At 38.1% G+C, this 61,212-nt stretch overlaps 2 protein-coding genes and 1 long non-coding RNA gene across 11 annotated transcripts; all 3 read right to left on the reverse strand.

The window, feature by feature from the left end:
* Nucleotides 1-8,074: 8,074 nt before the first annotated feature.
* On the reverse strand, nt 8,075-14,414 carry LOC126823801 (putative ankyrin repeat protein RF_0381). Of its 8 annotated transcripts, none has more exons than XM_050552811.2 (3): nt 14,186-14,414; nt 13,718-13,762; nt 8,075-9,244 (listed from the first exon to the last, which is right to left on the reverse strand). In XM_050552811.2, the coding sequence occupies exon 3, from the start codon at nt 9,226-9,228 to the stop codon at nt 8,203-8,205; it is 1,026 nt and encodes a 341-aa protein (XP_050408768.1). In that variant the 5' UTR covers nt 9,229-9,244; nt 13,718-13,762; nt 14,186-14,414; the 3' UTR covers nt 8,075-8,202. The 8 variants fall into 8 exon arrangements, with proteins under 8 accessions (XP_050408768.1, XP_050408767.1, XP_050408771.1 ...); XM_050552810.2 differs by having other exon boundaries at nt 13,710-13,762; XM_050552814.2 differs by lacking the exon at nt 14,186-14,414 and adding an exon at nt 14,092-14,157 and having other exon boundaries at nt 13,710-13,762.
* Nucleotides 14,415-15,155: 741 nt separating this feature from the next.
* Nucleotides 15,156-43,955, reverse strand: LOC126823796 (uncharacterized). 2 transcript variants are annotated; one of them, XM_050552801.2, is made up of 9 exons: nt 43,826-43,955; nt 38,344-38,489; nt 36,860-36,964; nt 28,375-28,473; nt 27,454-27,598; nt 26,808-26,938; nt 21,415-21,551; nt 21,113-21,284; nt 15,156-15,487 (listed from the first exon to the last, which is right to left on the reverse strand). In XM_050552801.2, the coding sequence occupies exons 1-9, from the start codon at nt 43,855-43,857 to the stop codon at nt 15,264-15,266; spliced, it is 1,191 nt and encodes a 396-aa protein (XP_050408758.1). In that variant the 5' UTR covers nt 43,858-43,955; the 3' UTR covers nt 15,156-15,263. The 2 variants fall into 2 exon arrangements, 1 of the variants encoding a protein (XP_050408758.1); XR_007681318.2 differs by lacking the exon at nt 21,113-21,284 and having other exon boundaries at nt 15,170-15,487.
* Nucleotides 43,956-52,881: 8,926 nt separating this feature from the next.
* LOC126823815 (uncharacterized) lies at nt 52,882-54,102 on the reverse strand. Its single transcript, XR_007681325.1, has 2 exons — nt 53,950-54,102; nt 52,882-53,496 (listed from the first exon to the last, which is right to left on the reverse strand). It is a non-coding gene; the product is annotated as an uncharacterized LOC126823815 (long non-coding RNA).
* Between the last annotated feature and the right edge of the window lie 7,110 nt (nt 54,103-61,212).

Here is a 61,212-nt window from a genome sequence, read left to right on the forward strand (position 1 = left end):
TAGAAGTCATCAAGCTATTTTCGATTTGAATCCAGTTTTGTTTACTTAATATATCTGCGATCCGTCCTTAAGGTTCTGCTTCTCTATTAATGGTATGATTTGAAACTATATACATTGACAGGTTCATCTTAAATATAGTTCTACATATCATATGGGTCGATAATCGTTACTTGATGAGTATCGTATAGGATGGTCATTATGACGTGATTGGCGTGTAATGGTTGTAGATTACACCGGTGATAATTACGTCTGAATGTCAAAACATAACAGTACGCGACTTAAAGAGAGAGAATTCGGACGTTATTGACTAAAACTTCATAATCTTAAAATCGATGGGTATGCAAAACCGCAAAACCTCTTTGATTTGGGTAAAAGAAATTATCGATTGGGAAGTAGGTATCTGTCTCCACACTTAGAATTTTCGGTTCGATGTTAGATCCAATGTTGAGATATACTTGATTTTGTGTTCAAATTAACTCTTTTAAATTCGTTATTTTAAGAATGCTAACTTATTACGGTAACCAAACAAACGATTTAAAGTTTCAATCGATTACGATAGATTACATTTTAGTGGATGACTGAATGGTCTAAAGCGTGTTTTTTAAATTATAAGGTCTGTCATCGATTCACCTGTCGTGGTTAAAACCCACGCGTGTGTTGCGTGTGCATGTCAATGCCTATGGTTGCCTGCCTATACCTAATTTCGGTTTTATCCCTGCCTAATCTCGTCGGTTTCTAAAGTTTCCTGCAATCTCTCCCTCTCTCTCTCTCTCACACTCTCTCTCTCCATGTCATGTGATCACCACTTTTATATAAAACAGTGTGAACGTAGGCGATCTTTAATAGAGAAGAAAAATGTTGAGTGGGTGTAATTTTTATAAATCATATCTTGTACAATATTAATGCATGACAGTTTGGTATTTTAGTTGATAAACCCACAACCTACAATCATAAAACAAAACTCAACCCACTCGTTTCTTATAAATATTATTCGCAAGATATTAATGGGGGAATTGACGCTTTATGGATCCTCGCTGGCTGGTTTAAAGGATAAATTTCATTTTGGCGTGATTTGGCTGTAAAGTTATATTATGTTTACACCTACAAATACATTGCTGAGATATAGACGTTTTAATGTTCTTAATGAGTCATCCGCAATACTGTCTACTAGTTACTGCCTAGTTTTTGAGGAGTTCTACAAGTGTATAGTGCAACATACGTTGCTCTTAATCTGTCAGTTATAAATTCCGCCTATTTTCTTATTATAGTAATACTTCTTAAATATACTTCTTGAATGGCGAATTCCTTTGGTCACCCGTCGGCAACAAAGTAACCTCGCGGCAAATGACCACTATTGGAGTGGGCAACCCAGTTCTTTAATTGTTGGGGGGGGGGGAGTTGGGGTCACCGAGGCTAAGTGGGTAAGACGCTGGCTCGCGAGTCTAAAGGTCGGGTGTTCGATCCCTGCATTGGCCGAGAAAGTTCAGCCAGATTTTCCGGCTTGATTCACCCTTGTCAGTGATGCAGGACGGAGGACCTGACAAGGACAGTTGTCTAGTCGTTCGGATGGGACGAGAAACCTATGTCCCGTGTACACATTTGCATTTACGTAAAAGATCCCTTGACAGTTGGAATTTGATATAAGAATAGGCCATAGTGCCGCTGTCTGGGCAAAATTTCCCTCATAGCACACCGTATGGACTATTCCCGCCTTCATTAGCCCAGTTCAAAGCAGAACGGTAGGACGTTATATTTTATTTCATTTCTTAAATTGTTAAAACAAAAATTAACAAAATTGAACTTACCTGGTCATTGGAATTAGTTCCACGTTTTGGCGCGTTCAGGGCAGATTTTATTCCAACAGAATCGTGGTCTATTTTACCCACGTGCTTAGGGGCATGATTTTTGCAGAAAATATCGGAACGATTCCCTTGATTCCAATGGAACGTCTTTAACGTCAGTTGTAAACCACAGCTCCGACACCGGAAACATCTGCGATGAAATAAAGATCCAACATTCACCCTTTCCACAGGGTAAACCTTTTTCTTGCACCTGTAGCAGGCGTCCTCTTGTTTTGATTCCTTGGTTTCGGCCTCCGAATCGCCGTCGCTTGACATCTGATCACCAAGCATATCCATGACGTCGTTCCCTCGTGTATAAGAGACTTCCACAAAGTTGATGTTTTTTTTATATATATACAAAAAAAACCTATCAAGTTAAATTATATCGCATGTTTGGATTTAAATGATCCCGTATCTAATATATATATACGGTGTATCCGGTTTATCGTATTGATTAACAGCGTTAGCGTCATACTGTTCTAGACTTCTATAACTGTATCATCATAACTAACAGGCAGCTCATATAAAACCGTCGCGATTTATCAACTTGTTCCGGCCCACCCACAGTCACTGTTGCATCATAACTAATAACTAAAACAAAAACCTTCTTGAATTTATCAACGTGTTCCGCCCACCCACAGTCACCACTGCTCCATCATAACCAACTGCCAACACAAAACAAAAACAAAAACCGTTGTGGAATTATCAAATTGTTCCGTCCACCTACAGTCACTGCTCCATCATAGGTCTGAATCTACCTACCACTATCATCAGAGAGAAAAGGTTTCATCCTTTTAGGAGTGAATCGCAATATCATAAAATAAAACCGAGTGAAATTATCGCCTGAGGAACGCGTTAAATCGTTGCGTGGAATCGTTGTCACAGATCACAAATGTGGAATCGTCACCAAATAAAAACACGTGGATCGGACTATGATTAGTTAACGTTACGAATTCTCACTAGAATTGTCGTAGGCGATAAAACGTGCCGAATGTTCTTGCAGGAATCACTATTCAAGCCAAACCTCACACAGTCATTCCGCTTATCTGTTTGTCCGTATTGATGACTAGCATTGTCTGTGACACAGGTCACTTGATTCTGCGACCAATTACTCCAGTTTCTGTCTCGGGCATTGTCCCGTTGTCGTGTTACTAGCGTCCAATATCACCTATGATTGATTACCTGGTTTTGATCTTATTAACAGTCCTTGGAGAATTCATTACGGTCGACATTGGCCCTGTACAGGCCACGGCGCATAACTATAATATTAGTTCCTGCAGTACAATCGGTCAGTCAACGTTCGGTATATAAATTTGATACATTTTTATGTACACACTATAATTGTAATTCCTGCTTACCAGTTCGGGTCCAACTGTATAACGTGTCAAATTGCCGTAATAGAAATAACAATAGTTCCTGCTGTAGGCCAACCATTACCTGGTCATATCGATCGATAAAGTTACCTTTGTATATATATACCTATCTATGTATACTGGAACGTTTTACATTTATACCACACATCATTATGACACATCCTTACTCAGTGACAGCTGTATACGGACCACGGTACGCTATCAATAATAAATACTATAGCCACAGCTAAACAAAGCCACGTTAGTTTTTAAGACAAACTCCATCTCTGACTGCGTATTTCTATCAATACGATCGCTATGTAACGTGTGTTCTCATACACGCATGGAAAAAGACGATTTTTTTTTTAAACGATTGATGATTAATATGACGTGTAATACCTTAATCCAGTTCTGGTTTTTCATTGGCTGCTGGTATCAATGAATGACATTATAAATATTTGCTCTGAAAATGTTTTAACACTGTAAACAGGGCACATGGTCTGTCGTACTCCACTTTTCCCCATCTCTCAGCGTGTTTTCATAACACCAGTATAGCTGGTTCTTAAGAGGTCTTTCAACTGCTGTGCGTATCAATGCGAGAAGCGCGTTTTCCTTTAAACCCTTCGATCGATCAGTGGAGTCTATTGTTAAATTGGCTAAGACTACTATATGTGTACGTATGAGATAGGCAGGTGCTAGTATTGTCAAGCCAGAAATAATAAATATCCTTTACCACCATTAGCAGGAGAGAAAGTTTTTCTTATACTCGATTAGCTTTCTTCCCCAGACACGCTCAAGAAAATGTCTTAAAGTAAGAAATTGCGCTGAGAATGTTGATCGACTTCGTGCTGATATTGAAGACCGTTATAAGCATCGTAAATGGGATTTTCTCACAGGGTATTTGTTTCACATTAATTCATCCATCTGAAAATGTTTCTGAATTTTTTTTTTTTTGTTGATTTTTTTCCCCATTAAATAATAAGTTCTAAAGATTGATATGATATAAAACTAGACACGTGGACGTTTTACATACTTATATGGTAGAATTTTTATAATTATTAGGTAAATTATTAGGAGATGAAATGATACGGGGTTTAACGTCCTATTGTTCTGTTCCGACTGGGCTAATGAAGACGGATGGTGCCTTGTTTGGAAACTAACAGTACGTCCAATATACTTAAAGGGGCTAATTTTACTCTAATTTAAAATCGGTTATGTTCGCCGAAATACGCCAGAAGTCTCAATCGAATGTCAATTCTAGCGTATGGTTATTCCACTCTACACCGATACTATTTCATGCGCATGCTCTTCAGACTTGTGGAATATGTCTAGCCTCGTTCTTTGAGTCCCTTGTTACAAATGGGGCTAAACGGTATTATGTTACACGATTCGTGTACCAATGGTAAAATGTTTATTTTGTCTTAAATATTGGATATCAGAAGCTCATCTTTTCCCGGTAAGATCACAACATCAATGTTGATTTAAATTGACAAATAATTCGTGTTTTCAATGTCGAAGACTTTGGGTGATATTGAGTTAGAGACTTAGCTACTTTAATACCAGTTGACATGAAATTCATTTGGTGATATGCCTCTTTATACAACAATTTTTAATTTCTCCGAGAATATAAATGGATAAAATACAAATCGACATAAATATGTGAAATAAGGGAGATTGAAACATATATCATATTGTCCAACAGTATGTAATTTAACTGGTGTCACTTCTTGTCTGGGCAGTTCACATAACTAAACTGTTTTTGTTGTACTACAACACTGGTGTATTAAATACAACGTTTCTAACTTAACATCCTACTTTTTTGCACCAACTGGCCTAAAGAAAACGGGATACGTCACGCAGTATGCTACGAGTGGAATTTTACCTCGATCGCCCGTTCTCTTCGTCGAATTCCATATGCCAAGGATAATTTTACATGCACGACCTCGGTTTTCGTGGAATCCGCGTTCAAAACTCAAAAGGAAGTTCTCGGACGCCGGGATCGAACCTGGGATCTCCTTGTTACTGAGCCAGTGCCATACTCACCGAGTCACTGTGGCTCCTAATGACGTCAGGTAATGAAGGGAGTAACTGGAATCATGTTTTAATGTCGAATTCCCCATCCGGTAATATTACAGACAGCGTTGATAATTACCATTATATTAACATTTCTCTCGTATTTCTAATACCCACCCTACATCTGCTTTATGTCATAAATCTGGTGTTTTAAACCAGGCAATCTGGATGTTTTATTGAATTAAAAATCCAGCATTTAGTAATATAATCCTTTCAGGGTTTATAAATGAATATGGTTATCGTTCTGATCATCTACCACCCACCCTCCTTTCTTTCCTCAAAGTCACCATTTGGCTAAGCCTTTGGTGGTTTGGCCGGCCGCACAGTGCATCGCGTACGTGCGCGTTCAATCATAAGGGATGTCTTTGAGTAAAGTTTCAGTTCAAAGTCTGTCGCCTCCCTAACGCCGTAAACTGCCAAAATCCCCTTCTTGCAAGCGAATTATATTGAAATGAAAAAATACCATACTATTGAGTGGATATTAACCCCCATTCTAATTATAACATAAATACCGGTAGCAATGTTTTTTCTCACTTTTATTATTTATTGAATACTAATATTTTCCTGTTTTGGAAGTATCTGACCTGGTTTAATGAAGTTAGAAAGCAACAGATATATGCTTACTGAACCGACCTCCGTCTTACAAAGCGTGCATACTATTAGGTACACGTAAGTTTAATAGAGTTGCAGTAAAAGTCTTGCTAGTGCCTTGTGAAACCGGGTCCAGGACTATAGGGCTTCCGCTCATTTCTGACATCAATATTAAAGCCATGCAATATCCTGACCTATAGTCCTTTTCAACGTTCAATGGAGTTTAACCTAATCATCCAAACATGTCATAATTAAACTTATAAAAATCTGGAAATGTTATTTTCATCGGGAATTCCCCACGTTGACCGTTTTTTACCTACTGGTGATGGCATCGCTTCAGAATGAAAGAAAAACGGGCTTTCAAAAAGAGAATAAAATAGAGATAGATATTTCTTCGATAACTAACTGGTATAAAATATTTTATGAAACCCGAAATAATTAGTGGTTTGAATCCCAAAATAGCGTTCAGTTATTGAGGAGTTATTTCCCTTTAACTATTTCTGCACTAATTTATAGAAGCGGCACTGCTGATTTTAATGCCCTTTTTTAAAATTGATGGCAAATTGTAATTATTGCTTTGTAACCATTGATTACCATAGTGAGACAGCATTTTAAATGTTAGGATTTTGATTGCAACGAAAACAATTCCAGATTCACCCCGGTTTCTGTTCTGTTCATCAGTAAACAGTTTTCTACATTTGTTCATGATTAGTTCTCGATATATGAATTGGCCATCTAAACGCATGCTGTTAACATCTGGAAACTCCCATCACCTCACGGCACGGGTTTTGGTTTATTTATCTGTTGCCCGAAATATGCGGATTGTTAATAAACATGCAATATATCTACATTCAGACTTGCTGCAATTAACCATTCATCTAATGTAGCCAACGGCAAAATAGAATTAGGGTGGATTTTGATACCTAGTGTGGACTTCTTTTCAGGTTCAAATACAAAAAAAACAGTTTTCTGAATCCGAATTTGATTTAAGGAGAGAGACCTTATGTGTTCTTTGACTTTGACTCATAAAGGGTCGCCATTTTGTTTCGACACAAGTATCCAGAATCGGATTGCATGTAAGGACACCCAAAACTGTAAATATAGAACCGAAATAGGGAGCCGTGGTGGTTCGATCCCGGTGTTGGCCAAGAAAGTTCATCGGGAGTTTTCCAGCGTGGATTCCAGTGGTCAGTGGTAACCACGTGGGTGGGGGTGGGGGTCTTGTCCAGGGGCAACGTCTATATAGCCGTCTAATTTAAACATACATTATGCAAGAGCTAAATCTGCCTATTTCAGGTCTTTCTTTAGGCCTGAAATCTTATCTAAATTATTAATTAGACATTAATTAACCTATCCGGACCATAATCAACTCTAGATGGCACCGCTAGCCTGCGATCTTTAGTGGATTGTAAGCCGATTTACTGCATAACTTTCCTCCTCTATTAAACGATTAAATGGATAATCGAGACTATGCTGTTTATCGTACTGACTTGAGTAATGATGACCGACCCCCGTGAACACGTTGGCGAGCACGTAAAGGGACCCTTTATAAGTAAAATTCGAAAAATCTCCCACATAGTACACTGCATGGTATTTGCCCGTTGTCATTAGATGGAACAAATAAATAGAAATGAAATGAAATGGGGTTTAACTTCCTACTGTTCTGCTCCTAAACTGGGCTAATGAAGACGGGCATACGCCAAACAGCTGGCTATGAGGGAAATTTTGCCCGGGCAGCGGCTCTATCGCCTACTCTTATATCGAATTCCAACTGCCAAGGGATCTTTTACGTGCATTCCAATGTATACACGGGACCTCTGTTTTTCGTCTCATCCAAAGGTTCCTTGTCAGGCCCTCCGTTCTGCACCACTGACAAGGGGAAACCACGCCGGAAAATCCAGATGAACTTTCACCGGCCAATGCAGGGATCGAACACCCGACCTCAGGCTAGCCAGCCAGCGTCTTAACCACCTAGCCACCGTGGCTACGCTAACACTATCTAATTTCTTGGGTGTAAATAACCCGGATCCAGATATTGATCAAACAAACAAATCAGCACGTTACATTTTGCTATAGATTTATTTGTAGGTTCTAATTTTCTTCATTAGCCCTGGATGGGAGGACAGAAAAGTATGAATTTAAACCCCATTTCATTTCACTTCTAATTATCGGATACAAGTTTAGACTAGATTAAATAAATGAACGCTATATCACTGATAACAGTTTTTAAGAATTCTTTTTTTCTGAAGTGCAATAGTGTCAAAAAATAAAGTTAATTTCTCAATTGCGTAAATAAAAAGTGTTATCAGTTGTTCTCGAAAGAGCAAGCATTATCTTGTCACACATCAGGGCACATCTGTAAGTTGTAAATACTGTTTAAGATAGTTAGGTAATGGTAAAAACACAATTTTCTCATCCGCATTACATCCTATTTGACGTCTGATTGTCTTTCTACAGCATGATGTTAAAGATGGCAGCGATTTAAAAACTATATTGCGACCTTTTGAAAAACCAGCCATATATCCACAATCTTTCATAAACCCAGTTAAACCTAAACAATAAATATTGTCTAAAATGGATTGGTTGCTCATGGTTAGAGAATTGATGTCAGCATTTTGAGCCAACAGAAATCTGACGACTGCTTTGTCCTTCACAAACATTGCCCAGTGTATGGGGCGATCTCCAGCATTGTCCATTATATTTATATCGATGCCTTCATCTATCAACACTTGCAAAACTTCCAGTACATTTCGTCCTGATAATATGGAATGATGCAGAGCTGATGCTCCTCTTTCGCCACATGTTTGATTTATATCACAGCCGGCTTTGATAAGGTAACGCAGCACTGAAGTATTGCCCTGTTTAGCTGCTTGCAAGATAAATCCTTTATAACCGGGAAACTTTTCATTAATATCGGCACCCGCGCGAAGAAGCACTTCAGCAGTTTGAACCCTACCATTAAGGATGGCATTGAAAAGAGCAGTTTTACCGTTGTAACTCAACTTTTTAACATCCCCACCAGCGTCTATCAATTGTTGAATACTATCAACGTCGTTAAAAGATTCAGCGATCATGATAGGCGTCTCACCCCGGTGATTTCTTTGATTTGGATCAGCTCCCTCCTGGAGAAGAATTTCCAAACATCTCTGGCGATACTTTTTATGCTTTTGACGAATTTGTACAGAGAGACACACGTGAAGGCAGCTCGACAGATGGCACGTACCTTCCCATTCGAACGTCACTTGATTCACATTATGTCCTTCGTCCACAAGTCTTTGAATTGCTTCTGCGTCCAGATTCTCACATGCCTCCACCAGCGATTCCGCAGAATAACAAAGGCCCATGATGATTTTCCCACATCCTCTCCTCATAATGTCATTGCTGTTTCTGAAATAGGTCAAAGTTCACATTAAGATAGACAAAACAATAATGTGTTTGGCTCGTGGAAGATGGAATGTGGTAGTGGATATTGATTTTACGTTTTAAATATTTGATAATACCAGCTGGGTTGCGTTATTTTACTGTAGTTAGTAGTTACCAGTGTATACACGAGCTGTAGTTTATTGGATCAATACTATACATTCTACTAGAGCATCCGAGCTTTAAGACAGGAATTGTAATTCCATTTCTGCAAAGTCGGATCAGATGAACTGTCAGGCTCTTATAATTGGCGGACTAATATAAATATCGGGATTTTCCAGCGCGGGTCTCCCTTGTCAGTGGTGTATAACCAAGGACCCGGAAAGGAATAACGTATAGTCGTTCGGACGGGACGAAAACCCGAGGTCTCGTGAACATATTGGCGTGCACGTAAATGAACCCTTAAAAGTTGAAATTCGAAATAAGAGTAGGCCTTAGCGCCGATGTCCGGGCAAAGTTTCCCTCATAGCACACGGCATGGCGTATATCCATCTTTATTAGCCCAGTCGGTGCAGTAGGAAGTTTAAAAAAACATTTCATTTCTGTAACAAACGCTAATCAGCAAGGTCTCGTCAACAATAATATTTAGATCATTTTGCGACCAATATAACTGCTTCATTTCTTTTAAGGGGGTTGGATGGCCGAATGGTTAGCACGTGCGTGCTGTATCATAAGGCCTGTCACTGAGTCAACTGGCGTGGTTTCGAATCCCCGGTTGCACGTGACAAGGAGTAGGGTCGCCTATCCAACCTCGTGGGTATTCTCCGGGTCATCTGGTTTCCTCCCACTGCTAAAGAACCCTACGCGCAAGCGAATTATTGAAATAAAATTAAACCATATGTTAGTCCCGAAATGACCTAGTTTGTGTCGAGTGGACGTTAAACCTCATTTCTCCCTCTCCCTCTTTCATTTCTTTTATCACGGATGCATTGTTAGAGAGGAAACGTCTGCAGCGGGACTTTCTTCGTTGAATTCCAACGGTCGGAAATTCAATTTTGTGCACCAAGGTTGAATTCGGGTTTTTGTCCCGAACGAGTGGGCAACACCTTACTTTCCAGCCAGCCAAGTGGGAACCAAGCTAGAAAAATCCCGAGATTCTTCTCCAAGAACGCCCACTCGACTACCGCAGTCTCGTCGTTCAGAAATACGGCTCAGAATTTCTTAACAATCGGTAATGACCACAAACATGATAGTGTGAGTCATTCGGCAAACCTCTGCAGACTCCAGTACCCTACATTTAGCCTCGGCTGTATGACGAATTCCAGTCCAGGGTTACAAATGGTGGCGCCCATGAAGACGCATGTGAAGTGTGTTTTAGCTTTCAATGTATGAAGCTGTTTTTCTTTCAAACTATTCGATTTTCTTTAAACAAAGGACAATTTTGCAATGAAAACTCTACATGCTCTTCGAATGACGTAATTTTGAGAACTTCTTTCTAAAATCGGTAAGTTTTCCTAATAAGTAAACCGGGAGCCGCATAACAATTGTATGAGTGTCTAGGTACATATCACTTACCGTCACACGGCCAAGGCTCTAGATGTAGGGTATCCGAGTCCACCGAGGTTTGCCGAGTGAGTGTGAGTTTATCAAATCTAGGAAATATAATGACATATCTGCATTTCGCAAAAGTACCTATTGGGTTGCGAATAAAGACATCCTATTTTCTATGTACTGAGGAGCTAAATAGCTTATGTCTATCTTCGTTAGTTCGTTTTAGCAGAGAAGTAGAAGTTTAAACCTGATTCCTCTATGTTTATTAAATCCAAATAGTATTGTCTCTAAGCCTGTGGTAAAATAATATTAATACAACGGTTAACCTAAGGTTAAATGAACCAGGAATGAACCTTTAAATTTGACCTCACCTTGCCCCCCGAATCATAATAGACTTGTCATAGTAATGTATTTTTGTATCCAAGCCCTTTCTTTCCAAATAACTTCCTTAACAAATTTTTACAGTGATTAGATAAGAAATAATGGCGGATTTATGTTTTTATTTCCGTGTAATTTTGAGAGGACAAAACAAAAGTTCATAGTTTGACCGGTTATCTTCGATAATGTTTCACCTATGTAAGTTTATATTCAGTGTCTTCCTTGTTCGGGCAAAGTTTATATTCACAATAGGTATAGCTTTTGTTGTACTTTTGCATATGGCTGCACGGGGACTATGTCGCTGGCGCACCAACCATCAGTTCTCGGGTTTGATCCCGGTGTTTACTAAAGAAAGGTCCTCGTGATTTTCCAGGAGGAAATTAAAATAAGTGTAAGATGTACCGCCGATGTACGGGCAAAACTCCCCGCATAGCACAAGGCCGGACGTGTGCCCGTCATCGTTATCCCGGTTGCTGTAGAAAATATGTCGTTAATCCTCATTTCGTTTTTCTTCCAAAATCATAGCTCTCAGTACTGGCGTATTATTAAAGGGGCATTATGGGGAAATTAGATAAAGAGTTGACAGTTCTCGCTATAATAGTTAAAGGAATAGATAACGTAAATAGAATATGATGAAAATTCCGGTTAAATTGCTCCACTCTGAACCGAGATATTAGCTTTTGAATTTTAGGCTAGCCACGACCATCATAACTAAAGTCGGTACGATAAAAACGAAGTTTCGATTATCCATTTTTACGTCTAATTATTATTCTAAAAATGTATTCCAGTCCGCTATATATCTTTGGCTAGCGATGGCACAGAGAATTGATTATGGTCTAGATAAGTTAATTAATGTCTAATTAATAATTTAGATAACATTTCAGACCTAAATAAAGACCTGCAATATTCAGATTTAGCTCTTACATAATATATGTTTAAATATATAGATCTGTTACAAAAGATATTACTGTCCAATCATTTACATTTTGCTTAAGAGTGTGGGGAGGTAGGGAGGTTGGGGCGGGGGGCGAATGGTTAGCACGTGCGCTCTGTATCATAAGGTCTGTCATTGAGTCAACTGGCGTGGTTTCGATTCTCCGGCAGTACGTGACAAGGAGTGGGGTCGCCTGTCCAACATCGTGGATTTTCTGCGGGTCCACCGGTTTCCTAAACTGCTAAAGACCCCTAGGCGCAAATTGAACCATGTGTTGGTCCCGAAATGACCTCGTTTGTGTATAGTGGACGTTAAACGCCATTTTTCTCTCTCTCTCTCTCCCTTAGAGTGGGCGAAATTCTGTCAAGACGTCATCCACACCTGTGTCCACGGTACGTTAAAGATTCTTAATATTTTGTTGATTTATTGTATTTTCGACACATTAAACTTGACATTAGACAATTGAATTTAAAAGTTAGTAACATAAACCGCTATTGATGTATTAGTACCCACAAACAACAAAGGGGATCCGATTTGTTTGCATCGAAATAGAGTAAAAGTTTGTTTCCGACGCACCTTAAGGATTTCCAAGCTATCATGACACGACCCACGTAGTATTGCAAAACCAGTGTTGAAAAAAGAAATACCCGGTTTCCTAACCTACAACTAAAACAACAGGTAGCTCCAGCTGAGCTGTGGCAGGATGACAAAAGCAGTCATGTGGGGAGTGGGGGACGTTTAGAATATGGTCCAGTACTGTACCCGGTTTCTTAACTTACTGCAGCTAAAAAATAAACAGGTAGTTACAGCTGAGCTGTGGCAGGATGACAAAAGCAGACGTGTGGGGGAGTGGGGACGTTCAAAACATGGTCCAGTTAGTGTCATTTAATTTTAAGGTGTGCGTAGTGTATCGTGCACTCTGCGCATTGTATGGTGCGTGTAATCCAATAATGGGTTTGAGTGTTTTCATGTACACGTATAGCGTGACGCGTGATCGTAGCGTACACATGTACCACATCTCCGTCATGACGTAACCAGAAAGTGGTTTCCAAGTGTCGTCTCCATCCATATCAAATGAATCTATGCCGCGAAAAGAAATTGTGCAACACAGCACGCTAAACTTTTTTGATCAAAAATCTGGTCACAGTATATGCATCAATTCGAATCATTCTACATCACGGATACACGTACATAAAGGATCCAAGCCCAAGAACTTCAAACTGTCGCACGGATGTCCACTTCCTCGTTATAGAGCACCATATACCACTTGCCATTTCTATAGTTATGTTGGGGGGGGGGGGGTCGAATGGTTAGCACGTGCGTGCTGTATCATAAGGCCTGTCATTGAGTCAACTGGTGTGGTTTCGAATCCCCGGTTGTACGTGACAAGGACTAGGGTCGCCTGTCCAACCTCGTGTGTTTTCTCCGGGTCCTCCGGTTTCCTCCCACTGCTAAAGATCCCTACGCGCAAGCGAATTATTGAAATAAAATTAAACCATATGTTAGTCCCGAAATGACCTAGTTTGTGTCGAGTGGACGTAAACCCCCCTCTCTCTCTCTCTCTCGCTCTCTCTATCTCTCTCTCTAGTTATGTTAAAACAGATTTTATAATTAAGAAACAATTTTTACCCCCGTACCTTTTTCGATTCACAACTTTAGCGACATTAATCCTTCAGGCCTGTCTGTAAATAAAATAATACACCCAAAATAAAAAAGAGACCAACCACTTTTACTTCGTCATTTCCATATACAACAATCCATAATAAGCTAATTATTTGCTCTTCAAAGGATGCCTTCAGATGTTACAATAACAAATTGAGTTTTAAGTTCGGCTTCCACGCACATTTAATCCAATAATACCTACGTTTATATACGGCTCGTCTTTTAAACTTTTAAACCTAGTAATAATTACCAAATATATATATACAGATATGTCATACTATACTATATATAGCGTGTCATGTCTGACTACTCAATGGTAACTGTTACTAAGGACTCCTTTAATACGTACTACTATCAATTGTTTTCTTCCATTAACACAAACCTGTGAAACGTCTACTTGCTCGTTCAAATAAATCTAAATAAATAAATAAATTCTTACGTACATGGCTATAATAAGTCCATTTATATCCTGTCATTTCTCCACTGTGTATTCATCTGTCACTTGCGCAACAAACCACGTGTTGATAACCGACACAATCGCTGAGCTTATTTGTTTTAAAAATTATGAACCCAGACAAAAAAGTCGACATGTTTTTACGTAAATGAACCGAAGGTCATAGTTAAACACATATTATTGTATGTATACCATGGTCATGTGTAGATAACAAATATAGCTATTGATTACCTACTAAACAAAGATTATAAACAGATACACTCTATTCACAACCGATGACGTCAAATCAATATAAGCTAAAAATAGAACACTACCTTCAAGCAATGGCGAAAATCACGATCGTATTTGTAATCTAACTCGAAGCGCCATTATGGATGTATCCATTCTTGGTTTATTTTTGATGTGTAAATACAATAAACATAATAATATATCTTAATATAGGAAATAAAGTTTTAATTTTCATTAACGAATTCTGCTACTTTAAAGGGAATGTCCCAGATATATTTTAGTAAATAAACTATAAGTGAGAAACGGTGGCTGGGAAAGGACATCCGTCGATTTTATTTTTTCGAAAGTATCTCGATCGAGTGACTTAAGACACAACAGTAAGCTGGTCTAGCCCCGTATTTCCATGTAGTATCGGATCATGCGAGACTGCTTAAACGATATCCCGCTTCGAAAAGACAACGGCCTGGGTAAAATCTCAAGTTTGCGGCACTGTGAACACCAACCGTCTCGCTCGAGAAATTCCACTTTTCGGGTAACGCCGGTCAACTTTTCCCCTTATTTGTGTCAAATTCCAAGACTGACAATCGTACCGTCCTCTCGACTGACGATAGGTATCCAGACGGCCTGTCGGACTCACTACGCACTAAAGCCCGCATAGTCCTCGGTCGAGAGACGTGAAGGCGTAAAATCTCGAGAGCGCGGCTCGGTGACAAATCAGCCATCCCCAGGAATTCCACCGATGGTCGTCTATTCCCCGTGTGTGTAATATCAAATACTAATAACTAATAAATGAGTTAAAAAAAAATAATCATAATTCATTTCCAGAACAAAAATAATATTTATTCCTTAAAGACATACGTAGTTGTGACAATATAATCGATATCAAATTCACTTGGGTATTTTGACAAAAAAAAATCCCTTGCTTCTTTAAATAATAATTCACAAATCTGGAGTTTCTGCTCTTCGTTCCGTTGACCTTCAAGGGCTTCATAAAAGGTACTATAAAATGGTGTTTTTAAGTATTTCAAAAAATCGCGCGCGAAGGCCTCTCTTTCTTTATTGCCTGTAGATGAAAAAGAAAAATACATCGTTCTAAAACTGAAGGAGTCAAAAAGATCTAAGGCGCGCGGTGGTTGCTAATTTAGGACATACAAAAAAAATAATATCTCTAGCGCTCAAGATACCAAGTCGAGCGCTTGAGATAATTAAGTCGAGTGCTCGGGATAATACATTCGAACAGGTCTCAGCCGATGCTTTAAAGTTACAATTTCATATTTTTAAGTGATATTTTTAAAATGTATTAAAATAAAGCCCTAAAATAGATGGTATCTATAAACAGTCCTACTTTGTTAAAGAATAATTCTATTAATCCTATAATTCACTATTGCCAGTTGAGAAATTGGCAAAAATATCATTTTCAACTTCAAATTCAAACGTTTGAAGATAGCTATTTCATGGTGGGGGAATGGGAAAACAGGGGATGTAATTGGGAGGTAATTGTGTTATTATTTCCGGTGTAAAGATTTTTAAGTGTGAGAAAGATAACCTATGATCGTATAATAGTGAGTTGACAACCTATTGAGTAAAAGACATACAAATAATTATGTTTTGACTTTCTTAGAAAATATGAAATTGTAACTTTAAGCTGTATAATTGTGTGCATTATTTAAGGATAAACTTGCAGAACGAAGATATTCATTTGTTCATTTTTACAACCCATCCCCCACCCCACACACACACCCGTGTGACAAAGTACTCTACAACTTTTATCAAATTGAACGGTCATTTAGGTGCTTAGATCTGTATGGCGTTTCAATTCTGTGTAAACGTCTGTTAAGGCACGGACTGGCTATGATCTAATTAAACATGTAATTAATCCCATATGTCATTTACAAACTACATATGATCTGTGTACAAGATCCACATGACTTCAAAAGCATATGCACTGGTCAGTAAGCATACCATGACGTGATACAGAGACAATTGCATGTATGTTCATGTGTCTTATCTATTCTTCCGGCGCTATATAATCAGGAGTTTACTGACAGTTAGGCAGACGACTAAAGACGGGAGGAGAGGAGGAGAGACGCAGAGACCGGCGTATGGACTCACCCGAGTTCCGCCGCTCGCTTGGCAGAGGGGCAGATGGTGGATTTAATATAGTTATATGTGTTCCTGTCGTAGTTTATTTCCTGTATATTAGTTTAAGTTCCTGTATTATTTTGTATGTAGATGTGTTGTACACCTGATGTAAATTAATCATATGTTTACTAAACTGATCTCTGTTATCGCTAAGAGAGTGTTACACTCGATCGCATGCTCAATGCCACCACGAAATATTTATTGTTATGTCTACCCACTTCCAAGTTAAGGAAGTCATAGCTTGCCAGCAATTCCGGATTATAGTTATGGGTTCGCTCCCTGCAGGGTGTGAGCGTATGTGACTTGTCGTAGGAATCAAAATGCCAGATAAAATTAGGACCTCGAGCAGAATATGTTTGGCAGATTATTCACCCTCGTCTACGAAAATGTATACTTTGTTGATCCAAAATGCCTAATAGTATTCTGACATTCTCTCTGCTAATGGAAAATCCAGTAGACGTGGTACAAGGGTTAATCAGCGAACTGGATGTATGAGATGTGTTGTTGACGTTTGGGAAAGTAGGACGAGGGGAAATGTGTAGGGAGTGAAGTGCTGTAAAGGGATAGTTAGATGTATTATGAATGGTTAGAGTGGCTGTGGTGTTACGGTGAAATACTATGCCGCCACCGTAACACCACAGCTTTATGATTTGTTAGACAGGAGTGATGTAATGGGTGTCAACAACTGGGTATGCTGGTACCGTCGCAACGTAGCCGTGCAATATATATTATGGGGGGGGGGAGGGCGGAAACGGAAAAATATACAATGTTGACAGTATGTGCCAGGCATGAGGCTGCGCAGACCGAGCGGCAGCTCGATAGGGAGTGTGTGGGAGGGTCACCCTCATAAAAAATTTTTTTTTTAAATTTCAGTTTTCTGTAAGCAGTGAAAACACTATTTTGGCATTGTTTGCGGGGTTAAACCTAAAAATCACATTAATACACCTATTGTACGATATTGTGATTGGACGTGTGAAAGGTTATTCGGGGTTAACGACGTATTGAATAACCAATGAAGTCGTGTTGAATCAACCGTGTTTTGATTTATAGTCGCTTCGATTGGTGTTTTTATCATCTATCCCCGATTAACCTTTGACATGCCATGAACGTGCAATAGGTCTATACAATGTGTATCATGTTTAAGTCAGGGGGTGCCGTATTCAGACGTTTTCTCGACTCAAACCTATAGTCTATAGCCTACTTACTACACTCGTCACTAGGCTTCCTATATTATTGTTTGTGGACGGTTTACTACTCAGTGATAAGCCTGCGCCGCAAAAAGAGGTCTCGCCTTTTATTATTAGTATAATGACTTCCTCATGTGCGGCAGGTTAGTTTGCTTCTAAAAACACTGTTTTCCGTTCCAAAAAATATAAAAGTAATTTTCTACCAGATGACCATGGTTCTTTTCACCGAGACTAGATAATTTCTCTCGGTGTAAGGATATAGCTATGGATAAGTTCATACAAGGTCAATAAATCCGCGGTCACTTCGGGTCACACTGTTGAGAAAATAAACCGATGGGTTTGTTTAGTAGCAAATCGAGCGTGAATCAACTGAGTTTGTACTGAAAAATTTTTGAGTGATATGTATGAACTGTCTTCACACATTCGGTTTATAATTAGCGATACACAGGTACAGTGGCAAGTGTTGTACTTCACAGACTGTTTACCTCCGAACAACCTCCGCACGAAATCCCCGATTTGGGTACTTGTTAAAAGAAAAAGAAATAGTACCTGTGCGCATGCCAGTAAAAAAAACTAAGAGTTCGCGCATAAAAATGCCCGAACGTACCAGGCGCCAGATCATCCAGTAGACGTGGTACAAGGGTTAATCAGCGAACTGGATGTATGAGATGTGTTGTTGACGTTTGGGAAAGTAGGACGAGGGGAAATGTGTAGGGAGTGAAGTGCTGTAAAGGGATAGTTAGATGTATTATGAATGGTTAGAGTGGCTGTGGTGTTACGGTGAAATACTATGCCGCCACCGTAACACCACAGCTTTATGATTTGTTAGACAGGAGTGATGTAATGGGTGTCAACAACTGGGTATGCTGGTACCGTCGCAACGTAGCCGTGAAATATATATTGTGGGGGGGGGCGGAAACGGAAAAATATACAATGTTGACAGTTTGTGCCAGGCATGAGGCTGCGCAGACCGAGCGGCAGCTCGATAGGGAGTGTGTGGGAGGGTCACCCTCATAAAATCTTTTTTTTTTAAATTTCAGTTTTCTGTAAGCAGTGAAAACACTATTTTGGCATTGTTTGCGGGGTTAAACCTAAAAATCACATTAATACACCTATTGCACGATATTGTGAAACTAGCTGACGAAGACAGCTCGGGCGGCGATTGTTCGACTCGGGGCTGCTCTGTCAGTATCTAACAAACGCATTTAGTTCGCGTACAACTTTTAAAAACCGAATGTCAGTATGGTATTTCTCACATAATTGGTTATCGCAAAAACAGAGTAAACTGAAAGCGAGTAATCTCGACTCAAACCTATAGTCTATAGCCTACTTACAGTACTACACTGGTCACTAGGCTTCCTATATTATTGTTTGTGGACGGTTTACTACTCAGTGATAAGCCTGCGCCGCAAAAAGAGGTCTCGCCTTTTATTATTAGTATAATGACTTCCTCATGTGCGGCAGGTTAGTTTGCTTCTAAAAACACTGTTTTCCGTTCCAAAAAATACAAAAGTAATTTTCTACCAGATGACCATGGTTCTTTTCACCGAGACTAGATAATTTCTCTCGGTGTAAGGATATAGCTATGGATAAGTTCATACAAGGTCAATAAATCCGCGGTCACTTCGGGTCACACTGTTGAGAAAATAAACCGATGGGTTTGTTTAGTAGCAAATCGAGCGTGAATCAACTGAGTTTGTACTGAAAAATTTTTGAGTGATATGTATGAACTGTCTTCACACATTCGGTTTATAATTAGCGATACACAGCTACAGTGGCAACTGTTGTACTTCACAGACTGTTTACCTCCGAACTACCTCCGCACGAAATCCCCGATTTGGGTACTTGTTAAAAGAAAAAGAAATAGTACCTGTGCGCATGCCAGTAAAAAAAACCCTAAGAGTTCGCGCATAAAAATGCCCGAACGTACCAGGCGCCAGGTCATCCAGCCAAAATCCAGCACATTTAATGTGCATCATTCGATAACTAAGTCGGTTACAAGAGCCACCCAAGATTTTATTAATAAAGTCAGCGAAGTCTATTACATCAGAAGGATATTTATTTCTTTACAGATTATTCAGACGTAGTATGCGTCGCAATTGCCTGTCAGAAATAGTACTTATATCTGCAACTTTTGGCTGGATTTTCCGTTAGCAGAGAAGATCAGGGGCGGATCCAGGAATTTTTGCAGGAGGGGATTTACCAGGTTCATGAGAAAATGTGTCCCCCCACCCCTTCGGCTTGAAATATTTTGAGAAATACATGGTCTCTATCGTCATATATACATACACATTGAGCTTTTTAAACAGAGAAATCCAACACCCTGTTTGACGTCAATTTTTATTATGAATTAATACGATGACATTGTGATTCAATTTTATTGATGCAAAGCATTAATTTTGTTATCACAAACCCTCCTTCTGGATCCGCCCCTGGATGATGTCAAAATACTATTAAGCATATTGGATCAATAGGGTGTAAATCTTCGTAGATGAGGGCGACAACCCCTCCCACATCCCAGATTACTCACTCCTTAACTTGGGATAGGGGTAGATATAATGGGAAATATTGTGGTGACGTTGCACTTGGGATGGAGTGTGTATGTGTATGGTTTTTTTTGTTTTTGCATGTCCTAAATCAGCCACAGTAAAGGCGTTTGTTGCGAATTCCAGTTTTGTAATTTATTTACGCCACGACTTCCAATTTTACGTCTGTAAATAAACATAAACGTATGGGTCCGAGGATTGTTGGGGATTGATATCCCGAAATGCCCGAAAAGATTGCCGTTTAAAGATGGCGACGCCAATCGACAGCGAGCACTGAAATCTCAGAGCTTACCTGTAGCCTCCTCCCCCCCCCCCAAGAAATTTTGGAAATTTTTACTTCTCTTCCCGCCCGTGAATACAGCTACTTTTATGTGGTTCAATGTAAACTAACTTGATTGACCTGAATTCCAAACAACCAATCAATTGATCAGTGCACGGAACGCCGAGACAATTTGGAAAATTTAAACGCCGCAAATGCGTTTTCCTACTATTTTAGTGCGTGAGTCAATTAACTTCAATGTTGTCCAATAGATTTACAACCGAAATCCACTCTACGCCGACCTGAATTCCAATCATCCGATCAAACTGTTGAGGCTGTATAATCGATGCCCGAAAAATGTCGCAAAAAGTAGATTGTCCAAAAGTTATGCGGCACCCTACACCCTTTACTCGTACGCCTACATGTATGTAAAAAAGCAATTTTCTTTTAGAAATAATCGATTTTTTCTTTTGCTTGTCAAATCAAAGAGGTTAGGCCCTTTCAAGAGACTGAAAATTTAAATTAGTCAAGGGAGACAACAGTAGTGTATTTACCTTGCCTAAACATTTCGTTCCATTCTGCCTCGAGGAAATAGGGAATTGTATCTAATCTGATTTCATGAAGTTTCAACCCACCATTCTGTATTTCTATTGAATCTAGGATTGGTTCTTCTATCTGACGTGGGCTTCGCAAACAAAATCCTAGTGTACCTCGTTTTAACTCGGCCTACATAAAAAGGTTTTAAAATATGGATATCACTCGGTTTTTCGTCCCATCGTGGCTGTACGTCACGACAATTTGTTTTTGTTCTATAAAATTTTCGCGTGACGGCGTTCATGATTACCATAGACAATACCTTTGTTATTATGCCGCGAGAAAATAAACGGTTCCAAACTTCATTAAGCTTGTTTAAAATATCCTGACCCGCAACAAAGGCTGGCTTCCCCTCTGTGGCGTCTCTTGTCCCTAATGTTGAAAAAACACCCCAACCACCTACAATAAATAAGATATTCGTAGTAATGTGTGAAACATGTCCAAACTTTGAACTAATGAAGTTCAAAAGTTAGCTTTCTTAGTCTGGAGTTATGAAGTGAAGTGGGGTTCGGTGATTCTTAGTAGGGTTGGGCCAATATGCAACATTTTTGAAAAATGAAAATCGCCCGGGTGTTTCTATGGCGAAAATGACCGAATAACACGAATCCGGAAGAATTTTGCCCGAAAAAGTGCTCTTTAGATTGGTGCAGGCCCATTTTTCAAAATGGCGTCAAAATCGATATTCTTTGCATATACTGTACATAATCACTTCTAATATCCACTGTAGGGTGTCTTTTAAAGGGTTTTTGGGGTCAGAGAATTCATATCTTCAATAATAATTCATCTCCGAAAATCCAATATGGCGGAAATCCAATATGGCGGAAATCCAATATGGCGTCCAAAATGGCGCCAAAATCAACAATTCTCACCTTAGCGGTGTGAAAACACTCCCGTTATCCACTGTATGGCGTCTTTTCTGCGATTTTTGGGGTCAGCAAATTCAAGTTTCGATATGAAACCACTTCGGAAAAATCCAATATGGCGGAAATCCAAGATGGCGGCCAAAATGGTGCCCGAAACTCCTATATTCCGAACGCGCAGAGCGTAATCGCATGCCGTGGTCGAGGTATGGTGTCCCTAATAAGGTTTTTGGAGTCGGCGAATCCGAATCTGCAATTATTGGACATGTCTGATGATCCAATATGCCAGAAATTCAGAATGACGGGAGGAATCCTACGGAACACAAGCAAAATCACCCGTCGAGATAAAGGAAATCTCCAGTAATCTAAAAAAAAAGTATTTTCTAATTATATCATATATAATTAAGTACTAATTATTATATTATTATGATTTATATCCAGTACAGTTCAGTCAGTTAATATCATATTTTTTCGTTACAACGCAGATGTTCAGAGTAGGCCAGATCATATGCCTTTTTCTCTAACCTTACATTACTGATAATCTGGGGACCCTGAATCGTCACCCGAATTACCATGAGAATGTTCATATCTGTACGTGCAATGGTCCATTATTGCTTTCGCTATCACGTCTGCAAATGAATTAAAACTACATTCAAACAAGCTTCCCACATAGTGCCATCTTAAGCAGTTCATCGACAGCATCGCTAACATCACTGTCTGGTTTTATAACACCGAGTATTGCTCTTTTTAGTTCCGATATTGTAAACTTTTGGAATCTGAGCTTGCCATCGACTCTAACTCCTCTCTTCTGTCTGATATCAGGTGCAATAGTGTGCCTGAGATAACAAACTTCAGACAAGAGTTGTCGTTCTGTTAGGTCGTCCAAAACGCTTACAGAATCCGGAGTAACTGGACCACCATGTTTTTTGCATTCAGCAAGAATTTGTTGAGTTTTCTGTATTTTCTTCTTTTTCTCATCTTCCTTACGCTTGAGTGACATTGAACGAGTGGCGTTCACGGTGGCCAGAAAGTCTCGTTCGAGTTTCTTCGCCTCTTGTACATCAGGTCCTTTCCTCGATTTCTTCCAAATTGCTCTCCTCTCATCATCGCTCTTCTCCACGAAACTTGAGTCCAATAAGAAACGATTGGTCGCTACCACTGACTATCACCACGGCCGTCGATCCCGAGTATATCCATGATAGGAAAAATGATGATTTCACCCATGAGAGAATATACTTCGCTGCAGCAGTTGAACCAGTCCGAGTATATGAAGGTAGCGACAGCCAACACGAGCTTGTTCGCCTTGTCATCGACAACACTGTCGAAAAAGGCTCTGATGTCATCTTTAAGACGTAGGTAGGACCTCGACAGCTCCGCAATTCGACCGATCCGGTTTGAAGTAAATCCACGGAACCCTCGTAGATCGCGTCCACACTCTTAACACCACAATGTGAAGTCGTTGTACAATGAAACAGAGTGATTCGCGTAACTTGGTGATAAGAGTTTTGTAATTGCTATGAGACCCATAGTAAATACACTCGATGCTGAACGAAGAATATTTCCGCAATTGATCAGTTTGTCCATTCCAATTTTACATTCGACCTCTTTAAAAACCTTTTCAACGCTATGATCTATACCCAAGACTATGTGGGCAGAACATTTCAAGTTTTCAGCTTCAAGATTCAGTTTCTCTGTTAGAACATTGTTATCACTAGCGCAGTCGGTCATTACAAAATCAATCATACTGGCGATTTCATCTTCAGTGACATTGCCCAGAGTAGCTAGCCTCCTAAGCTCATATTTTATTGCTTCTGCGCTGTCATTTCCACTATGGGTTATATTTTCGGTATATCCTGTCGTATAGAACGATTTACTATTGTTCTCTGGATTGATTAGGGTGAAGTGTGTAGTCTTTACATCGAATTTTCTGTGACCGGCAGCCTTCGTGGTGTCATCTATGCCTAGTGTAACTACACATTCTTTACTTTTCAATTTCTCCGCCAAAAACTCGAATTTTCTGTGACCGGCAGCCTTCGTGGTGTCATCTATGCCCAGTGTAACTACACATTCTTTACTTTTCAATTTCTCCGCCCAAAACTCGAGATTGAGATGAGTTGCATCTTCGAGGTACCTACCCAAAGCCCGCCTGCTGGGCAGCACATTCTCCAAATCTGGCTGACGTTTTCTCTTCTTCATTGGCGGTCTCTCGTCCATGTGTTCGTCATCATCGTCTGAATCATCAGCACTATCTGCTCTCAGGACCCAATTTTGCTTGAACACAATATTGCCGAATACATGTGCGATTTTCAAAAGCTCATTTAGGGATATGTTGGCTGAAGCATGACATTGAACTAGGGCACGAATCAAGGGTTCGTAGAATGTTTTTTTACCCATTCTCACCTTTACTTCAGGAAATTTGTATTCATCATGTTGATCAGTATTCGTGTGTTGGCAGTCAGGTGCATACGTCATACCTGAGAGGTTATCAGTGATTTCATGGAACGATTCATCGAGAAGCTGTTTCTGAATATTCTCCTGTATCTCATCCTTTATACTGATCTGTCCAACTGTCCATGCATTGCGTTCTCTCGATCTTCTTTTCTACTCATACTTTTCAGCCATTTCGAAGACACAGTGTTTTGACATGTAACCACGTATTTTCCATGGCAATTATCCTGATAGAAGGCTTCGTCTTCATTTGTCATTTTGATTCCATATTTTGCACTTGATTCCATTTCATATTGTTTATTTTTGCACCGTATATCATATGCATGAGCAGTCATGAGTAGATGAAATTCCTCTGCCTTCGCCAGCCAAGCCTCCGAATATGCGGTGCGTCAATCTTCTCGCTTTCCTTCTTTTATCAACTCCTTGAATTCTTTTTTGCCACGGCACGCTCCGACATCGGGTACACGTTTTTCTCCACCCAGTCTGTAATAAATTCACTCGCGACCACTTCACTTGCTGCCTCGTGGCTAATGTGACAATGGCCTTTTTCTCTTCTACACAAGTAGAGCATACGTCCAATCGCAAACATACCTGTTTGTAATTTACTTTTACGGACGAATGCCTCTTCCTGACAATAGCTGGTCCCCCAAAATTCCTTTTTTATTAGAGAACTTCTCAACTCCATGCTGAATCACTCGCTAACTAGGCTATAAAACTTCCGGGAAAACCACAGAGCTCACCATCCAAACAGGCGTCATTAGGAATAAATTCAACGAGCAAGATGGCGGAAAATTACCTACGTCACGTTACTATGCCGGCACACTGTACCTCAAGTAATTATGACGTCATAGTCAATGCAAAATTACCAATAAATACATAGAATCAAATTTCGATGGAAAATGCACATCCTCTGGCGGATTCTTGAAAACCGGTATCCTTAGGCACAATTCCAATCAATATGGAGTTAACACAGTTGCATTGTTTCGCCATCGGTGCTTTGTTTCGACGATGGCGAAACAAAGCATTTGCGTTAACTCCATATTGATTGGAATTGTGGTGCCCTCAGGCACCTTCCAACACATCGAGAGACTGCCATCTTGCATTTCCAACAAATCGGATCATCGGACCTGTCGAAAAAGTGTAGATTCAGATTCGCGAACCACAAAATCCTGCTGAGGACACCACACAGCTATAATGACACGCTATTCCGTACCGTGCGTTTGAAATATAGGAATTTCTGGCGCTTTCGCCCGCCATCTTGGATTTCCGTCATACTGGATTTTCGAGCGTGATCAGTAATTGCAGGCTCGGATTCGCTAACCCCAGAAAGCTCACAGAGGATACCTTTAGTTGATGGTAGGGGTGTTTTCGCAATGCTAAGGTGAGAATTGTTGATTTTTTGCGCCATTTTGGACGCCATATTGGATTTCCGCCATATTGGATTTCCTGAGATCAATTATAATTGCAGATATGGATTCTCTGACCCAAAAAACCCTATAAAAGACACCCTACAGTGGATATTAGAAGTGATTATGTACAGCATATGCAAAGAATATCGATTTTGACGCCATTTTGGCCGCCATTTTGAAAAATGGGCCTGCACCAATCTAAAGAGCACTTTTTCGGGCAAAATTCTTCCGGATTCGTGTTATTCGGTCAATTTCGCCATAGAAACACCCGGGCGATTTTCATTTTTCAAAAATGTTGCATATTGGCCCAACCCTATTCTTAGGGGTTTAATTGTGTCGGGCAGAGGGCTTTGCTAATCAGGGGTGGGGGTAAACTGTTCAAACGGTATCGGGTATTCAAGAAAGCATACTCTGTCGACACCCGTCATGCACTGATAGCTAAATGAAGCGATTTCAAAAACAAAATTGTAAATATGTTTCTTGGGTGGTGCGTATTCAGATTTGTAGATATATAGTGGATCGGCCTGGTAGAAACGGGGCGCGGACATATCCAAGTTCTACTGCGAAGGCAACTATATCAAATCTATCAAGTATATCAAGGTATATCAAATGTAGACATTTTCTGAAGAAAATAGAAATTAAAATATTGATCCAAACACAACATAATGAGGGCAATATCTAATGAAGGCATTTCGTCCTTTTTTAAAATATGGAATACGAAACTGCTCAATATATACATTTGGAGAGGAATATTAAGACGGTAAACGGTATCCCCCGGCGATGACACTACATGCCCGACTATAGTGCCTGACATTACATGTATACGGCATGCAACATTTTTCATATATCGAGTACAACTTGACCATTAATTCCTGACAATCACCAATTAGCCCCCCCCCCCCACCTAATGATTTTATTGATTAACGAAAAACATTTACCTGGTTTCAGCTCTTTTGTTCTTTTTGTTAGGAATAGCACCCAATCATCTGCCGCCTGTTTCTCTAGGGCGTCTATTTCATCTTTATTTTGAGTAAAATAAGGATATACATGATCAAATATATCCACTTTACTAAAATAAAACATTGGATTGTTTTGAGAGATAATTTTGTTTATTAAAATGTTAAAATTGTCACATGGAGATAAAATATTGTAAACAAATAGTTCAAATAGTTATGTATGTTAAGAAAGAGAGCGGGGGGGGGGGGGTAACGTCCATTTGACACAAACTAGGTCATTTCGGGACTAACATATGGTTTAATTTTATGTCAATAATTCGCTGGCGCGTAGCGGTCTTTAGCAGTGGGAGGACACCGGGGACCCGTAGATAATCAACAAAGTTGGCCAGGCGATCATACTCTTTGTCCCGTACAATCGGGGAATCGAAACCACGCTAATTGACTCAATGCCAAACCTTATGATATAACCATTCGCCAAATGCTAAAAATGCGAAATATGTTCAATGCAATTCTTAAAGGGTGGGGTCTTTTTGTGTACAGTGAGATTCAACTAGATGGAATCGAATGATCAAAAATGATAAAACATTAAATTCAACAAAGTTATTATAATGGTACGACTATAACATACTTTGATAACCAATGTGTTGCTGTAAAAGACAAGGCTAGATCTACAGAATTGGAAGGAAAACACTGCTTGTAAAAATTGGTTCCTGTAGATGTCACATAAACATTTTCATGATCCAGAAGATATGATCTAGGATTGGGTATTATACCTAAAATAGCGAACAGACCCATTATTAAAGGTCTCATAATATAAACATGTTCATGGTCTAGAAGAGAAGGTATGAGTTTTGATAGAGTCGATCATAATAACAATTAAACCATGGACCGTGGACCGTGAACCGTGTATATTATACGGTCCATGGTTAAACCTAGCCGGCTAAGAACTTTACTCTCAGGTATGAGTACGACTACAGTAATAAAAAATTCTGTAGTATACGTTGAACAACAGTCAGTCAGGAACAAGAACTCTGGAACTACTGTACAAAATTGCCCCAAATCAATATGAACCATCTTTGCGACAATACAATATTGATGAAAATGTGTAAAAATATTTACAGAGGCAAGTAATTGGATTGTCAGAGAAAGATACACAGACACAACCCTTTTTGTTTGTCACTATCGCCCAAAGTATTGCAAAACTTGACCCACAACGATAGATATGTTATAGATTTGATCAAATTATGCTATAATTGATATCTTGAAAAAATCACGGTCAGTAGCACCCAAAGTATTAAAGTAATATCTGTATATACAAACGGATTTCTAAAAAACGAAGGCTATATATAGTGATGACATATATATCACAAGTGATCATAAAAATCCACATACCATCAAAATTAGATAGTACCCGTTTTCATATAAATGTCCCAAATCGATATGGATCTCCAATACCCAGGGTGCTACCTATGCATAAACATTTAATGAACAAAATTTCTTTATATAAGTCTATAAATAGTAGGAATTTAAAAACAAAATACTGACAAACCGTGAATTCTTTTATGTAAAGAGTTGAAATCACTCATTGGGAGATCTTCGTACATTATATTAATTTCTTTATTCTTTCCACACTTAGAGCGAATAAGACCTGAAATAGAGCGTCCATAAGATTTTCAAAGTGATCAAGGGCCATAACTCTGGCAGTAATTATCGGAAATCCGTGAAAATCAATGGGCTTCTTCGTCTTATGACCTTATACACTGTGCATAAATTTAAAGTCAATCGGATATTATCTTAGCCTCTAGAGCGTCCATATGCAATTGCGGACGCCGGACGGACGGACGGACGGACCGACGGGGGCGACGACAATATACGACCACGACCACATATCAATGTGGGCGTATAAAAATTTAGCATCGTAATGTCAGTCCTGTAACAGTCATTTCTGTAACGGCTAATGTTGTTACGGAATGGAAACATTTTGTTATAGGATTGCAATGTGATAATATAAATTCTTAAACTGGCTTTAAACTGGCCCAGGCAAAATTACGCTCATAGCACACTGTAGGGCGCATGCCCGTCTTCATTAGCCAATTTTGTGCTGAACGGTAGGACGTTAAACCCCATTTCATTTCCTAGAGAGGCACATTTACCAAAAAGAAATCGGCACATTTACCCAAAATTTATGCTCCATACTCCGAGATATTTGATCCAGGTACAGATCTTATCAAAGACATATTTAGAAATAATAGATATTTTATGGGAATATGATCAACGCATTCTCGGGTGTGTTAGGCGTCAATTTATTTTCAATTTTATGCTCAACTGGGTAATGTCAATGTGAGGCTGAACTACAAATCGAATATGTGCATCAAGTTGGAAAGAAAACCAATAATTGTTTTTACTGACGTAAGAAAATGAAAGACGTTTGTTTGTATGAATACGAAAATATTGTCGGAATTACAGATTGGGTGCTTTTGTGTGTTATTTTAACCACAAGAATCCACAATATGGACATAGAAAAAAATTCAATTTTTTCAAAAACATTCTTCTCGGGCTACATTACACCAGATTTTCGACTTATAATAATTTTGATGGAATGTTTTGGTCTGTGATTAATGTCTTCTCGGTCCCCTTTCCACGTAGAAACACAATCCTTCTACATAACCTCATATTTCTTTTCTTTCCTATCTAAGGTAGGGTGACCCACCATAAATAAATATCTCGACAATAACACCACAAATATATATATAAAAGGTTATAGTTAAAGCTACTCTTAGGTGTTAGATATTCGAAATAAAGATGTTTTAGGGAAAAAAACTTGGTTTTTGCGAGTACTTTCCGCTTTATAAAGCTTCTTCAGGCAAATTTTACCAATTCCAACAATTGATGTGACGTAATAACGTCATGGTTACAACAATGAACTATAATGGCTATAATAAGCACGATAAGATAATATTGCATACATTATGTATCATTAACAAAATTATTAATTAAACATTTATATTTTACACAACTACAATGTTAATATAACAAAAATCAACACCTTGAATTAAGCAATGGTTTGAATTTTTCAATAAAATATGATTCCTTTGCTTCTAATAGATCGTTGTTTTTGCTGTTTAATTGATATAACGGAAAGACATTAAAATTGCATTTGCCACAAACATCGAGGTGTCGGCTCAGGGGTATCATCCTGTATAGCGGATTAAGAATATGTTGTCGATGGAGGTTCATTCTTAATCTAAGCATATTTATGGTCTTTCCGATATATCTACCCTTACAGCCCGGAAAAATTATTACATATATAATGTAATCGGATTTACAAGACATTGGTTGTTTTACATGAAATGTAAAATTGTCCGTGATATTTATGGATGAACCTTCAATTATGATTGAACACGTTTTACATTTGGATTCATTACACTTGTTAACTGTGGGTATGATTTTAGTTGATTCGAATTTTGATGAGATTAGTAATTTAGCCAGGCTTTGAGGTTGCTTTAAACTATTTATTATTTTTGCCTTATTTAATATATCATCCATAATCGGGCTATTTTTAAGAATATGGAGATTATTATTAATTATAGATTTACCATCTTCTTGTGATGGGTTGAAAGTAGTTACTAAAGAAACTTCTTCGTGACTCTTTGTTTCACAAATCGTTTTTGGACACCTTAATTTGCTCTGATCTAAACTTAAAGCTTTTCGGATGGCATCATCTACTAGCTTTGCCGGGTAGTGTTGCTTTTTTAGAAAACCTTTAAGCTCATTAAGGCGTATTTGTTTGATATCCGATTGTGAAACTATGGTGCACACGCGTCTAGCTAAATTATACGGAATATTACGTTTGATATGAGAAGGATGGCATGAATTAAAATTGAGATACTGATGTGTGTCTGTCGGTTTATAATACATATCAGTTTCAATTTGACCATTCGGTAAAAGGTTCACCGTGACATCGAGAAAGTTTAGTTTTACTTTACTAGATTCAACAGTGAATTTAATATCGACATCTAGGCTATTCAAGAGATCGTGGAGTTTGGTGATCGCTGTATCTTCTATATTAAGGACGCACCAACAATCATCCAGAAATCGTTTCCACGATTGCTTAATCATGTCGCTAAAAGTTTTATCGAAGGTTGTGGGTATTTTCTCATACCAAATTTCTTCGAGGTAACCTAATGTTAATGTTGCGTATGTCGGACCAACTTTTGTACCCATAGCAACTCCTTTAATTTGTGAGAAATAATGGGTATCGAAGAAAAATATGTTATTTGAAATTACTAAATTTAGAGCGCCAATTATAAATCGTTTAGAAAAACTATCTGGGATACTATCGGGGTATGTATCTATCCAATATTCGATAGCTTTTATTCCCAGATCTTTACTGATGTTATTATATAGATTTACTTCATCAAAGCTTATTAATGTACTACCAGGTTCTACCTGCTTAGGTAAATGATGAAGGAAATCTATATCATCGCGGAGAAAGCTTTTGACTTTAGAACATAGTGGTTTCAGAATGATATCAGTGAAGTTGCTAAGTCTTTGGGTACTACTATTTGGTCCGCCTACTATTGGCCTGAACGTTAGGTCACCTGGACATTTTATATTTACAACTTTATGATTAGTTCGTCTTACAGCATCTTGAATTAGCCTACTTTTGTGTACTTTCGGCAATCCATAAAAGTATGCAATGCTTGGATCGAAGTTCATAAGATATTCTTGTTCCTCCTTTAACAGCATTCCAGTGTAGCAAGACACAAATGTTCTCATATTTACTATGACGTTGTTGTTTTCTTTGATGGTTGATGGCGCATAATATTCCGTGTTTTGGAGCATTTTGAATATATTTTCTTGATAGAATGACTTATCCATAACGACTATAGCTCCTCCTTTATCTGCTTGTTTGATAATTATGTTTTGGTTATTTCTCAGATTATTGAGAGCTTTCAATTCACCTTTATTTAGATTTTTAATGGTAGGTTTTGATTGAATTTTATGAGTGGCTATAGTTGTTATAAATTTATCTAACTGTACATCTTTTCCTGATTTTGGTGTAAAAGTAGATTTGTTTCGAGCCAGGCTTTCGGGTTCTGGGGGTCGAGAATCATCCTCTCTGTAGAAATGATGTCTGAGGCGCAGTTTTCTACAAAATTGTGTTAGTTCAGACTGGAGTAAGCAGCTATCATTTGAAGGTGTTGGGGTGAATTTTAGTCCCTTATCAAATAATAGAATATCATTCCTACAGAGTTCAATGCCACTGGTATTTATTACTATTGGATTTATTGTTTTGGGTTCCTTTTCCATCGGCTCCGATTTCTGGACTGGCCCCTGTCTAAAAAACGGTTTTCTTCGTTTGATCGGATAGGTTTGTTGGAAGTTTCTGATTCAATTTTCCGATTTTGTCTTCTAGGTGGGACTTGGTGCCATATTGGGGTGTTGGTTTGGGCCGACGAATCTCTACGAGTCTGAGTTTGGTTAGATCTATTAATATCGTTAGGCTCTCTCGGGTTACTTTGTCTAGATTTGGACGGTTGGGGTTTTCGTTTCGGTCCTTTTGGTTGTGCCTGTTTTGGCCAATCAGCACTTTCACCGTCGGATGAATCGATATCACTCTCCCTCCCGTTCTCTAGTTTGAATATTTCATCTCCATACTTGGAGTGATAGTTATCTAACCATTCATGATCCTTTTCCCACTGTCTTAGAACTTTCGCGTCGCATTCTTTACATTCCCGTTTCCATTCGAGCTCCAATTCTTCGAGAGTCTCTCCATCTAGGGCCTTTTCTAGAAATAACTGCATTATAGCATTATCTGTATTGGCACATCTATTCTGGAAACATTCAGCGTTTAATTCCATGCTTCCAATTTGTGCCGTGAATTTGTGTACAGCTAATTTTGTCCTTATGCCAATTATTTCTTTAGATTGCCCTGGAACAGTTGTGTAAAATATAAATGTTTAATTAATAATTTTGTTAATGATACATAATGTATGCAATATTATCTTATCGTGCTTATTATAGCCATTATAGTTCATTGTTGTAACCATGACGTTATTACGTCACATCAATTGTTGGAATTGGTAAAATTTGCCTGAAGAAGCTTAATAAAGCGGAAAGTACTCGCAAAAACCAAGTTTTTTTCCCTAAAATATATATATCCCAAGACTTAAATCAGTTTCGCATATTTATAGTCACTAAATAAACGGTCATGTTGTACTTAATAAGCTATTACCATTTAACCATCCAAAATTGTAACATGCTTACGGGTGAATCGTGCGTTTTGATTGGTCGATTAGACACTGTCTATTGGACAATAACACCCCTCTAAATTAGAAAAATCACTGCGTATTATTAATATTATGCGTACTACTTTAATGGGGATAACCACAATGGAGACACTCAATTTTGATCCTTGAACGCGTCTTGGGTCCTAATGATCTCAGGACATGTCTATTGGACAATAACACCCCTCTAAATGCGAAACAGGAGGTGTTTATCTCCTAAATAATACACCGAAAGATGGTTACTAGTGTCGGCCATAACATCCGGGCACTTGTGAGTAAAAAATAGGTTACGCGCCGGGATAATCATGACTATTTTTTCACGGAACATAACAGAAAGCTGGAACAAGTACATGAATTTAGAAACACGCACGTTAGGTAACCCAACAATTGTTTTAAGAACCGTGTAAAAGTAAAAAGAAACTACTGCTAGTATCATGTTCTTGCCTAACGCAAGGGTTTCAGAGATATTATTTGTACTAAACCAAAATATGCTCTCCTAGCGGTACAGTTAATGATAAAGCAATTTAAAAAAAATAAAACGAACGTAATTTCTAAAGCTGTTTTAATAACCAAAAAGCTAAATATTACTGCTATTCAGAATCGTCAACAATTGATTTTTTACGGCTGTAATAGTTGATAGATGTGTAGAGAATCGTGTAATGGCAATTTATAGTCTCATAGACTCTAGCGCTGAGTATTATCATACTGTGTGGTTAGCCAGAATTCACTTCGAGACAAGTCACTGAAGCGTGCACATTCGCCGTGTCGAATCCAACTTTCTTTAGGGAAAATTGTTACTGCACGCCAGTGCACGGGCCACCCTATATATGGCCACCTACAGAAAATGGTTCCGCATAAGTAACTTCCAATGTCGGTACATCCGTATGTTTCTCTTACTGGTTTCCTAATTACTGATATGCCCATCTACACATCCCCCGTTTAGACATTCATTGTGGGCGCTTTATTTAGACTTAAAGTCCCATATTTTGAAAGTGGATTAGTGCTAATCTGAGATTTAATCTCAAGATTTTTTAAGTCATATTCTGGAAAAGTTGATTAAATTTCAAATTAACATTTTATAAACTTTGATTAGCCTAATCATTGAGTTAATCATTGTTCGGGAATACCATAAATGTGATTTTCCGGAACGTTGATTTCAAGAATGAATTACGTGCACTGATATGTTATAACGATGTATTAATCGTTTATAGAAATTATTATTTATCGTTGATTTCATACAAATTGCACTTCTATTTACTGTACATTCCGCCGATATAGGACATTAAAGCACGCAGTCGTGCCGAACGAAGTAGTAAGTACATTTATTCTAGCTCACTGAAGCTTGGTAACTGCAAATATAGCCCCCCCCCCCCCCCTCTTCGCGTTTTTATAAATAAAGAATTTTAATCTTAACGTATGCATTATGACTCTGTACATAAAATTGAACATTTATTGAGCAACGATAATATATGACAGAAAATTTAAAAATATTTTCAAAACAGGATACGGATTCGGATACCCTTTATGTTTATATGTATACATGATCAGCCAAGCGAAGTGGTGTGAAAGTAATTTTTGAAAATAATAATTACATTTTAATCTTTCCAAGCAGTGTCGGATTTAACCATGGGCTTGGTATACTAAAACCTGGGGATGTCATCCTCTTTGGCTTTGCTCACACACACTTTAATTTTTTTCTAGTCGCGAGGTTGGAATAGCCTAAGATATAATTCCATCTGAATCCTGCAATCTCAATTACAGATGTGTAAAAGTATAATATTATGAGAACCCTAAAAGTGAAAAAGTAAACAAAGAATAACCATAGCCCAGCTTAACCGAAGCGGAGCCCTGGGCCTGATTACAAATAATTTCATATCCTTTTGAATGGCACGCATGCGTAACACACAATTAAACGTTCTGTAATACAAGCATAATTACATAATATCTGATAACAGATACATGGGCGAATTTCTGCCCACTAATAATTCCTTCGAAGACCAAAAGTTGTTATATGTAATTCGTGGAAATATATTTCTTGACAGAGTATTTCCAGCTTTCTTTCAAACAAAGATACCTATATGTCAACCCTGTAACACTGCGAATAAACAAGCAGTAAAAATGATAGCAAGCCCATATCTTCAGTTTTTCTACTTATCTTCATGGATTCATTTATGCCTCTCTACAGAGCATGACGAAATTATTGTCCGAGTACACATACAGACACTAGGTAACTAAACGTACATTCATCTTTTTAAAAAGTACACAAAATGAGGAAATACGCTTTAGTATGCCTGAATGACCAATCATTAGAACTAATATGCTTTTAAAAAAATGATTTTATGGAATATTCACATATTTTCAAGAAAATTAGTAATCGTTATGGGAAATTTCATGTTTCCTATTGGTGACCGATAAAAGCTGACAAAATTTTTTAATTCTGTGAACTTTATTCATAACAGACACTTTGAACTATACTTTATCAAATAAATATAAAAAATAAACAATTAAAATTATTTGAAATTTGGTCATTTGTGATTTGCAATTTCTACCAATTTTGATAATGACCCATATGGGGTTAATAAAATATACGGATGGAAAATAAGACACATGGGTCCGGTGGAAATGAAATGTATGGATAGCAAGTGAAATATACGGGTGGCAAATAAGTAATCCGTTTGAAATGAAATATTTGGGCATTAAATTGAAATATACGGGTGGCAAATAAACACGTAGTTGAAAGTGAAATATATGAGTAGTAAATAAAATATACAGGTGGCAAGTAATAGTACTAGATAAGGGTCGCAGATAAAACATGCGGTAAGAATTGAAATATATGGGTAGTCCGGGTGGATGAATGGGCAGATCAGGCAGGATTGATATTGGATTAGGTTTGTAATTTTTTTCTGCTTTTTGATAAACAAAGGTGCAAATAAATGGGTTCTTTTGCGTGCACGCCAACATGTACACGGGACCTCGGTTTTCGTCTCACTTATCAGCCCCCCCCCCCCCACACCCTGCACCACTGACAAGTAGAAACTACGCTGGACCTCGGTTTTCGTCTCACTTATCAGCCTCCCCCCACACCCTGCACCACTGACAAGTAGAAACTACGCTGGAAAATCCCGGTGAATTTTCTCGTCGAACAACGACATGGTTTCCACATTAGGGGATGACGCCCCTTCCTTTTTTTACAGTAAGATTTGGGCTGTGGAATTTAAGTGTGGCAGAGAGAAAGCTTCAAGAAAAAATAACCCGGATACATGACATGGTGACGGCTGAACGACGTTTGACAACTCGAAATATTGCCATTGTTTTGGGGCAACTCACACGAGAGGGTTGTCGACAACGAGTTAGGAATGACAAAAGTGTCTACAAGATGAATGCCAAGGCTTTTGACTGGGGATCAGAAACGTGTCAAATTCCTGACATGCCGTGACAATCTGCGCCGTTTTGAAGCAGATCCTGATAATTTTTTGGCCAGAGTTGTAACCATTGATGAGACCTGGATTCATCAGTTTCTACCAGAATCATAAATTCAGTCTAAGCCATGGAATGATGACGTCATGTCAGCTGTGAAGGACTTTTTAGAGCATCTGAAGAGAATTTCTTCCTGGCCTTGCAACATCGTTGGAAAAAGTGTATACACCTCGAAGGGACTATGTTGAAATAAGAATGAAAACCATCGACTTTGTACAGGTCTTTCACAGATAACTTTAAATGAGTTTGCCACATCAATATACTTACAGATTATATCAGTCATTAGTTCCATTGAAATCGATCCATCCGCAGCACCATATTCGGCTACAGTAAATGGTTCATTTTCTGGATGAGGTTTGCTAATTAGATTGCCTGAAATGTTTTAATAGTATTTTTTAAAAGAATGGCGTCCATATCACATGATATTATAAAACTCCACATACTATCAAAATCGGAGAGTAACGGTTGACAATACGCAAAGTCAACAGCAATAACTCCACGATGAATAATTTTATTGAAAGAGCTATATTCTCACAGACACTCAGAACAATTGTGCAAACATGGAATATTTGGTGGCTGAAAGCTTCCATTTAGATCGGCGTGTTTCTAGATACAACACGAGAGTCGCCGTTAAGCCAGTACGACGAAAAGTGCGCCGATCGGCGACTTTTTCGTCGGACTAGCTTAACGGCGACTCTCGCCTCGGAAGTTTATGTTAGTTACATGCGCAATGGCTACATTTTACTTCTTGTATATGGACACAGATCACCAGATATTTCTACGCCGTCACCCACGAAAGTAGGGCGAAAGTTATTTTTAGTCTTTCTCTCCCTTTCACTTTTCCCCCTTTTGCATGGCGATTTTTGTTGACTTTTTTTGTGTAGAGTCGAAGAAAAGGGTTTAAAAATACATTTTCTGTCAGGTTTTGGTGAATATTCATGATTTTGAGAGGTTGGTTAGGTTGAAATGTAGGGCCGAAAATTGCATGTTTACTTGTCTCTACTTCCAGCTTGTGTATCTCAATTTTTTCATGGTGAACCTCATACATGCTTTTGTGCAAGAGTTTGCCACATGTTGCTCCATCTGTGGCAGAAAGCGTTTTACCCAACGAAAATTTGGGGAAAAGTTAGGTCCGGTCTAAGATACGAGAATTAACATTAAAATCAATGGGGAAATATTTAGTGATATAAAGACGTGTACATTTTAAATCGAATTCCAGTGTAACTAAACAGGTTTTGAAAGTACAAGTGTCTGTAACACTCATAAATTTTAATTTGCCCTAGTGTCACTGAAAATGTTGATATAGCTCGACAGCCTAAACTCATCCAAAATCTCCTCCATTCTAATTTTACATACAAGTAGTAAAATGTAGCCATTGCGCATGTAACTAACTATAAACTCCCGAGGCGAGAGTCGCCGTTAAGCCAGAGCGACGAAAAAGTCGTCGAAAAAGTCGTCGATATTTTCGGCGACTTTTTCGTCGCGTGGCTTAACGGCGACTCTCGTGTTGTGAAAGTCGCGGGTCGCCGTTAAGCCAGTACGACGAAAAAGTCGCCGATCGGCGCCCTTTTCCTCGTGCTGGCTTAACGGCGACTCTCGCGTTGTATCTAGAAACACGCCGATCTAAATGGACGCTTTCAGCCACCATAAGTATTTGAATTTTGATTTTCTCGAATAAAATATAGGTGACCTTAAAGTTAAAATTTTAACGACGTTATGCTGTATTATAAATAAAATTCAGTTTAACTAACCAACTATTTTAAGTATTCCTTCTTTAGAGTGATCACATATATTTTTATTTTTGATCTGAACATCGCCGTAAGATTCACCATGTCTACCCGGATGCATTACGTTGTAGGACATCCATCTTGAAATCAAGTTTATGGGTCCTTTCAATCTAAAAATAAAACAAAGGTAAAGTAGTGGATCGGGATATGCTATTAATATATTTTCCATAAGTGTTTTTGTTTGTACTCTATTCAGTTACTAAATGCCATTTAAAGATTAATATATTGAAGATACATTATGGGAGATTAGGTAAAGAGCTGACAGTTCTTACTATAATAATTAAATGGGAATTTGCGGAAAATGATCCCCTCTGAACCGAGATTTTAGCAATTGAATTTTCGGCCTGGCCGCGATCATCATTACTAAAGTTCGTACGATAAAAAAACATAGTCTCGATTATCCATTTCATGAATAAATCATAAATGGAAATTGAACAGCAAATCGGAACCTAATTCAATAAACATCGCAGCGATTACATCGAGAGTGGATTATGGCGTGGATAGTCAATTAATGTCTATAATTAATAATTTAGATAAAATTATCTAGGCATAAAGAAGGACCTGCAATAGACAGATTTAGCTCTTGCATAATGTAACTTTAATAATTACCGTCTATAAGAAAATACTAAAACCTGTCTGCTCTTTTGGTGAAGTGGGTTGCTCGATGAATATGGCGCTGATTGACTAACCAAGTCACGTATTGCAATCTAACAGTAGAGACTTTTGGCAAGTGGAATTTTCCCATCCGTATGACGTATCCGTATCATCACGTTATACGTTGTGTCAATGTAGTTTTTAGAGTTTTGGCAGAATTTTCGCGCCTCGTACGTATAGCTAGCTGAGCTGAGCTGAGTTCTATTACAGCATGATAGCAGTTATTGACTAGCCTACAAATACCTGAAAGGAGTAAAGTCGCTCGACAGTCGCTGAGCTATTTAAAATTTCAGAAACATCCAGAGAGAGAAAGAGAGAGAGAAATGGGTTTTAACGTCCACTCGACACAAACTAGGTCATTTCTGGACTAACATATGGTTTAATTTTATTTCAATAATTCGCTTCCGACTTCGACTCGACAGCAATTTTTAGTTTCACTAATGTATCATTTCAGAAAGTTTATACCCCTTTTACAGATTTTCAAGGTCCCATATCAACCAGCATGCAGACAGACAGACAGACAGACAGACAGGAAAAATATGAAAATTCCGCGAAAATCTCATCAAAAGTAATGATTAAATTCCAGTCTTTGCCATGGTTAAAAATAAAATCACATCAAATATACACATTCTTGTTCTAGGATACACATAGATTCATAAAAACGCTATGATATAACATTTCAGCGTCTAAAAGTAGCAAAAACGACGGTAAAAAGACAACAGTGTTATCCGGACCTTTTCCGTATTAAAGCTATAGGATGCGAGCTGCCGTATCCGTGTGTCGTATCACGTATGAGAAATACACACGCATTGATGACGTCACACGCAAAATCAATACGGATACGCGATACGGGCCAGGAATTTAAGCTTGGCAAAAGTCTCTAGTATCAGGGACCATTCGTTTGGATGGTGTAAGAGGAGTCTGAACCAGTATCTACTTCAGTTGTGAGAGTTGATTGACTCAGATGACTGTGGCCAGATCTATTTACCAAGGTCAACTGCAGATTTCCTCAAGGTCACGAGATGTAAATAGGGTTAGGGCACGTGATTGTTGCCGAGAATTGTGGGTTAGGGTAAGACTTAGGGCTAGCCCTGTTTACACCTCGTGACCTTTATAACTTGACAGTTTCATCATAAAACTGATATTGGATTCGTGTATTCGAACCCCCTTTATAGCGTCTGTCACGGTTAGTTAAATCTGGTTTAATAGCTCCTTTTTGGCATTTTGGTTCCGAGAATGTGTTTAATAACACGTCCTCAACATCTTCTTCAGTTGTAAATTTACATTTTGCTGATTGATGCTGTCAACGTAACGCAAATTCATCATTAGTCTCTGATTCACCATGTCCCGTGTTTTGGTCCGGCATTAAAACAAATCTGAAATTCATCACCAAGGTCAGTAAAATTTCAGAAACCTGCTTGTACGATTCAATTTCCTTTACACGGAAATACATCTCAAATTTCTGTCGCAACAATTCAAAACTCCGACTAACGATCGTCGGTGTCTCAATTCATCACTATCTTATCGTTGGGCGTTGTGGCAATTTTCAACACCAGGAAGGAAAGCACAGCCAGACTCGCCCAAATCTCACGTGTAGTAACATCTATTTTACGGCAATATTGTCAATTGTTACGCGGTGGCAGTTCAATAAACGTACACAGGAGGCATCTAGAAGTTTACCTCTGCCACTATGTTATAACTTATATCAGTAACAACGTGATAATTCATGTTATAAGTTTGATTTATTCAGAACAAACATTACACAAGCAACCATGCTTGGCCCAAACTAAAGTAAAACAAGTAGGCTGCAATCCGTCGTTAATTTTAGTCCACATAATGACCAATGTCACGTGTTAAACCCGATGTTTCTCTCTCTCTCCTCATCCATAAAAACCCGTCTAGAAAAAAACAAGCTTCGGAGGTGAATCCACCGGACTATCTTGTGGTAGGGTGACCCGTGCAGTCTACAGAAAGTTGGTCTCGACACGGCTAAATGTGCACGCTTCAGTTGCGTGTCTCGAACTGATTTCTGACTACCCCGCACTCTCTTTGAGTCGATAAATAGCCATGGCACGTGCAATTCTCTACAAATATATTAACTATTACAGCCGTAAAAAATCTATTGTTGACGATTTTGAATAGCAGTAAAATTTAGCTTCTTGGTTATTACAGCAGCTTTAGAAATTACGTTTGTTTTATTTTTTAAATTGCTTTATCATTAACTGTACCGTTAAGAGCGGCATCTTTTGGTTTAGTACAAATAATATCTCTGAAACACTCGGGTTAGACAGGAACATGATACTAGCAGTAGTTTCATTTTACTTTTACAAGTTTCTTAAAACAATTGTTGAGTTGTCTAAAGTGCTTAATTCTAAATTCAATTTCTTGTTCTAGCTTTCTGTTATGTTTCGTAAAAAAGTAGTCTTGATTATCCCGACCTGTCAATCAGACGTAGAATGGTCGATAGACTGGTTAAGCGAGACTAATTTCAAAACAAGGGCACGTAACCTATCTTTTACTCAAAAGTGTCTGGATGTTATGGACGACACTTGGAACCAGTTTTCAGTCTATTATTAGGATGACCCGTGCACTTTACAGAAAGTTGGTCTCGACACGGCTAAATGTGCACGCTTCAGTTGCGTGTCTCGAACTGATTTCTGACTACCCCGCACTCGCTTTGAGTCGATAAATAGCCATGGCACGTGCAATTCTCTACAAATATATCAACTATTACAGCCGTAAAAAATCTATTGATGACGATTTTGAATAGCAGTAAAATTTAGCTTCTTGGTTATTACAGCAGCTTTAGTAATTACGTTTGTTTTATTTTTTAAATTGCTTTATCATTAACTGTACCGTTAAGAGCCGCATCTTTTGGTTTAGTACAAATACTATCTCTAAATCACTTTCTTTAGCAGGAACATGATACTAGCAGTAGTTTCATTTTACTTTTACAAGTTTCTTAAAACAATTGTTGAGTTGTCTAAAGTGCTTATTTCTAAATTCAATTTCTTGTTCTAGCTTTCTGTTATGTTTCGTAAAAAAGTAGTCTTGATTATCCCGACCTGTCAATCAGACGTAGAATGGTCGATAGACTGGTTAAGCGAGACTAACTTCAAAACAAGGGCACGTAACCTATCTTTTACTCAAAAGTGTCTGGATGTTATGGACGCAACTTGGAACCAGTTTTCAGTCTATTATTTCTAGATGATTAATGGTCATAGCTTATTAAGTACAACATGATCGTTTATTTAGTGACTATAATTGTGTGAAACTGATTTGAGGCTTGGCATATATATAAATATTGTGGCGTAATTGTCGAGATATTTGGAGATATTTATTTATGGTGGGTCACCCTACTATTATTTATAGATGATTAATGGTCATAGCTTATTAAATACAACATGATCGTTTATTTAGTGACTATAATTGTGTGAAACTGATTTGAGGCTTAGCATATATATAAATATTGTGGCGTAATTGTCGAGATATTTGGAGATATTTATTTATGGTGGGTCACCCTACTTGTGGAATTCCGTAACAACCACCGCACAAGTCTATACACTATAGTATATTTTTCATACAACTGCATAAGTGATTTCCGCATCTGTTACTGAGTACACACGTGAAAGGCCCAATTTGAATGTACATAACGTTTGTGCGGTTTAAATATTTTTAGGTAAGTTGTTCCAAAGTTTAATTGTGCAGGGAAAGAAACTATTAGAATATGAACTGGTTTTACAAAATGGTCTCCAAATAAAGGTAAACGTTATGACGAAAAATATGTGTAGCATGATTGGTAGAATTTTTGCTCTTTAAATTAGTAGCATTGTATTAATTAATATCTTAGGCTAATTGTTAGATTCACATTTTGCATAGAAGGCATACTGTCTCATATGCACTTAAATCCAAATGAATGAATGATTGATAAGTTGATACTTAAACAGAGTTATAATTTGGTAAACATACAATTCAAGGTTGATAACAAAATAACACGTGTGAAACTTCTGATGTAAGTTACCACTATCAATATATAATGGTGGTTTTCGACGACATTAGGCAAATTAACCAATCACTATAATTAATTACGTCATATTTGACCAATTTAAGGTCCAAAACACCAATGGTACAAGACCATGATTTCTCTGATTGGGATTGGGAGAATGACTTTATTGTAATCTATTATGCATTGTACCATATGTAAGCAGCTTGATCTATAAAATGTAAAAACGAACTGTTGCATTGTTATTTCTGATAAGACAAACGTCTTAAAACTATATGAATAAGAAGAAGAGAATACACAAAGGGAAAAGGAACCAAAAAAAAAAGACTCGTGGTGTTACATATCACAATCCACTCATGTAGGCTACACATGAGCGTGCATATTAAAGAACCTTAGACAGTTTAGGATAGACGAAGGGTTGGCGGGTTCAAGATTCTCCTTGCTCGCGTGATACTAGAAACAAAGGTTTTGTGTTGACGAGGCGTTAAACCCCATTCCTTTCCCTTCATTGTATGACAAACTCTCATGTGGCATCCAGTGCAGAATGGACATTTTATATAGTCCGTTTATGGAAAATTTACATAGGTGGCTTTAATTCTTGTGCGTGCTGATACAAGGGGTATTCACCATTTGATAAGAAACTAAAAGTATTACACTATTGGAAACGTACACCTTCACTGTTATTATTTTTATGTTATGTCTGGGGTCTTCGATTACCCCTTGTTGCCAACAAGGTTTTTCGTGCGACGTGTTTGCACAAGGATTAATATGTATAACTTTAATTCTTACCTTAAGCTTAAGATACCTCTGCATATCGACATTATTTTCAGTTTTCAAATAAAAAATATCCTATTCAAGGTTTATGAGATGGTTGGTTCGACTATATTGCACTGTCCTTCTTGTCACGAGCTAATTTTACCTCACACATCGGTAAATAATATTACTTATCACGAGCTAATTTGACGTCACACATCGACCAAAAAATATTAAACTTTTTGATAACTTTAGAGCGTTGAGTACTTTTAAATGCACTGTAAGTTTTGTTTATATAAGATATGACATATGTTGTTATCTACCAACTATTCCAAACCTTGTCTCGGATTTTTCTGTTATGCCTGCATGGATTCTCAACAAATTGGGCATGAATAATGCTAAATGCAATTCCAAGAAACCTACGTTTCACTTTTGCGCTATAGACCGTGGTTTGTCTGATATCCATGGAAACCGTAAATCGAAAGTAGAGACTATATGCGACTTTTCGACATCAAAAACGTTAAGGTCATTTAAAAGTGTGTTCAAAGCTAAGTAAACATTGCTGAGCGGATGTAGCTTACCAAAAATGAGAGAGAGAGAGAGAGAGGACTGGGGTTTAACGTCCACTCGACACAAACTAGGTCATTTCGGGACTAACATATGGTTCAATTTTATTTACATAATTCGCTTGCGCGTAGGGGTCTTTAGCAGTGGGAGGAAACCGGAGGACCCGGAGAAAACCCACGAGGTTGGACAGGCGACCCTACTCCATGCCACGCACAACCGGGGATTCGAAACCACGCCAGTCGACTCAATGACAGACTTTACGATACAGCGCGCGCACGCTAACCATTCAGCCATCCAACCCCCCTACCAAAAATGAAAACAAAATTGTCTACACTGTCTAGTTACGAATAGTTTAGGATAGATCTGCCTGAAATGGGTTGTAATTAATTTATGACTCATATATTACTGTTTTATGTACTTCAGGTTAAAAATAGCTTGATGGTCATTTGAGCAGAATTTATTGGAGATATCTGTCAATAAAGATCATTGAGCGGAAAAGTGAAAAACAAGTACTATTTATACGCAGTTATTCGCCTTGCTAAAACAGAGGGTTGTTATTGTCCAATCGACAGTGTCTATTTGACCAATCAAAACGTATGGTTAAACACGTTCCAAATGTAGACAGGCCACAGATCGATTTCCCCATTGACTTTAATGTTAATTCTCGTCTCTTAGACCGGCTTTAGCTTTTTCCCAAATTTTCGTTGGGTAGAATGCTTTCTGCCACAAACGGAGCAACATGTGGCACACTCCTGCCCTTAAGCATGTATGAGGTTCACCATGAAAAACTTGTGATACACAAACTGGAAGTAGAGACAAGTAACAAGTAAACAGGCAATTTTCGGCCCTACATTTCAACCGAATCAACCTCTCAACTCTTGTATCCTTCCGCCTCAAAATCATGAATATTCACAAAAAACTGGCATTAAATGTATTTCTTCAATTCTACGCCAAAAAGTCAACAAAAATCGCGATGCAAAAGGGGGGAAAGGGGAACGGGAGAAAAAGACTAAACATAACTTTGGCCCTTGTTTCGTGGGTGACGGCGTAGAAATATTTGGTGATCTGTGTCCTATATAGGGGTGAAACTTCAGGTATCACCAAAAGGCCTTTTTTATATGCTTCTCATATGTTCTGGCAACATATCAGTGAAAAAAAGTCAAAATCAAAGAATAACTGCAAAAATGATGGCCCTTTAAATATACATGCTGCTTCATGTAAAGGGGTGCATCTCAGGTCCATGGGCCTTTTGTGTTAAAATGTAAAACTCTTTCTTATTAAATGCAGTATTTGAGTTCTGTGAAAAAATATGACAAGTTACAAACAAATTACACAGAAAACACTCATAATCTGGAGTTTTGTTTCAAAAATATAATTTCTTACTGCCATGTCATGACAAATGTACAAAACTTACATGTAGAATCTTTCAAAAAACCAATAATTTTCCACTTTTTTGGATAGCCAGACTGGCAAGGAACACATTTTTAGAAACCCTGGACAATATGCAAACAGAAATATCACAAATCAATTGCATTGATTGTAATATTAGAGATCTATACTGAAACGTGTATCCCCACCCCCTAAACATGTCACTGACTTAATCAATCTAATTTTTGGTTGCAAAACTAATATTGCCAAATAAATCTGTCTAATAGCTATGTTTTACCATCCCTGGCTAACATTTGTACATATAAACTAAAATATGTGCAATAAACATGAGTTATGGTTAAAAATAGGCCTTGATGAAAGAAAAAATGCCATATTTGGTCTATGACCACCCCTCTTTTTTAAAAGAGTCACGGAATACACAACTTTCACAAATTTGGAAATATTTCAACGTTTTCAACATCTCAAACCTCAGAGGCATCATACAAATCTTTATTGCAATCTTGTGCTGAAGCAAGATGTCTGGACCTTTACACAAATTTCCTGAAAAAATGAAGTCAAAAAAGTAGTTATGATGGAGTAGACAACATAAAGGAGGCCTGAAAAGAGCAAAATTAACATTTTACTGTTCTGTAAGTAACATACATGCAACAAACACCACACATTCTAGATTTTGATAAGAAAATATTGAACATTAAGCTGGCATTTACACACCTACACCAATTTTGTATCAGGATGTGGTCTCATTGGCCTGACATGTCCCAGGGTTCTAAGTTTGACTTTAAACAAAAAAGGCTAGAAATCCTTGAAATGAACAAAATAACTATTTATTGGTGAAAAATAACATTCCGAGCTGTAATTCAACCATAAATTCCAATTACTATCATTTAATTTTCAACACAGGTGCAATTAAATCTCTCAAAACACATTAATAAAAAAAAGGGTGGGGTGGGGCATTTATAGCCTCTCTTAACCGAATGACGGAGTGAAAAATGTCTAGAAAGATTGGAATATTGATTTATACATAAAGTAAATGCAAGAATTTAATGTTTCAAAAAAGTAAAGAAAAAATGCTTGTTCTGGGTAAAATAGTGGCAAAATTGAGCCAACCCCTGTTTTGAACATTTGGTACAAACCCATCTGCTGTGTTAACTCAGTATTACCAATTTTTTTCAATTTTCTGTGGGAAAGCTGGAGCTATTTTTAAACCTGACAAACTTATAGATCCCATCTAAGCTATAATAACAATGAAAATAAGGGCATTTTTAGACATTTTAACTCATTTGAGTAGTCATGAAAGTAATAATTTTTACATCGAAATGGGAGAATTTGGAGATTTTCTATGAATATTCCTGATTTTTAGACAAAATTTGGTGAAATTACAATACTGTTCGCTTTATCTGTGCTTTCTGGGGCTGAATATGGCAAAATTGAGCATTAAAATATTTTTTTCTTAATCTTACTGTTAGAAAATAAATAAAAACTGAAAATTGAGAAATTTGCAGTAAAATCACAATTTTTCTCCAAACTTTGATTTTTTTTTTTTTTTTTTTTTTTAAATTAACTTTTTTTTAGTTTTTCTGAAGTCAAAGTATTTTATACATATTTTCTGATAATATATTCTTCATATGCATATCAGTCACACCCTTGTGACACACAGACAGGCCATAGATCACTAAAGATTTCCCCATCATTGACTTTAAGATGACGATGTGTTAGACTTTAACTAATCGTTAAAATAGCTTAGTTTTGAGGAACCGGCCCTAGTTCTATCACATATTATGCGATAATGACTGATACCATTATTTTCTTTTGAGTGTATAGCCTACACAGACTTAATATTTTAATGTTCAAATGTTTCTTTAATGAAGCTGTTTATTCTTTGCAAAATGTACATAGATCGGATTTAATAATTCCAGCTAAAAATGTATTGGTACATGTCATAAAACTTTTTAGACGAAATTCAAACTATCCCAGCAATGTATCAGTAGTAAATCCGAGCACATCCCTGTAGAGTTTTAACTTAAAAGTTTATTCGACTATCCGTGTTTCAAAAACGATGATCATCATTTATTATTATCACATTCCCCGCCAATTTCAGATCCCCACCCACCCACACGCGCACACACAAATACAGCACGACCCCCAAAGCAGTTTGGCATCCTACATACTATGTTAGAGACCCATATTCTAGAAATTAATGTTTTACTAATCTGCAAGGTGATCAGCAAGAACAATTTCGAACGATATGGATCTTGTCCCTGTAAAATACATTTTGGATTCCCCACCCCAGCCCTGATAAATAATTCTGCTTTCCTGTTTCACCCCATTCAGGACTACAGAATAATTATTATTTTTATTTTTGTAGTTTTATAATGATCTCAAAACATCATTTTTCGATGTTAAATAAAACGTTTTGTAACAAAAAGACTATTTAAAATTACATTATTTAAAAAGCAAGAGCAACGCTCACGCTGCATGATACGTCCACATTCCTGCTCAGGTTGATAAGGTACGTTTGAAAAGGAAGAGAATGAAATTAGAAATGGCTGCAAAGCGGTGGGTTTGTTTTGCCAAATTTACAGACAAAATATTTTTTTAAAAATGCGAGTGGCTGTGCCCCTTGGGGTCGGGACATGCACCAAAATCAATGGAATAAGGAATAATGACAAATTCCAAGATGCTCCATTCGGAATTGCGGGCTGTAGACAATACGATAAACACTAAAATTGGGCGTGACTCTGTCCTTAAGGGTTGAACATGGCTCAATATAAATAGGTACAACCCTGTTATAGAAATTATTTATCATGCCAAATTTAAACAAAATCTGTTAATAAATGCAACCAGTAGTGTATTTTCAGACAAAATATTAGCAATAAAGTGGGTGTGGCACCGCTCCTGGTGGTCGGGGCATGCACCAAAATCGATAGTTACTGTCCTTGGACAGGATTAAACAAGTTCTGCAATTGGGAACATTTTCCGAAATGAAATGAAATGGGGTTTAACGTCCTACTGTTCTGCTCCTATACTGGGCTAATGAAGACGGGCATACGCCATTCAGTGTGCTTTGAGGGAAATTTTGCCCGGGCAGCGGCACTATCGCCTACTCTTATATCGAATTCCAACTGCCAGGGGATCTTTTACGTGCATTCCAATATATACACGGGACCTCGGTTTTTCGTTTCATCCGAAGGACTAGACAGCTGTCCTTGTCAGCTGCATCACTGACAAGGGGAAACCACGCCGGAAAATCTGGATGAACTTTCTCGGCCAACGCAGGGATCGAACACCCGACCTCCAGGCTAGCGAGCTAGAGGGTTACTGTCCTTACGGTATAAGAATAAATATGCCACGTTCCAAGATGATCCATTGAGAATTGCGGCCTGTAGACAATAAACACAAAAATGAGCGAGGATTTGTCCCTGGGGGATTGGAAATGGAACAATATAAAAATGTATAATCTGGTTATTGAAATGATTGGTCATGCCGAATTTGAACAAAATCTGTTATTAAGTGTAACCCGCAGAGTATTTACAGAAAAATATTTTTTAAAAAGTGAGTGTGGCAGCCCCATTGGTTCGAGGCATGCACCACAATCAATAGTTGCATTCTTTAGTGTATAAGGAATAAGTATGCCAATCTCCAAGATGATAGATTCAGAACTACAAACTACAGGCGATTAACACCCTGACCATCGGGGCATACACTAAAATAAATAGTTGCCGTCCTTAGGATATAAAGAATAAATATGCCAAGTTCCAAAGATGAACCATTCAGGTTGCGGGTTGTTAGACGATGAACGAAAAAAATGGGCGTGGCTCTGTCGCTGGGGAATATAAGTAGGTATAATCCTATTATTGAAATGATTCGAACAAAATCTGTTAATACTTGCGACATGTAGAGAATTTACAGACAAAAAACTGGGCGTGGCACCGCCCCCTTGCATGACCAATCATGGTAGTAGTGTTACGGTTAATCCGCAGTATAAATTCGTCAGAGGCTTTAAAGCGAAATACACACTTTCTACAAATCGGGAGCCATCTTGGCTCGGTGATTAAGATGTTGGCTCGCTAACCTGGTCGTCCTTTGTTCGATCCCTGTTTTGACAAGAAAGTTCATCTTGATTTTTCGGGGTGGTTCCAGGGATGGAACCAAAAACCGAGGCCCCGTGTACATATTGGCGTACACGTTAAAGAACCCTTAACAGATACAAGGGTTAGTCGTAGCGCAGGAACATGGAGTGTAAATTGTGGCCATATTTTTTTCAACTTTTCAAGAGAGTTATTTTTATATTCATATATAGGCTGGTCAAACGTTAGTTTGACGTAGAACAAATTGCAACAAAAGGTTTTTTGATTTCTATTAACTTATTAGGATGTCCTAAGTAAGGAAAAGAAAGTTTACCAAAATCGGAGTCCAAATAAGGACGGGGGGGCGTGGCAAAATCCAAGATGGCGGCTGTCGATCAAAAATTGCAAATATCTCTAAAACTATTGGATTTAGACACCATAAATGTATTGCGGACAGATAGGAAGTCGGTATCAGCGAGTCCAACAATTGCGACGTTATGTCTCTATGACGTCAGGACGTCGCTGCGATGTCAGAACGGCATATCAGACGTCACATTTCTTCCAAAATTAGTCCATTTACACCATCTTAACAGCAGAAACGAATGCTGATGCAGAAAAGAGTGCATGCCCAGTATGTTGCAGGTTGATAAAGAAGAACAATGTGTTAAAATTACGGAGAGGGGGTGGGCTAAAAGTATAACTACTGCTGCGTTGCTGATAGGTGATACTATCAGAGTAGCTGCAGGAAGACGGATTCATTTCTATTGTTGCAGAAATGAAATAAAATGAGGTTATACATCCTATTGTTCTGCTCCGATTTGGCTGCCTTAGTGTGCTATGAGGGAAAATTTGCCCTGCAATGGCGCAACAACCTACTCATATATCGAATTTCATCTGCCAAGAGGTCTTTTATTGGAGAAGTAGTGCACCAAAAGGTGAATAGTTGGGGCTGATCAATTTTGACATTTGCCGCAAAAATCATCAGAAAGATTTATATATTGACACCAGTTTCGTAGATGTACCTGAGATGTGTTACAAAACCAACTTTCGCGGTAATGTGAACAGAATATCAGAGAGTCCAAAAGGTGAAAATCGGTCGACCCTATCCATGCAACATTCAATGCACTTCCACAGTACAAGCACAAAATTGGTGTCAAACATTGAGTCGCTGGAGTCCTTAATGTCGCTTTTTTTTTTTTATCTATTTGGCCACTACATCGTCGCTCTCATTCGGCTTCATCCTTAAAATTGATTATATCGTCTTTATACTAGTTATGTTAGGCCACATTTTGAAGAAGTTCTTATATTTGTCCCTATACATTTTCTGGTTATTTATCTCAGACGTCGGTTTGAAGGTTGGTTTTTATAAGAATACGACCCGCTAAATCCAAAGAGCTTGGGCATCCCCCCGTCCCCAAAAGTGACGGCAAATTCCGCTAAGAAGCCAAATTCAAAATGGGACCCATTTTAGAGAGAAAATCATAAAGTCCCCTGTATAGTTTTTCGTGGTCTCCTAATTCAGGTATTAACATAAAATATGTTCCACCCAAAGGTATTCCAATCTGACCCCTATGTCGCATTCCCGGTCACGATTGGCGGGACATTTCGAAATGAAATGGGGTTTAACATCCTACAGTTCTGCCCAAACTGGAATAATGAAGACGGAGGGACATTTCAATGTTAATTGTAGTAATGTGATGGTGTAATACGTTAAACTGGAGGTTTTCGCGGTCGCCGAATTAATATCTGAACTGCTAAATGTAATATTTTCTCCCATGGTCTACTGAACATAGATACTTTGTCAAATTTGAGTACCATATTGGTGCTTTGTTCGGTCATGGCACATTTTAGAGTTCAGATGTTAATTTGCCTACCCCAAAAACCTACTATTTGACGTATTATGCCACAACATTGCTAACATCGAAATTTCTTGTCAAAATAATGTGGCCATATTTTGATTAAAGTCGTCATATTGGAATAATAATTTGTATTGGCATCATCCGGATTCTGAATCGGCACATATTAAAGATATATAATCCATCAAAACACATTAGTTGGACTTTATTTCATGGCCCGCGACAGCGACATCCAGGCCCTGGGACAAGCAACTCGACGAAACGTTTTGAAAGACACATAGTCTCTTCCGTCACTTGGTGTATATCTGGGGTAACTGTAAAAAGGTCCGCAATTGCCAAAAATATTGAAAAACTTCCAGATTTTTAGCGCCTAATAAAACGGAGACGAAGGTAAAAGTTTCGCTTTCAGTTTCGTTTTTAATGTAAATTGTGCTTTATAGAGTATATCTTGGTGTTTCTAGCTTCTGCGCATCTAACTTGCGGCAACCTTAGCGGGGGGGTAGTAGTAAAAAAAACATCATATGTCAAGTCGAAAAATATGCACTGGACTTGGGTAGACCACCCATCCATTAAAATCTTGCGTAAAAAAATATGCACCATCATTTTTAAGAAAGACCACCCTAAAATCTTGCGCAATAAAATGTGTTCTTCACAGTTGCTCAATTGACCACCCAAAAATCATGTGCAAGAAAATGTGTTCCTCACAGTTGCTTATTAGACCACCCTAAAATCTTGTGCAAGAAAATGTGTTTCTTGAAATATCTCATTTTAGAAGACCCAAAAGTATGTGCAATACCTAACTACTAAAAGGCTGAGCAATAGAACAAATGACAAGACGATATGTTATAAATACAGTATTTATATTGAGTTGAGGTTCGACAAAATTCTGATTCTGAATTATTAGCAAAGATAGTCTAAGACTGCCCATATGCAGAGACAGGCTAAAATATATGAACTTAGGCTTGTACCTATTCATTTATTGTGCTTTCCCATATCCACTCAAATCTACTGATCACAGGTTGACCAATTTTGACCAGAGTGTGAAGAAGTAAAAGATTACCCAAATCTTATCTCGGCATGCTGCAGTGTTGTGGGTAAAAAAGATGTTGACCCTCTCCACACAACGTGTTTATTTGGAGTGGGCTGGCAACCCAAATTGACAGGACAACAGTCGATCAAATCACGGGATAACACTTGAATGAAATGATAAGGCTTTGAAATATTAATGAATATTTATGTAAATAAACATATACAAGAAACAGGAGTTACAGTACAAACATAAACAAGTTGACAGTTTTCTTTGTTTATAGTTCTAATTCAATAATTAGAGTTCACGAGTCACGGAATTCACAGTTCACAGAGTTCATGGTTCACAGAGTTCATGATGTCTATGGAGATCCGCCATGTTAGAACGCATGGGTTTTCACGAAATTAAAGTTCACTTTCCCGGAGGAATTATAAAGTTAATCACAGTCGTCACCTTACGACACAAAGTTCACCATTCACTAAAGTATCACAATTGTCCTAAAAACATAGTTACCAAACACCACCTCCGAGACAGGGAAAAAAACAGTATCGACACGACATTGTAACATGCTTAAGGGTGAATCTTGCGTTTTGATTGGTGTATTAGACACTGTCGATTGGACAATATATAACACCCTCTGTTTTAGCAAGGTGAATAACTGCGTATTTAAATATTACAGTGTACTTTTTTTTCATTTTGTGCTCAGCCATCTTCCTCAACTCAAATCTTCATTGACAAATATCTTCAAGAAATTCTGCTCAAATGACCATCACACTATTTTCAAACTTCATCCAAACACATCTCAGAAATATATAAAACAGAAGAAAATCAGTCATAAACAGGCATCATAAAATATTCGTAACTAAGCAGTGTGGACAATTTTTTTTTTTTTTTTTTTTTTTTTGCACTCTGCAGTGTTTACTTTAAAGTTGGACAATTTAAATCAAAGTTTTCCCAAATTCTGAATAACATGATCCGCCTGATAATGAGTCATTAGTCTCAAGAAATTGTTTGAAAATATAGTCACTAGGGGAGGTGAAGTAGCAGCTGATTTAACTAGGATAACGGGAAATTATGCTAAAATTGACAACACGTCAGAACGATATACATAGCAACCACTTGAATCCTAGGCATCACATAGTTTTAAAGGGTATTCTGAGGGGTGTATGCAAGAACTGCTCTTCTCTGAACAAGAACTAGCAATAAAATTGTGTTGACGGTCTGCAAATAAAATAATAAAGGCTAAAAACTCACCCATGTTAAAGTTATCAAAACTTCGAAAGTGTAGCCATCATTGTTGCAAGCGGATGGCGTAATAAATAAACCGGAAGTTCCACAAATAACGAAGGTCGGTGTTCATCGTCTTTTTCCGTTCAGTCAGTGTAGACGCTACACTTGAAAAAGCCGGGTTTTTAAAAAGCCGGCTTTTTCAAGCCTAGTGTAGACGAAGCTTAAGCTTAACATCATTAATTAGTATGCACAGATAGTTCTTTATATATAAAAAGACAGAACTTATTTTTTGAGTGTTATTAAAGTATTCTTATTGTTGTAGCATTGTAAATGTTCTAATTTTCTTATATATTTTTTTTTTAAATTTTTCATCGTTTTCGCTTAAAAATGTGGTATGTGTTTTCTTGAAAATTAATAAAAAAAAAAAATTACCAAAAATATGTTCTTCAAATCAGTTCAAATAAACAGCTTCATTCTGGCCTTTATTTCATAGAAATTGACGGAAAACTAGAGCGGGTAGGATAAAATTGATATAATATCGGCGGTCATATTTGATGACGTCATTGTGGAATAACCTACCACGTGGTGAGTGTCCACCCAAGTTCAAAATACTTACTTCGGCACCCACTAAACATTTCTTCAAAAAATTTCTTCCTACTCAAACTTTCCTTCAGAACCATAGTCAGATGCTGGATTAGATACCCCGACGTTGACGATTGCATCAAACAGAACGAGAACGGGTCAGGGCTCCACGGCACCAAGGCCTGGGCAGGTGACTTATAGTTTTAAATTTACCAATTTTTACAAAAAAGGTGAACTGACAGAATCCGATTCTAATCTTACCAATGAAACTATATACCCACATTCAGCAAAGTTACCTGTTTTCTTCTGCTTTACGATCAAGTAACAGTGTATTTTTTAAATACTTTATACCAACAAATGTTTTTTTTTTAAAACATTACCATTACGCGGCATACCTCCGGGACCCTCTAGACTCCAAGACCCTGGACAAGCGTGCCATTTGCCCCTCCCCCCTCTCTTACGGGCCCTGCTTTATTTCCATCGCACGGCTTAACCTGGTGTTTGACTACCGTAGTACCATTAGCCATGCTCATCAGGAAAATACATCCCAATAGACTTTCAGCTACAACGTAAAAAATCGGGTAGACCAGTTTTCATCTTTTTGAACTCTGTGGTATTGACTTCCTGTCTGTCCACATGAACGGGACCCCCAAAACGTAACTTTTTAAGTGTAGCTTTTAGGAACACCACCAATTAAAGGGGCGCTTTTCGCATTACATTCAAAATTGTTTTTTGTTTATTTGTAACACATCTCGAGTACACCTGTGTCAAAATATGGATACTTGTGATGATTTTGGGGATTAACCTACTTCTGAGTGGCCCAAATATGAAAATTGGTCAGCCCCGCCCATTCAACCTTTAATGCACTTCTCCAGTAAAAGAACCCTTTGCAGTTGGAATTCGATATAAGAGTGCTTTTGCGCCACTGCAGGGCAAAATTCCCCTGATAGCATACTGATGGAGCCCAATTGGAGCAGAACAGTAGGACGTATGTATCACCCGATTTCATTTCATTTCTTTTTATTGACGTAGACTATTTTTGTCAACAATTAAAATGAATGTGTGTTCCTACGGCTACTGTAATAGTATCACCTTTCGACAATGCAGCCATATTTATACTTTTAGCCTCCTTCTACGTTATTGTAACACATTGTTCTTGTTTATCAACCCATAATGGGCGAATCCTCTTCTCTGATTCAGAATTCGTTTCTAATGTTAACATGCATAAATGGACCAATTTTGGAAGAAATGCGACGTCTGATATGCCGTTGTGACGTCACAGTAACGTCATGACGCCGTAGAGACATGACGTCGCCATTTTTGAACTCGCTGGTACCGACTTCCTATCTATCCGCAATACATTTATGGTATCTAAATCCAATAGTTTTAGAGATATTTGCAATTTTTGATCGACAGCCGCCATCTTGGATTTGGCCACGCCCCCTGTCCTTATTTGGACTCCGATTTTGGTAAACTTTCTTTTCCTTACTTAGGACATTATAATGAGTCAATAGAAAACAAAAAACCTTTTGTTGCAATTTGTTCTACGTACGACACCATTTAACCGTCGTTTGACCCGCCTAATATAGTTCGAAAATGAGGAACAAATGAGAGATGAAATGAAAGTACCTCGAAGTGATGACATCATGACCAATGACCATGACCTGTATGTAGTGGAACTCGAATAAATATCTACATAGCCTACATTGTTTTGGTAGCCATCTCAACACTATAGTTTGAAGAACGATTTAGAGCTCATTTTCTCCATCGTGTCCACCCTTACATTACACGACGATGGTAAGTAAGTTTGAGTTGTTTTTTTCTGTTGCGTTATAACAATATTTCACTCAAAATACCTTGATCCGAAGAATAGTATACTGGTCGCACCGTTTCATCTCCTTTCTACAGATGTGAGATCTGGAGTGAAAATAATATGTCGGAATTACTGTAGAAAGAAAGCGAAATTATCAAAGGCGTGGGGTGGGGGCAAAAAAAAAACCCAAACAACCGAAAACCTGAATATGCAATAGTGACTTTATAATCTACCCTCGCTTTACGGCTGTTGATGAATGGCGCATACCGAAGATCACGTGTTCCCATCTTCCGGTCAGGGTTCAGAGGTACGAACAGTATACTAGTAGTATATTCCTTTTGTTTTTACAGGGTTCTCAACACACTGATCCGCAGTGAATATTTGCTAGGCCGCTACAATCACTGATAAGGATGACATCGATGCGGCTTAATGAGCCAGAAATATTAACTTTTTTCCTGCGACAAATTAAATTCTAAAACATTTTTTTTATGTATTGGAAAAATAAATAAAGGCGTTTGACGTATTTGTAGGTAAAAATTATTTCCTATTTAGTGTAAATGGGTATTAAAATGACTAAAATGCAGCATTCTCTCCGAGGCAGTAACGTATTATGTAAACAATGCACGCGCCATTCAGCCAATGATTGACGCCGCGTGCTGTGACAGCACGTGTTACGGCAGTCATCTTTGACAGAGATATATCATTAGACTCGTAATTCTCTGTAAAACAGATTGGGTTCTCAAAACAATCGTTCAGTTACCTAATTAGATTTATTGATCTAGCTTTCTGTAACGTTTCGTAGAAAATAGTCTTGATTATCCCGACCTGTCAATCAGCCGGAGAATAGTCGGTAAACTGGTTACGAGGGACTATTTTCATATCAAGGGCAGGTATCTATTTTGCACTAAAAAAAATGCCTTATTTAATGGCGGCGGCTTGAAAACTTTTTCAGTCTAATTTTTTAACTATTTGAAATGTTTATAACTTGTTAAATACAACACGACCGTTTATTTAGGGACTATAAATATGGGGTGGTAAGTTAAGTTATATCTATACTTATTGTTATACACTTGTCGAAATATTTGGAGATATTTATTTATAAAAATGAAATGAAATGGGGTTTAACGTCCTACTGTTTTGTTCCTAAAGTGGGCTAATGAAGCCGGGCATACGCCATACAGCGTGCTATGAGTGAAATTTTGCCCGGGCAGCGGCGCTACGGCCTACTCTTATATCGAATTCCAACTGCCAAGGGATCTTTTACGTGCACGCCAATTTGTACACGGGACCTCGGTTTTTCGTCCCATCCGAACGACTAGACAGCTGTCCTTGTCACGCCCTCCGTCCTGCATCACTGACAAGGGGGAAACCACACCGGAAAATATATTTATTTATAGGTCGTCTGTTATTAAATTGTGACTTCATCTTTGACTGCTAACGTTGTGCATTTCCCCGTGACCAAAAGAAAAACAAGGACCACTGCAGTTCAAGTTCAAAGATGGAACACTATTCTTATCTAACGAAGGAACTTCGGAGATATTAATTTTACTAAACCAAAAGATGCCGCTCCTAACGGTATAGTTTATAATATAGTAAATTAAAAAACATAACGAACGTAATTTTCCAAAGCTGCTGTAACAACGAATGATTGACGCCGCGTGATGTGACGTCACTGTCGTCACTTGATAAAAGCAGTCATCTGTTACAGGGATATAAGTCTTCGCAACACCTCGGTAATACAGATTGAGTCGATAGATGTGTTGAGAATTTCACGTGCGATGGCTATTTATACCATCATTGACAAAACCGCCCAGTATTCTCGCACTGCGTGACTAGCCAAAAATCAGCTCGGGACTAGTCACTGAAGCGTGCACATTCACTGTGGCGTGTACAACTTTTAATAGAGAAAATTTTGGCTGTGTGGGGCACGGGAATCAACAATCCTCTGCACGTGTATTAACATGGTGTATCTAGGAAAAACCAATTCAATTTTTAGTTTTTCGGGGTCTTCATAAATAAATTGCAAATTTTTAAAATTTCAAAACGCATAAATTCGTTACTAAAAACTTTTGAGTAACTTTGCTTTTTAAATTAGTCTTTTCCCGCAGAAATAAAAAACAAAATTGTACACCGCGCTAGGTCACACTAATTTGATTGTTAGTTTCGAATGGTCATCAACATGTCCATATCTTCGTAGCCAACTGTGATAATGACCCTGTAAGGCTAGTTATGTACACAAAGTATCTGAACACACCTGTGTTGACATTACACCTGTATTTCGCTGAATAGATGCTGTTCATTATATACGATAGGTTAGTGTTGTTTATTTATACGAACCAAACCTATTTCAATTTAAGTATTGATTTGACTCCATTTGGCATGTTGTTTCTATTAATAATTAAGAGACGAGCTCTGTAAGAGTAGGCCTACACTTCTGTTTCATGCAAGTTGGTTTGTTTACAAATGGCAGTTTTAAGTGTTGGTTTACTACTGTGTCGCCACAGAAATGGCTGGGACTTAACGTTGGCTAAAAACCTAACATTTTCATCCAAGAGCGATTGACACCTAACAAAATAAATCCAACAATATAAATCAACACATAATATTGTAGATTGGTTTTATTTATTTTAAAGTTATATGTCTGTAGTAGGGTGCTATTTATAAATGTTTTGTTGTTTATTTGTAAATAAAGTGTATATAATATATGGTGTTATAGTTTATGTCAGCTTGGTGGTTTGGAAACTAGCCAAGATGTAGTGTCCAGTGTGTGTGTTATAATTGTGTTCACTGAGTTGTTTTAATGAGTTTACCTGGTTTGCACCTTCTTGTTTTACACAGCATATATCTCTTGACATGACAGATGACAAGACCTTATTTGTGTTCTCTTAAAATTCAGCTTACTTGTGTACTGTAATATATTCCTTCCTACATGTGGTAATTAAAACACCTTTCCCAGGTTATTTTTGTTGGTGTTCTACATGCTTCTTGGTTTTTGGTGTTGTTTTTGTGTTAATAAATTGTTTAAACCAGTGCTGCTTCCTGTCTTCATAAACCTACAAAACCCCTACTACATGTCACACATCACTGCATTTTTGAACTGTCCTATTCTCTACGCTCTTCTTAAAGGTGTCCAGTGAGTTGGGTTCATTCATTGGACCAAAAGGTTTTATGAGTTTGTTACGCTTGTAGTGTGAGGTTGGATATATCATCCAACCTTAGTATACGTTTTATATTGAAAGTTAATTATTAGTATATATCAGTTATTTTCTATCATCAACGATGTGTTTGTGCTAGTGTTTGTCACCATCCAAAGATTGAAACTGGCAGTTTAAAGGTGTGTGTTACTATTATAAATATTACACCGTGTAGACAGTGCGAGTTTAAAGTGGCGGCCATGTTTTTTATAAGGAATTTGGTTAAGTTAATTTAATCTATTGGTTTATTCTAAACTTTGTATATACGTACAAATTCAACTATTAAAAATGTTTCGCTTTAAATATACATTTCATACATTACACTATATTTTATTACAGAAAGAGCACAAGGTACTTCATCTTGTCCTTGGTTAAGAATTTATTATTATTATTATTAAGGTTAATTAGTTTATACCCGTAGTCTCCAACCTCGTGGGTTTTCTCCGGGTCCTCCGGTTTCCTCCCACTGCTAAAGACCCCTACGCGCAAGCGAATTATTGAAATAAAATGAAACCATTTATTATTAAGCCCGAAATGACCTAGTTTGTGTCGAGTGGACGTTAAAGCCCATTTCTCTACCTTTCTCTTTATACCTGTATATCTCATAGTGGTTAACAGGGAGTGGTTTCCCCTTTAACATATTCACGTATTATGAATTAAATATATAACATGATTTAAAATAGTAATCAGGTCTTATTATCAATATGTAATATATACTGAGCGCCATGGAAACGCATCACTTTTTTCCCCAAATATTTTATTACTAGGAGGTTTTTTATGTTTAATATTATGCAATACTATGAACTATTGTTTCACACAATGCTCCCAAACGCAAAAAATATCGGCCCGTGTGCACAAAAAAAATTGCACGAGATGCACATGAAAAAACCAATATTCACGTGCAGCATTGTGTGTGAGCCCTTTAAAAGCATGTTTTCAACTTAATGTGCAGTACATGAAGTGTGAAACGTCAATCTGTCGTAATTTGTTGTTGGACGTGTGAAGGAATCGAGGTAGAGATGCCGAGACATACTGAAAATCAACGGAATGAAGCCACGGGAATGTCCAGGGCTGGCATGTCTACACGTGCTATTGCCAGACACTTTTGTAAGGTCGGTGGAACGTGTTCGAGTTACTGGATCAACACGTGACCGTCAACGTCCTGGTCCACAACGCGTTACAACCCAGGCTCAAGACCGCTACATCCGGGTCACTCATCTGCGTGACAGATTCCGCCCAGCGACTCGAACAGGTGCAGCAGTCGTCGGAAGACAAGGACCAGTAAGTGCCAACACCGTAAGATGTCGTCTAAGAGAAGTAGGACTCCGTGCACGACGACCTTATGTTGGAGCTATCCTCGGGGATCATCACCGTCAGCGGCGTTTGATATGGGCTCAAGGACACCAGACATGGAGAAGAGTAGACTGGCAAAGTGTGCTCTTCACTGATGAGAGTCGCTTTCATCTTTATCACGCTGATGGCAGTCAAAGTGTGTGGAGACGTCTTGGGGAACGTCTTGCAGACTGCTGCGTCTTCGAAACGAATCGATGGGTGGCGGAAAGTGTAATGGTGTGGGGAGGCTTCACATGTCATCACCGGACCGCCCTTCACATTTGCAGGGGTCGCGTTAATGCTGTAGCCTACCGTGATGATGTCTTGCAACCAATTGTTGTTCCGATGTTTCGAGCGCACCCACAA

This window comes from Patella vulgata, chromosome 6 (assembly GCF_932274485.2).
Source record: "Patella vulgata chromosome 6, xgPatVulg1.2, whole genome shotgun sequence".
In the NCBI taxonomy this organism is placed as follows: Eukaryota; Metazoa; Mollusca; class Gastropoda; family Patellidae; genus Patella; species Patella vulgata.

Excerpts from the sequence above, each read along its gene's own strand:
- LOC126823801 (XM_050552811.2), bottom strand. The coding sequence starts at position 9,228 with ATGAGGAGAGGATGTGGGAAAATCATCATGGGCCTTTGTTATTCTGCG.
- LOC126823796 (XM_050552801.2), bottom strand. The coding sequence starts at position 43,857 with ATGTCGATATGCAGAGGTATCTTAAGCTTAAG. Across the intron at positions 38,490-43,825 it reads AGAGGTATCTTAAGCTTAAG|ATTGAAAGGACCCATAAACT; the intron begins GTAAGAATTAAA and ends TTTTATTTTTAG. Across the intron at positions 27,599-28,374 it reads TTTACATAAAAGAATTCACG|GTATAATACCCAATCCTAGA; the intron begins GTTTGTCAGTAT and ends TCGCTATTTTAG.